This window comes from Phoenix dactylifera, chromosome 14 (genome assembly GCF_051530095.1).
Source record: "Phoenix dactylifera cultivar Ajwa chromosome 14, Ajwa_hap1_PhDact_Kaust_v1.1, whole genome shotgun sequence".
NCBI classification, from domain to species: Eukaryota; Viridiplantae; Streptophyta; class Magnoliopsida; order Arecales; family Arecaceae; genus Phoenix; species Phoenix dactylifera.
In genome coordinates, this window is record NC_143203.1 from 4,060,101 (window position 1) to 4,132,189 (window position 72,089).

The window sequence follows — 72,089 nt, forward strand, 5'->3', positions numbered from 1 at the left end:
TGTTTGTATTGTGTATTGTTCTAACTTCACTATTTGCACTTAATCTATATTAACTAAATCACTCACTCATCGATTAACATAATTAAGGAATCGAAAATTAAGAAAAAAACTAATTCACCCTCCCCTCTTGGCTTGTCACCTTGGGCAACAAGCTCTTCTTTGATTAGTTAAATATATAAATACTTTTCGAATCTAAGTACCTATCTTTTCGTAAATTTCAAATGGAAAACATTCTCTGGTAGATCAGAGAATCATTCAACCTTCTTGAAGTAATATTTTTTTTTATTATTATCATTCAAAAATTGATTTTTAATCCGAGTGAACGTTTTAATTTTTAAGCAACTCCAATCGCCTCCCTGTGGATCGACCTCTTACGACCACTATTCTTCGAGTAGAAAAGGTAAGAGTATAATTAATTTAAACTTTATTTGTCGGTTCTAACAACGATCTGTTTAGCGTATTTTCAGGTAAACAGGAGATCGACAATAAAATTTTGGCGCCGTTGCCGGAAAGGCAAATCGAGAAGCAAGAACGATCATGAAGATCAAATCGAATTTTGGATGCCCGGAGTGAACGCACTCCCGTAGTAAGTTTTTTTATTAATTTTTCTTGTTTTGATTATTTTTAGTTAATAATTTCATAGTTATTAAATTCTGAAATTTGAAATTCGAAATTTAAAATTTTGAATTTTTTTTTAAAATTCAAAAAAAATAAAAATTTAAAAAAAAATAAAATTCCAAAATTTAAAAATTTAAATTCAAATTTTGAATTCTGAAATTCAAAATTTGAAATTTAAAAAAAAAATTGCTTGCTCATTTAATCAGTACAACCTAATGACAATCCATAAACTTTAAAAAAAAACATTGAATATTTGCTGCATTTAGTATTAAGCATTTGCATAAAATAATTTAAGGGCAAAACCCATTAACAAATAAGGTCGGAAAGTCATTACCTGTCCTTAGCCCAAAAATCACCACCTTGCATACATATTCTAAGCCAGAATAAATTAAAATCAATTAGACGTTGGCCTTAGGGTTTTCGAGCTCAATTAGGCTCTTGGAAAGAAGCGGCTAAAAGCCACTCCAATGAGAATTTAGTAATTGGTGATGTCTAGGAAAGTTTTACAACGGTGAGAACTGTTGACCCCCTAATAGATTTTGATGAATACAAAACACTAGAGTAAAATTCCATTATATCTTAACAATTTAATTGAGGAATTCATGTGTCTTATTAAGAATATTGTTAAGAAATGTCTAGGCAAGTTCCCATAATTTTTATGAATTTATTGAAGAATATTTTGAGTTAAAGAAAACAGATCAGGGACAGCCGAGACGTCTCCGGATAGTTTCAGAGACGTCTCTGGCACAAACAGGAAGAACCGGCACACTTGGAGACGTCCCCGACACCTGCCGAGTCGTCCCCGCGTTAGCGGAGTCGACTCTCTCAGTAGCGGAGTCGACTCTCTCAGTGGCGGCAGAAAGGCAGTTTTCAAGAGATATGCGCGAGACGTCCCCACAGTAAGCCGAGTCGTCCCCGCAAGTAAAAAGGAGACTTCCCGAGTCGTCCCCAAGATAGCGGAGACGGCTCTCTCAGGGTTTTTCAGAGAATGGTTTTTTGGGTGATAAGGAAGCAGAGTCGACCCTGAGACAGCGGAGTCGTCCCCATGTATAAAGTGCAGACAACCCGAGATGTCCCCTGAAGGAGCGGAGTCGACTCTCTCAGGAAATACCAGAGGACATGTTCTTCGGAGATAAAGAAGCGGAGTCGTCCCCAGATCAGCGGAGTCGTCCCCATTCAAAAAGTGCAAACAAGCCGAGACGTCCCCTGAAAGTGCCGAGTCGACCCCAGACAACGGAAAAAGTAAAATCTTGTAGCCGAGACGTCTCCCGTTGAAGCGGAGACGTCCCCGGAGTGACTGGGACGCGACTGACAGCTTTTCAGGTTTGGTTTGAATTTCAAATCCTTCTTTCTTTGTCTCTAATGGCTATATTTGCTTTTTGGGCTATAAAAGGGACCTCTTAAGTGCTTCTCAACAACTCTTCACCAACCAAAAGCTAGATCATTCAAGAGAGAAGTAAGAAAGAAAAGTTCAAGGGAGTGAGTGCATTCAAGTGAAGAAATCAAGTGTTTTCAAGCTTCCCAAGTGATTTCAAGCTCAATCACTCTCGTGCGCTTGGGATTCAAAGCTCACACTCAATCCTACGCGCTCCACATCGGAAGAATCAATATCTCCCACGCTTCCAACGGCAAAAGGTTTCTTCCGGGTTCTATTGTTCATAATTGCAATATTTGCTTTTTAGAGCTTTTCCTTTCTTTTGTAAACTCTTTCGTTGTGGTGCTTGTTCCAGTCAAGGGACTTGGAACAAGGGAAAGGCATCCCAAGCCTAAGTGAAATTGGGGGTTTTAGGGTTTGTTGTGAGCCCGGTGTAAAACAACGAGTTGGGTAGTAAACTCGCAAAACTACCGTACTGTAATCGTGGATTATAGTGGAAATTCCCAAAGGTGATTTGGGGAGTGGATGTAGGAGCAATGGAAGCTCCGAACCACTATAAAACCTTGTGTTTGCGATTGACCTTTCTCATTCCTCCTTCTTTACTTTAGTGCATATATTCGTGTGTTTTATTTTTAATTAGTCAAAAGTTTTTAAAACACCCAATTCACCCCCCTCTTGGGTGACCATCTCTGGGCAACAAGTGGTATCAGAGCTGGTGCTCTATGTATTTCTTGAAAGACCTAACCGTCTTAGCCAAAGATCTAGATGGCAACACCCTTTAACAATGTCCCTGCCGAGGGGCAAGCAACCCATAGACCTCCACTCTTCAATGGGACAAATTATACCTATTGGAAGACTAGAATGAGAATCTTCATTCAAGCACAAGACTATGCCTTGTGGAGGGTTATAGTCAAGGGACCACAAGAACCATCACATGTGGTTAATGGCATTCGAGTTCCCAAACCTGAGGAGGATTGGGATGAGAATGATGATAGGATGGCTCAACTCAATTCTAGAGCCATGAACTCACTATTTTGTTCTTTAGATGTAAATGAGTTCAATAGAGTCTCTACATGTAGTTCCGCTAAGGAAGTATGGGATAGGCTTGAAGTTACCCACGAGGGTACAAATCAAGTCAAAGAGTCCAAAGTGAACATTCTAGTTCACAAATATGAATTGTTTAAGATGGAACCTAATGAAACCATCACATGCATGTTTACACGTTTTACCGAAATTATTAATGGCCTAAAAAGCTTGGGCAAATCTTACACTAACCCCGAACTTGTGAGTAAAATTCTCAGGTCACTGCCAAAAGCATGGGAAGCAAAGGTCACGGCGATTGTAGAAGCCAAAGACCTCAACACTTTGGGGCTAGAACAACTCTTGGGCTCATTGATGACGCATGAGCTCACGATGAAGCAGCATGAAGAAGAGTTGCCAAAGAAAAAGACAATCGCACTCAAGGCTACCTCAAGTGTATGTGAAGAAGAGAGCAGTGAGAGTGAAGAAGAAAGTCAAGATGAGGACTTGGGTTTGATAGTAAGGAAGTTTAAAAAATTCATGAGAAGAAAGAAACCCTTCCCAAGAAAGAAATTTGGAGGGAGAAATGATTGGGAAAAAGAAAAGGAAAAAGAAAGAGACCCAATCGTATGCTATGATTGCAAGAGACCGGGACATATTCGTTCCGAATGCCCTCAACAAAAGAAGTATTTTGGAAAGAAGAAGAAGAAGGCATTGAAGGCAACATGGGATGATAGTGACACATCATCCTCCGAGGAAGAGAAGGAAGAGACCGCCAATCTATGCTTCATGGCGTTCGAAGACGACGAGGTATGTCAAAACCCAACCATAAATTTTACTTTAGAAGAATTATATGAGGCTTTTCAAGAACTTATGGGTGATTGTAGTATGTTAGGAGCAAAGAATAAAGAATTAAAAGCCTCCAATCAAAAACTAAAGGAAAATATTGAAAACTTATTAATTGAAAAGGAGAGCATTAAAAATATTAACACTACTAACCTAGAAATCAAAAATTCAAAACTGAGCATTGAAAATGAAAAGGCAAAAACACTAATTAAGGAATTAAATCTAAAAGTAAAATCCCTACTCGATAATAATACCTCACTTGCACAAAATGTTGAATCTCTTAAAAAGGATAAGGAAGAACTAGTCAAAGAAAATTTGAATCTTAAGAATGAGGTACATAAATACAAACCAATTGTTGAAAAATTTACACAAAGCTCCGAAAAATTAAATCTTATTCTTTCAAATCAAAGAGCTGTTTTTAATAAAGCCGGATTAGGATATAAAACTAATGAGCAACAAAAGTATCTAAAGAATTTCTTTGTAAAAGCAAAAGACGTAAAAACTGAAAAACCAACATGCTTTCTTTGTGGAAAGAATGGACATAAAGCCTACTCTTGTATTCAAAGAAAAATCCAAACTAACAAGAATACATTTGTAAAAGCTAAAAGCATAACTAAAGTATGGGTGCCTAAGGGAACCAACTACACTAACCACGAAGGACCCAAGAAAACTTGGGTACCTAAGAGCTTCACATGATCATTTTGCAGGTATGCCTTGCAGCCGGGAATAAAAAGAGAATGTGGTATCTTGATAGTGGTTGCTCAAGGCATATGACCGGTGACAAGAGTCTCTTCGTCACCTTGGAATCAAAAGAAGGAGGAGTAGTCACATTTGGAGATAATGCTAAAGGCCGAATTATTGGTATGGGTAAAATCTCCATATCACCCTCCTCATTTATTGATAATGTATTGTTAGTTAATGGACTAAAACATAATTTATTAAGTATAAGTCAATTTTGTGACAAGGGCTTTAAAGTGTCATTTGAATCATCACTATGCATAATTAGTAGTCCAAATGATAATGAGATCATACTCACAGGACATAGGCATGGAAATGTTTACATGGTAGATCTTGATGATCTCACCATGAAGGATGGCCAATGTCTTGTAGCCATGAATCCCAAAGTCAATGAGACTAGTTGGTTATGGCATCGTAGGTTAGGGCATGCTAGCATGGACTTAATCTCCAAATTAATTACAAAAGATCTAGTCAAAGGACTACCAAAAATAGACTTTGAGAAGAATAAAATTTGCGCTGCATGTCAATTAGGGAAACAAACAAGAAGTTCCTTCAAGTCTAAGAATATAGTCTCAACAACAAAACCCTTAGAACTAATTCACATGGATTTGTTTGGACCCACTAGAACTGCTAGTCTAGGGGGTAAGAAATTTGGTCTTGTAATTGTTGATGATTTTTCACGTTTTAAATGGGTTTCATTTCTTGCACATAAAGATGTGTCCTTTCCTGCTTTTATCAAGTTTCATAATAGGGTTTCGAATGAACTCAATCTTAAACTAAAAGCAATTAGGAGTGATCATGGTACCGAGTTTGAAAATCAGCACTTTGAAAAGTTTTGTGACGAAAATGGTATCAATCACAATTTCTCGGCACCTAGGACACCCCAACAAAATGGGGTGGTAGAAAGGAAGAATCGCACACTAGCAGATATGGCTCGTACCATGTTGTGCGAATCGGATCTACCAAAGTATTTTTGGGCTGAAGCAATAAATACTTCATGTTATATCTTAAATCGTGCTTTAGTTAGATCCATCTTAAAGAAAACACCGTATGAGTTGATAAAAGGTAAGAAACCAAATATAAGTTATTTTCATGTTTTCGGTTGTCGATGCTTTATTTTGAACAATGGAAAGGACAATCTCAGTAAATTTAGTGCTAAATCAGATGAGGGGATCTTCTTAGGTTACTCCTCATCTAGTAGAGCATACAGGGTCTTCAACAAGAGAACTCTCGTTGTTGAAGAATCCATTCATGTTGTTTTTGATGAAACTAATGGAGATTCTTCTAGAAAAGAAGAAGATGGTGATGTAGGTATACTTGAAGACCAAATGAAGGAACTCTCCACTCAAGACAAACAACATGAGGATGAGATCAAAGAAGATACAAATCAGCGAGATGAAGAAGATCAACCTCCATCAAGAAATCAAGATCTTCCTAAAGAATGGAGGTATGCACATGGTCATCCAAAGGATCTAATCCTTGGTGATCCTTCACAAGGTATAAGAACTAGATCCTCTTTAAGAAACACTAGTAATTATCTTGCCTTCGTTTCGCAAATAGAGCCTAAATCACTAGAAGAAGCTGAAAAAGATGATAATTGGATGAATGCTATGCAAGAGGAATTAAACCAATTCGAAAGAAATGAAGTTTGGACTCTAATGAAAAGACCCCCTAATGTTTCAATTATAGGCACCAAGTGGGTGTATAGAAATAAACTAGATGAAGATGGAATAGTAATAAGAAACAAAGCTAGGCTAGTGGCCAAAGGATATAATCAGGAGGAAGGAATAGATTTTGATGAAACTTTTGTTCCTGTTGCTAGGTTAGAGGCTATTAGACTGCTTTTAGCATATGCATGCTTCATGGATTTTAAACTCTATCAAATGGATGTAAAAAGTGCATTCTTAAATGGCTATATAATGGAGGAAGTTTATGTAGGACAACCTCCAGGTTTTGAAAATCACTTACATCCAGATTATGTGTATAAATTGCATAAAGCATTGTATGGACTTAAGCAAGCTCCTAGGGCATGGTATGAAAGATTAATCAATTTCCTAATTGAGAACAAATTTAAGAGAGGAAATGTAGACAAAACCCTCTTTATTAAAAGAAAAGGAAATGACTTATTGCTTGTACAAATTTATGTGGATGATATAATTTTTGGTGCTACTAATGATAGTCTTTGTCAAGAGTTTGCCAAGCTTATGCAGGGAGAATTTGAAATGAGCATGATGGGCGAGCTCAACTTCTTCCTTGGGCTACAAATAAAACAATCAGAGGAAGGCATCTTCATCAGTCAGTCCAAATACATCAAGGAAATGCTGGAAAAATTCAAGATGAAGGATGCAAAGGAAATCAGCACACCCATGAGCTCAAGTTGCAAGCTTGACAAAAATGAAAAAGGTAAAAGTATAGACTGCAAATTGTACAGAGATATGATAGGCTCTCTACTTTACCTTACTGCTAGTAGACCAGATATATTATTCAGTGTTTGTATGTGTGCTAGATACCAAGCATGTCCTAAGGAATCACACTTGCAACCTGTTAAAAGAATATTTAGATATCTAGTAGGGACATCTAATGTAGGTTTATGGTATTCTAAACAATCTGACATAAACTTAATTGCTTATTCCGATGCTGATTTTGCCGGGTGCAAACTCGACAGAAAAAGCACAAGTGGCACATGTCAACTCTTGGGTGCCAATTTGGTTTCTTGGTTTAGCAAGAAACAAAATTCAGTTGCCTTGTCCACAGCTGAGGCTGAGTACATTGCAGCTGGAAGCTGTTGTGCCCAAGTTCTTTGGATTAAGCAACAACTTGAAGACTTCGGTATCAAAATGGATAATATACCAATTAAATGTGATAATACAAGTGCAATTAACTTAACAAAAAATCCTGTCCAACACTCTAAGTCAAAGCATATAGAGATTAGGCATCATTTTATTAGGGATCATGTGCTGAAAAATGATGTAATGATTGAATATGTATGTACTGAAAATCAATTAGCTGATATCTTTACAAAGCCCCTTTGTAAAGAAAGATTCAATTTCTTAAGGAATGCCTTGAGCTTGTATGATCCTAGCAAATGAGTTGAATTTGTATTGCATTGCTTTGCTACTCAAACTAATAATCAACCTCAAGGTAAACATAAGTGAAAACATGAATTCATCTAAGCTAAATGACGAACTGTTTGACTTTCCGGAGGATGGTTACCCTCCCTTGGACTCTTCATGGAGATATTTTTAGAGCCTATTTCATAGGTATTCGAAATTTGGTCAAACACTCCTCATTTCAATATTAATAATTCAAAAATCATTATCAAATTATTATAGGATGTATCATTAAGGGGGAGGATCACAAACAAATTCACTCTAAGTTTATCAAAAAAAAAAATTATGTTGATTAGGGTGATTAAACAAAAATTGGGAGAAGATAGAATTCAGTCTGAAATTTTTCAGTGCCGGAGACGGCTCTGGCAAACCGCAGAGACGTCCCCCCAGGGGAGACGTCTCGCCTTAGTCGCGGAGACGTCTCGGGGACCGAAGGAGGGCTTTTTAAATAGGTCGAAATCGCTCGAGCCGACTCGAGCTTTCTCCTTCATTCCCGACCAAAACGAAAAACCCTAGCCTCCATTTGCTCTCCACCTCAAATCCTAGCCTCCGTTTGCTCTACATCACAAACCCTAGCATCCATGGCACCAAAGAAGGCTAGGACGACCCGTGGAAGGCGACCTAGGGTAGCGGCCGACGGTGAGGAACGACGGGAAGAACCCTCCGCGCCGTCTCCTCCGGTTGCTCCGCCAACCACGACTATTTCCTGTGCAAATCGCACAGTCACGACAGGAAGGTACATAGATTTCTCCTTTTTAGATCATGAGGGGTTCTCTATTGGAGAGAGACTCCGAGCCCAAGGGTGGGAACACTTTTGTACCCTCAATACCTCGACCTACCCCGGCCTAGTTAGAGAACTTTTTAGCAATATGGCCTTAGGGGACCTAGGGTACACTGGATATGTCCAAGGGACATTAGTAGAAGTCAATGAAGATGTCCTATCCACTGTCTTACAAATTCCTAGGGACGGTGAGGCTCCAACCTCACATCCCCAAAGGGAGTCAGCCCTAAATTTACTTTTAGGAAGAGAAGACTGCGGCCCTCTTGATGTTGTCAATTCTCAGGACCTAAATGCAGAGATGAGACTTCTCTTAAGTATTGTCAACCGGGTCCTATTTCCTAAAACCGGTCGCTTCGATTTTGTTTCGGAGCGAGACTTAGTTATAATGCACCACATCCTACTAGGGATCCCTCTAAACCTCCCTAGACTCATGCTAAATTACATTGCCCTATGTCATAGGTATTCTAGGTTTAGTATACCCTATGGCATGATCTTTACCTTAATCTTTAAACACTTCAAGGTTCCCATTCCAACAAATGAACCTGCAAAGCCCTTGAGAAACACCGACTATTACAATGAGGGCACAATGAGAAGAATGGAATTTCATAAGATAGATGGATCGTGGGTCAAGGTACCAAAGAGAAAAACCCAAATCCTAGAGCCTGAGATCCCACATCATGAGTCTGACCATCACTCTCCTCCACCTAGCCACATGGATATCCCTGATATTCCCTCCAGCTCAGCTGGACCTTCCACATCCATGCCACCACCTCCTCCAGTTAGTGGGCCCTCCTTTCTGTCAGAGGATCAGATGCGCACCTTAGCATCTGCCATTTGCCAGCAGATGAGGGAGGAGATGAGATCCATGATCTCCACAGAGTTGGCCCCCATCAGAGCTTCACATGAAGGGCTTCTACAAGAGATGAAGGATATTAGAAGTCAAATTGAAGCTACAACACAAGAAATAATTGGTGTGGGTGCCACCCAAACCATCAGATCATTAGAGCTCAAGGACAGCTTGAAGAGCATTTCCAAGAGTCTTAAAGAGCTAACAAAACCAGATGGCAATGTGAGCACCTTAGTTGCCCAACTCAGAGGAAGAATTGAAATGGCAACTATAGAGTTTGAGGCACTTGTGGCAGGTTTCCACAAGTCACAGGAAGATCAATTTAAGACCCTCATGGATTCCATCAACACATTCATAGATGCAGCTTGTAAGGTTTATGAACAAAATACAGCTGGTAGGGCCCATGAGCAACGTCGCCGATGATGGATATCTTGTAGGATCTTCTTTTTGTAAATCCTAGGCTATTTTTGAAACACTTTTGTATTAGAAATCAATACTTGTAATGATTTCTTCTTTTTGACTATGTACTGACTTCAAAGGTTCACAATGATACATGAATACAATCCCTTTTGAAAACTGTGTACATTGCCAACTCTATGTATGTGTTTCTATGAATGTGAATGTGCCTCTTGATGTGTCATAAGAATCTCATAACATATATTAAGTATTCAGATTTGGCACAACGTATCAAAGCATATGAAACAGGGGGAGCACAACCTGAATATCAAAGGGGGAGTAAAATGAACACTGAATATATTGAATATAGAGATAATTTGTCCCCTTCATTGTTGATGACAAAAAGGGGGAGTAGATATTGAATGTAGAGATAGTGAAAGGGGGGAGCAGTTATATATATGGATATTGAATATGGAATGCAAAATTTATAATCATACTCCAAAGTTGATTTAGAAAAGATAAAATTGAAGAATATTGACCTTAAGATAATTGCCCTTCTGGAAAAGAAAGGGAGAGTCAAAAAGAATCTAGCTTTCAATTATCCTCAGCATTAATACTTCATTTTAACTTGATTCAAATTCAGTTGATATGCTAAAATCATTTAAGAACTATAAAGATCAATCTTATGCACAAGGAAAGAACTGAAAATTGAATACTTTGAGTGATGCACATTGTATCTAGTTCTAATCAAAACATTATACTTGTACATCTGATCAAATACTGTGTATATGTTTAAATCTCAAATTTTGCATATACTCAGTGTTTTGTCATCATCAAAAAGGAGGAGATTGTTGACCCCCTAATAGATTTTGATGAATACAAAACACTAGAGTAAAATTCCATTATATCTTAACAATTTAATTGAGGAATTCATGTGTCTTATTAAGAATATTGTTAAGAAATGTCTAGGCAAGTTCCCATAATTTTTATGAATTTATTGAAGAATATTTTGAGTTAAAGAAAACAGATCAGGGACAGCCGAGACGTCTCCGGATAGTTTCAGAGACGTCTCTGGCACAAACAGGAAGAACCGGCACACTTGGAGACGTCCCCGACACCTGCCGAGTCGTCCCCGCGTTAGCGGAGTCGACTCTCTCAGTAGCGGAGTCGACTCTCTCAGTGGCGGCAGAAAGGCAGTTTTCAAGAGATATGCGCGAGACGTCCCCACAGTAAGCCGAGTCGTCCCCGCAAGTAAAAAGGAGACTTCCCGAGTTGTCCCCAAGATAGCGGAGACGGCTCTCTCAGGATTTTCCAGAGAATGGTTTTTTGGGTGATAAGAAAGCGGAGTCGACCCTGAGACAGCGGAGTCGTCCCCATGTATAAAGTGCAGACAACCCGAGACGTCCCCTGAAGGAGCGGAGTCGACTCTCTCAGGAAATACCAGAGGACATGTTCTTCGGAGATAAAGAAGCGGAGTCGTCCCCAGATCAGCGGAGTCGTCCCCATTCAAAAAGTGCAAACAAGCCGAGACGTCCCCTGAAAGTGCCGAGTCGACCCCAGACAACGGAAAAAGTAAAATCTTGTAGCCGAGACGTCTCCCGTTGAAGCGGAGACGTGCCCGGAGTGACTGGGACGCGACTGACAGCTTTTCAGGTTTGGTTTGAATTTCAAATCCTTCTTTCTTTGTCTCTAACGGCTATATTTGCTTTTTGGGCTATAAAAGGGACCTCTTAAGTGCTTCTCAACAACTCTTCACCAACCAAAAGCTAGATCATTCAAGAGAGAAGTAAGAAAGAAAAGTTCAAGGGAGTGAGTGCATTCAAGTGAAGAAATCAAGTGTTTTCAAGCTTCCCAAGTGATTTCAAGCTCAATCACTCTCGTGCGCTTGGGATTCAAAGCTCACACTCAATCCTACGCGCTCCACATCGGAAGAATCAATATCTCCCACGCTTCCAATGGCAAAAGGATTTTTCCGGGTTCTATTGTTCATAATTGCAATATTTGCTTTTTAGAGCTTTTCCTTTCTTTTGTAAACTTTTTCGTTGTGGTGCTTGTTCCAGTCAAGGGACTTGGAACAAGGGAAAGGCGTCCCAAGCCTAAGTGAAATTGGGGGTTTTAGGGTTTGTTGTGAGCCCGGTGTAAAACAACGAGTTGGGTAGTAAACTCGCAAAACTACCATACTGTAATCGTGGATTATAGTGGAAATTCCCAAAGGTGATTTGGGGAGTGGATGTAGGAGCAGTGGAAGCTCCGAACCACTATAAAACCTTGTGTTTGCGATTGACCTTTCTCATTCCTCCTTCTTTACTTTAGTGCATATATTCGTGTGTTTTATTTTTAATTAGTCAAAAGTTTTTAAAACACCCAATTCACCCCCCTCTTGGGTGACCATCTCTGGGCAACAAGAACTGTTACGGATATTGTGGTACTGGTGTATCCCTTCTGGCACCACCACACACCCCGGGACTTTCCTAGTCACTGGTTACTGGATCGCTTAACTGGTAAGCTCAAGCTTAATCTGGAAGGGAGATTAGGAGCTGTCTAATCTAGGAGAGAATTTCAGAAACTTTTTAACCTGATAAATCTCTATGCAACTAGATTAAAAGCTACTAAACCTTCTTTAATCTCAAGATTAAAGAGCCAATCCGTTGTGTGGTGTTGATTGTTGTCATCTTGGTCTAGCCCTTCTTCTTCTCTTTTAGGATTTCGTTTAAGAGTCGAGTCTAAGTAGTGTGGATAATGTATGCATGGTAGAAGATCATTAAGGGGTAAGTTAATACCATTTAACCCAGAGGTTCGAAAAAATTATCGTCACATCCAACGAATTATTGATCAACCACCAATCTCTATAATGGGTGATCATATTAGAACCCTGAATGAACTATTCGCTCCTGCATCCGCTAGTCCACCTACATGTATAGTGTTGCCAATAAATAATGCAGCCCAATTTGAAATTCGGGCTGCAACAATAAATATGCTACCCAAATTCCATGGGTTTGAAAGTGAACAACCCTACATTCATCTAAATAAATTCATGACAATTTGTCAAACTTTCAAAAATCAAAATTTAGATGAAGAAAGTGTAAAATTGAGATTGTTCCCAATGACCTTAGAGGATCGAACCGCGGCATGGCTATATTCTCTAGCCCCAAATTCCATCACAACATGGGAACAACTATCTAGGAAGTTCATGGCAAAATTTTACCCCATGATTAAAACAGAAAAAATTAAGGATGCCATAAAAACTTTCAGAGGGAAATCTGAAGAGGAATTATTCCAAACTTGAGAACGATTCCATGACTTGTTGGTCAAATGCCCATGCCATGGGCTTGATAAGGCTGATCTGGTCCACTTTTTTTATAAAGGACTACTTCCGGCACATAGAAACATGATCGAGTCCATGCACAAGGGTAGGTTCATGAACCAAACCTCGGATCAAGCCTATGAATTTCTTGTTGACTTAGCCGAGAACGCCCAAAATTGGAGTAGCTATAGTGAGGAAGTAAATAGAGATGAGTTCGGATCTAGAAAACTAGGTAATTATGAAATAAAAGCAGACCCAGATCTCTAAAATGTCATGTCCAATCTGGTGATTGGAGTGAACAACTTAAGTAAAAAGTTTGATGCTTTCACTGTTTCCACTAGTTCGAGTTCATACAAAGAGTCAAATCCCATCATGAAAGTGGAACACGAGCCACATAGTTTGTATATCTTGTGTAACAGTCCTGAGCATCTAGTGGAGTGCTGCCCTAATCTGCCCACCATAAAGACCGAGCAAGCAAATGCTCTAAATTCATATAGTGCCTTTAAGAAGCCCACTCCCAACTCGTTCAGCCCAGTTTACCACCCTGATAATAGGTTCCACCCAAATTTCTCATACAAGCAAAATAAACCTATTCAGCATCAAGGTGGTCTACCAGGTTTTCAGAACAACTTTTTCAGAATAGGTCCATCACAAATGAACCAACCTTTGGTTCCATCTATACCTCCTTATAATGCCCCTATCCCACAACAACCTTCACTATTAGAAACCATGATGGCTAATATGATGAAACAACAACAAGATTTTATCAAGCAACAACAACAGATCAATATAGCCAAAGCCCAGACTAACCAATTCTATACGCAAGCAATTGCAAAACTTGAGGTTAGTCTAAGCCAAATAGCAAACTCTCTAGGGGATAGGAAGAAAGGTGAACTACCTAGTCAACCAGTGCCTAACCCTAGTAGACAACAAAATCAAGGTCAGAGAGGTCAGTATCAAATCGATTCTAATGAAAATCCGACCTATTAAGTCTAGGCAATTACCACTTTAAGGTTTGGCAAGCAAGTGGATAATAAAATCCAACTTCCTAAACATGTAAAAGAAAATAAGAATGAATCCAATAAAAAACCCTATTCAAAAGAGGGGTCAAGAACAGGACAAAAAGGAAGAACCCATAGAAACATACAAACCTAAGGTTCCCTTTCCCAGTAGACTTCAGGACTCCAAGAAACAATCTAACTTTGATGAAATAATGGAAGTCTTTAAAATTGTTTAAATAAATATACATTTTCTCAATACCATACGACAAATTTTCTCCTATACAAAATTCTTGAAAGACCTCACCACGGTCAAAAGAAAAATCAGCATTCCTAGGCAAGCTGTTATGGCTGCACAAGCCTCATCTCTTATTCAACAACAGATTGCCCCAAAATTCAAAGACCCTGATTGCTCCACCATTGAAATAAAAATAGGAGAGACGATCATCTAGAGAGCCCTATTAGATTTAGGAGCCAGTGTGAACCTACCTCCCTACTATGTGTACCAAAAGTTAGGTTTGGAGAAATTAAAGCCCACAAATATTATCCTTTCCTTAGCAAATAGGACGGCGAAGTACCCCAAGGAGATTGTAGAGGATGTAATAGTGAAGGTAAATGAGTTTTACTATCCTATGGACTTCGTTATCCTTGAGACCGAACCTGTAATACATCCAGATAGTCACACACCTATAATGTTGGGTAGACCTTTCTTAGCCACAGCAAATGCTGTGATAAATTGTCGAAATGGCATGCTGAAGTTATATTTTGGCAACATGAAAGTCGAGCTTAATGTCTTCAACATAAGTAAACAACCACCAGACGATGAAGAAATCAATGAAGTTGACATGATTGAAAGTCTGGTTCAGGAGAATATCTTACAAACTTATAGTAAGGACCCTTTAGAGGCTTACCTTGCCCATTTTGAGGAAGGGGTTGAGCATGCGCTCCCTAATTCTATTCCCTTTATGAGCATAGATCGTCATCGGCCGACTGTTCTTCCTCGGACTCTTCCAAAACCATTCTTAGATAATGGTTGAAAAAAAAAATGAATCTACATTTTGTCTGGTTGAAGACATAAAACTTAGCACTCTTGGGAGGCAACCCAATATGTAAATATATAAAAAAAAATCAATAAATTACTAACATGCAGGTTTGGGGGTTTTTGCCCCAATTGTCAATTTACCTACCCATATCAGGTAACTTCTCCTCTGTCCTATTACTGTTTTAAATTTTCTTTAACATTGAGGATAATGTTAGATTTTGGTATGGGGGTGAGAATATTTTTGATTTTTTGTGCCTAAAAAAAGGGGGGGGGATTTCAAATTTTTAACTCAAATTCTAATCTTTTTGGCTGTACAAACTAGGAATTGCTTCGACAATAGCTTTGAGTTAAGGAATATGATAGCAGTTCTTGAGTTTTCGTTCCACCTATCTCCTGCTAACATGATAGAAGATGATTTAACACCTACACGTAAGCACATGAATAGTGGGGTATGTAAACTTGCAACTAATATGAATACTTTTAATCTTCTAGATAATTTAAAGTTATATGTGTGATGAACACCCTAAAAAAAAAGGAGGAATAAAATAAAAAAAATAATAAAAGGAGTTTATTGTAAGTCTTCTCACTGAGTAACCGGGCTTCTTGCTTGGCAAGCAGCGAGTGTTCGCGTAAAAAGGTGAGGATGACTGAGATTAAACTCTGAATGACTAATTTGGCCTTGGTGCCTAGTTGACTTGAGTTATTAAGCCTGTTAGGGTGTCTTTACACCTAGTGCCCTGAGCCATCTGGATTGGGAGTCATTGGCGTAACACTCGCTACATGGGTCAACTAGAAAGCTTAATAAGGCTAGATATTGCACAAGGCATTCTTCTTAGCATTCAACCTGATTAAAAGTTAAATCTCGGGTGTTCATTACTATTTAACTCTAGAAAGTCTTGAAATTAGAGTGATTATGTTGGAAGTAAGTGAAAGCCACTCATTTATATGATACCTCACTACATTTTTGACTTGTTAGCAGATAGATGGGAAGTAATGAAACTTGAGTTAGAGTCTACTTAAATATAATAGCAATAAGTCTCTATTGTCCTTGCAATTCTAAGTTCATACAATAATACTTGTTCAAATTTTGAGTTAAACATTGAAAATTCCTGACTGATGAAGTTTGTGGGTAACTTCACTGCAAACCCTCACGAGACAAAACTCGTCCACTAGGGTAACCTAGGGGTTTAAAAGCTTGTTGCACGTGCTAAGTGCAATCGTGATGCTCTACGAAAGTGGGTACATATCTTAGTTTCGTATAATTAGCTTCAATAAAAAGTCATGGGATAGACTACATCTTTTATGCCCTCATTTTATCATTTTCTTGTTAATTGCTAGAGACTAGCAAGAAGCTAGTTGGGGGGTGTGATGAGAGCACAAAAGTGCGATCTATGTTGGGAACCCGCCCATGCCGCTGATATTTCAAAAATTTTTCAGATGGCAGCGGAATCGGCATGCACGGGTTCGACGTTCATCGCATGAACGTTGTTTCGAGACCTTTCGTAATTAGGTAAGAATTAAAACTTTTAAAACTATTAGGAAGATCAAATCTTCACCTTGCGCGGGTAGATGATCACCGCAAATCTGAATTCGTGGTTTTGGAAGAGGGTTCGCTTGAAGCCGTTCAAACGTCCGGCCTCTACGGGTATCCACACGAAGCAGGATCCGATCCAAGCTTTCTATCTCACCGGGGTGCTAGCTCCCTTGCAGAGATAACTTTTGATGGCTGATCTCCTCTCTTTCTTTCAACTCATGAATGTACTTGAGAGGAGGAAGAAGAAGGAAGAAGAAGAGGAAGAAGCAAGGCCCCTGCAGCCTACTTTTTTTTTCCTGCGTTGGAAGGAGGAAAGGAGGAAGAGGAGGGCGCCATGGCTTCTTTTTCCCTTCTTCTTGCTGGCGGCTGAACCAAGGGAGGGAGAGGGTGGCCACGTGATGGAGAGGAGGGGGATTCCTATATTCATTAGGTCAGCCCCCAAGAGTCCTCCTTTTATAACATCTAGGGCTCCTACAAGTTAGGAGCCCTTGATGTATTACCAAAAGGGGCGCCGGCCCCTCTTGTTGCCGCACCAAGAGATCCAAGGAGGAGGGGCGTGAGCCCCTCCCTCTCATGTTGCCCTAATCCTCATCTAATGAGGATTGGGAGGCCCTAATGTGGTTTAGCCTTATTCCAATTAGGCTTAGCCCAAGGGTGAACCAATTTGGATCCAATCTAGGCTAGTCCTAATCCAATTAGGACTTGAATGAACCATGACTCAATTGAACTCTTCAATCCTAATCCAATTAGGAGTCATGTTGATTCATTAGATTAATAATTAATTTAGACTTAAGGAATCCTAATCCAATTAGGATGTATTTAATTTTAGTCCTAATCCAATTAGGACTCTATTTGAATCCGAAGTCCTAATCCAATTAGGATTTCTAGGAATCCTACTCCAAGTAGGAATCCAATTTTAATTCAAAATTCCTAATCTCATTAGGATTGTAGGAATCCTATTCCAAGTAGGAATCCCAGTCCTACTCCAACTAGGATTCCCAGTCCTAATCCAATTAGGACTCTAGGTATCCTACTCGAAGTAGGACTCTTGTTTCAAGTCCAATTAATTAATTCCCTTTGTTCCTTCTTCAACTTCTTATCAATCAAATTGATTACTTGTGATTCCTAATCACGATTTCAACCATCGGATCGGTCAATACTTCCAGTGTGTGTGACCCCATAGGTTCTATTCTGATTGGTAGTGAGATATATTGTGATCTCTATCTCAATATCATTGAAAACTCCTTTCAATGGGTTGGAACGATTCCAACTCAACTCATTAGGGTTTATCGATCATCAAGATAATCCCTATGAGTCCCACCATCCACCAGTGACACCTAGCAGCATGTAGTGGCTACCCAGCAGAATGGAATGATGAACCTCTAGGTGCAGTTAACATGTGATAGAGTCCTACTATCGTGGATCCCTACAGGACGGAGGTCATGGACAACTCGTCAAACCCCATCGTCTGTCATATGTCAAGATTTATTCGACTGGAGTTCGCTAATGGAAAACTCTTTTTCCACTTTATATTACTGCCCTGGCCAAGGTCTTAGAACTCAGTCTAACAAATCACATAGGATCACTCCTCTTCTATCAAGGTCGATAGATTCCTTATAGGTGCATACCCTACTCCTACAGTGAACTTACTGCAGCCAATCTACACTGCATGGACCCATATGGCTAGAGACCATGTATGTGTGCAGTCAAACTACAATAACCTCACTGTGAGTAGCCGAAGCACCGCAGGTCAAAGGACCAGTCACACTACTGCAACATCAAGCAAGTCACTGACGAGTGGATAGACATCCAAGTGACTTCTTGTCTTGGTCACGCTCAGTACCCTTGTTCTCTAACAAGCACCTGCACTATCACTTCAGTGTCCCTACACTGTGGACTCAAGTCTCGTCCATCCAGAAGGAAAGTGATCTGTGCACTGATCGGATCGATCACCGTCCTCGTGATGATCCATTGATCAGGAGCATTTAGAAATTAATCACCAATGATACATGGCTTAAATTCTCAACTCTTGAGAATATGTATCATCATCTTATTAATTCCTTGGACGATTCATAGACACATAAATAATATGAATGAAAAGATGCCTTTTATTTATTCAATAATAAATAGTCAAGTACAAAATTATGTCCCTAGAATCAACAATGTGTCAGCCAAATTGGCTTCTAGGGCATACATCTAACAATCTACATATCAACTAAATTAGTGTTATTGCTGACTGATAATGATAAATTCACTAGTTTAATATTATATTGTTGTTTGGCACAGGTTATTATAAATTAAAGTTTAAATGCGCATTTGGTATAGACTGGGTTTAGAGAGATGCATCATGGCCCCAAACCGCGCGGGCCCAATCCTGCCATGATTTGATCGAGCACATTTGCACCCAAACATCAGAGCCCGCATGCGATCTCCTAGTGATCCTCGCGTTCCCTCCTCTCCGGATTAGCACCCGCACTCTTTTGGAATAGAGATTCCCACTCTCACTTCATCACAAAGAAAAAGACCTTTTTAACCTCCAATCCCATGAAGAATAGCTGAAAATACTATTCATTACTGAAGTTACTATTCATGGCTGAAAACACTGTTCATATGAACAGTGTTTGAGATGACACTGTTCGCATGAACAATGTTACGTGAAAATACTGTTCACATGAACAGTGTTATGAAAAATATATTATGTTCACTGTTCTTCTTCTTCCTCCCGCAGTGTTCCAGTCGCATCCAAGCTTCCCGGATCCCGTGTCCGAGTATCCCGCAGCGCATCCAGCCTTCCGATTCTTGCCATCAAGGAGCATCCCGGCATCCCGCCTGCATACACCTTCCAAATCAGTATCTTCATCTTCAGCCGTCAATCCCAACACCTCTTCTTCCTTCCGCGATCCATCCCAGCATCCGTGCATTTCTCCCAACAATCAAGCCGTGATCCAGTCACCCGTGAAGGAAGAAATCAGCAGCATCGCGATCCCGGACGATCGCTTCCTTCCAGCAAAGATCCCGTAGCGTCCAAAGCTTCCGGATTTCCTCTGCATCCCAACCGCTCGTGAAGCCAGCCATCCTTCCGTTTCAACCTCCCACGTCCGATTTCAAGCCGTGATCCCAGCGTCCGAAGCATCCGGAGCCGATCAAGCCTCTCCCATTGTCCACGACACATCCGGATCCACCTTCATCTTCCATGGATCCCGCGTCCGTTCCGAAGCCGTGATCCCGCGCACGATCCCAGGCGCCCGTTCCTCCTCCTCTCCACGCACAATCAAGAGATCCATGGCTGGCTTCAAGGCTCTGGCGATCTATAAGAGGAGGAGGAGAAGGAACGGAAGGGGGGGCTCGGCTATTCAAAAGAGGAAGTGTCTCTGTTTCAACTGCTCTGTTTTCAAAGGAATTTGAAAACAGAGCATGTTCTTTTTTTTTAGTTTTATTAGTATTTTAATTGAGAGGTTATGTTTTAAGTTTTAACTTTGGAGAGTTTTATTTTGGTGGAGAGTTTTACTTTTAAGATTTTTTTATGCTGCAATTTTAATTTCTACTCTTTTATTCTATTCTGCAGATTCTGTAATTTTTCTTCTTATGCAATATATTTAATTTTCTTTTATGCAATTTATGTTCCAGGCTTCAATCTTAGCTTCCATCCATTTTCTATGCTAAAGCTCTTCTTTGATTAATTAAATATATAAATGCTTTTCGAATCTAAGTACCTGTCTTTTCGTTAATTTCAAATGGAAAACATTCTCTGGTAGACCAGAGAATCATTCAACCTTCTCGAAATAATGTTTTTTTTTTTATTATTATCATTCAAAAATCGGTTTTTAATCCAAGTGAACGTTTTAATTTTTAAGCAGCTCCAATCACCTCCCTGTGGATCGACCTCTTATGACCACTATACTTCGAGTAGAAAAGATAAGAGTATAATTAATTTAAACTTTGTTTGTCGGTTCTAACAACGATCTGTTTAGCGTATTTTCAGGTAAACAGGAGATCGACAACACCGAACCACCATTGCACAAAATCCGGATCCGAATCGAATCCGAATTTTTTGAGTTGGGTCCGACTTATACATGGATCTGACCCGAGTGACCCGTTGGATCAAAAATTATAACCATGGACCCGAACCAACCTGGCCCAATCTTCTATTGGGTTAGAACTAGATCCAAAGTTAGGACATCGGATTGGGTCGGGTCACTCATAATTCGGTCCGATCCGCCTCATTTACATCCCTAATTATGACCGGCCAGTGATGCTCTTGTGGAGTATCTATGAAAGGCATTTTGATGCCCCGAGAGGTGCAACAGTATATTGTGGAACATTCATGGAAGGCATTTAGATGCTCTCAGAGGTGCAGCAATGTTAGTCCAACAATTGTCTCCTTGGACCAAATATTTGGCTTTTGAGGCTGGGGATTTAAGCTGACAAGAGGGGGAAGCATTGTGGATCAAGGTTATTAATCACTATAGAACTCTAAGACGCTATTTAAAGAGAACTCTCGATTGTATATCTGCAGTTGTGTACATTCTAGGAAAGTGGTTTTCACTGGGCGGCTGCACAGTTGTTTGATGAATAGCTTGCTGCTAATTTCTCTGCCAACAACTTTGACGTGCCTTTCAAATCTATTCAAATTGTTCTTTTGGGCGGAGTTTGGTTGACAAACTTGATGCAACCGCATTAGATCCAACACCCACACCAATTGTATCCAAATTGCTGCTCATTTATTGTTGTCAAACATGTCCATTATAAGCAGAAATCTCCATGTACGTTTTCCTTGTAAATCAATTTCTAAAATGATTGATTATGCAGGAGTGTTGGATCTTATTCGGTATCCTATCTAGCTGTTTAGAATATTCTTCGTTTCTTTCACTGCTGAAATAATTGCTCGCTGCTATTAAATTTTGTCAAGTCAAAAGAGGACTAGAATGGGGCTCAGGCTGTGGGGGATTCAACTCAGGTTTGGGCCTAGCCTTGAGCCTGGCCCGAGAAGTATCGAGTCGGGCTTAGGGCTTAAAACCATGACTGATTATTCAACTGCTTCTAAATTGCCGGGACACTGACGAAGGTTATAGAATGTAGTCTACGCTTGGTCCGAACCTGGCCCAAAGCCCAAGCTCAATAATAGGTCCGGTCTAAGCCCCAAAAGAGGCCCACCTTCTCCCACGTGTTCTCCTCTCTTTACTACTCGGTTCCCTCCCCCCTCCACTTTCTCCCTCCCTCTCTCACTCACTTCCCCTCTTTATCTTGTTTTGCACCAGAGATGCTTAGAGCTAGATCCGACCAACCCAATCAAGCTTAAACCTAAGCTTAAGTTTGGGCTCGAGTCAGGCTTGAACTGAAATTTCAAAAAAATTCGAACCTTGACCTAGGGCAAAACTCGAATTTCCAGCCGGGCACAACTATGTAGAAACAGGCAGGCCCATTCCATCCCTAGGTGATAGATTTTTCGCTACTATCATGCAATTTTTCCAAGGCACAGCATCACATGCTCTAGAGACTCTGGCTTTCCCATCACATGAAATAGATATGGAGTCAAAGAGAATTGATCACCATCAACTTTTCATCAGCATAACACTAGCTACGCTTGTTCTCTGGGCCTATATGTTTATGTGATGCTGACATAAGTAAGCATAACCACATGATCAACAGCCGGCCCGAACGTGCGCGCATTTCACAGGTCTTAGCCTGCACAAATGCCCATCCACATCGTAGCACGACCACGGTTATAGACAACCGAAGGCAATGAGGGGCGATATATGCACGTACCCGAGCAATACCGAGTAAATTTGCGGGCGGGGGAGAGAGACCATGTGCCGTACACTGAATTTCTCCATCTAGTGTTTCCATAGCATTGCTCTATTTGGATAAAGCCTGATCATCTGGATAAGCATATCCAGACTAGACATGAGAGCTTCGAAAAAGCAGCAGCTAGAAACATCAAGAAGGTCACATGTAGATTGTAGTCCCCAGCTAACATTACTAGGATATTTTTGCCATGTGAAACAACAGCACACTCCAAGATTCATCACCTAGTGTACAAAATAAAGATTGGAACTCCTACGCAGATATGATAAAAATGCAAGAGTTAAACACCATGTGTTCAAGAAAGGAATAGCGAACGATGCAAGGTCCTTGGAGAACACCAATGCCACTAGCAGATCTCCACCACATGCCTCACAAAAATCTAAAGGCACTTCAATTTGCCATCAAAGAAAAATCAACCTGTCTATTAAAATTCACCAGAAGTTCAGACGGCACACAGCACATTAAGCCATATAGTATCTAAATACTTGCCGGTAAATGTAGTGCTTCATGCTACGTCAGAACACTTGATTTGTGGATTTGATAATGTTCGGTTGAGCAAAATGGAAGTTTAAGCAGTAAGCAAATTCTGTCTTCGGAGATTATATAACCTGCTGCATTGCTATTTTATACCGTAAAATCTACTGCATTTATAATCTTCAAGTCCAACTACATTTTCTTGTCACATTTACATACAGAGGAAGGAGGAAGGCATTCCACCACAAACTGGAGGAACCATGATACATGCTAAATTACATAAAAAGAAAGAAAATTTGAACATGGAAAGAAATGTAAATATTCAAATGCCATAGGACCTGCTGCAAGAGTATCTGAGATCTGACTAGAGCGTCACAGAAATGTAAAAGAATTAGACTTTTCTTCAAGAGAAGTTTTTCTTCAACCTCTATAAAATTGCCTGGGACTTTGCTCAAAATTAAAGACCTTTTCATTAGTAATCAAATCAGACACATCCTAAATATCCCTTTAAAAATCCCTTCATGAAAGAGTGAGAAAAGTCAGACCAACTTAGTAAGAATGCATATATCAGTACAAGAACCAGACTAGCAAAATTTCCTGAGATACCCAACCAAACTAATTCCTCCAAAAAAATGGAATAGAATAATGGATGTTATAGTTCAAATATGAAGCTGGAAAACTTGTCGGTATTTCCTATTAAGTTGTTAAGGCCAGGAGCTTAACCAAAGGTAGGTCTACATGTCAAAGTCAAAACCCTTGCATGATCAAACTTAATTATGTAACTCAACCATTAAAATGCATTTTGGCTTGGCTCTTGGTATCAAGATTCATCATTGTCCCCTCTTTTTAGGACTCTTATGTCTAGAAATCTTCTAAGGGCTTGCCGAAGTTCCAGCCTAAATCCCAACCTATGGGTCTGTTGATCTTCAGGAAGAAAAAAGATCCATGGAGGTCTTTCCCTTGAAAAAAGATCCATTGAAGTCTTTCCCTTTTTCCCATAGGATTCGGACTGGGGAGTGTTGAGTCCAAATGAGCTGTCCAATCCAAGACTCCAGCAGGAAATCCAGCCCAAAACAGCTGGATGACCCAAGTAGGCCCTTAACTGCGAACAAAAAGGCACATCTCCCTTCCTACCAATTGGTCTTGTAGGCTCAAATTATGGAAAGTCCCTTTCTTGTCTAATCTTGCCCTTGCTAGGAACTTAGCATCATTTTCTATATGGTGGGCATCAAATTGACAGTCAATCATAGGATTGCAATGATAGTGGGTAAAAACTAGGTTTTCCAAGTAAACATTAATACACTCATATCAAATTACTTAAAATATTTAAGCAAATTAGGTAGGCCTTACCTAGGCAATGAATCTTGCATAAGTTCCTAGAGACACTGCATTGACCACTCTATGAAGAGGAGTGAAGCCAAGAGAGAGTGGTCACAATGGTGGGATTCGGTTCTTCCTTATTTACCAGATTATGGGAGTAGACTCAGGTGCATGCAGGTATCGGAAAGCAGATCTCTAGAAAAAAAAAATTGATCAGCAAATAGGTGTAGGGAAGGGTTTCCAAGAAGGTTTGAAAGTGGGTGCAGTACCCTAGGTGGAAGAATTTTGCTACTTCCTTCTTTGAGGTTATTATTAGTGTTTTATGGTAAAATTAAAGAAGCAGGAGAAATTTTGTCAATGCTGCCTATCAGTCTACAGTACAATTCTATTTGGCACATATATACCCATGTTAAAAATAAAATAAGATTCACACATACAGTGGGATACATTCGAGGCATCCATTAACCATCTCTTACAAGAAACATGGGTATTCTAATTCCTAAGATTATACTTAGAGATGACCCAAAAGTGGAAGATATTAGAGAATACTAGAATCGCACAAAGCAACATGGCTCCGAAAAAATATTCTACAAAATACTAGTTGCTATGAAATTATACTGTTGCATTACTCTCAACCAGTCTATAGAACTATGTAGTATAATATCACTCAAAACCAACGAATCTGTAGCTTCTTAACCACCCTTCACATATTCCAAAAACTAATAAAGCTCTAAACTACTAACACAACCACAAATACTCATAACATAGTGTGTATTAACTTCCTAAGACACCTTTTTGAGTTTAAACTGACAAAGCGATTACACAAGTAGAATTACAAAAATGATGGTTTTGTAGAAGCAGTCCTTTTAGTTAACTTCAGCATTGCACTACAAAATGATATAGAAAATCAAAAAGAAAAAAATAATAAACCTAAGAGAATAAATCCCTTCCAGCTATGAAATAAATGGTCCTGCATAATTGCACGAGAGTCTTGTTGATAGGGCCATCAAGTATAAAAAGCAAATAGGAGTTTGAGGGTCACAGAAGTAAAAGTAACATGAGTCCCCTTTGCTTTAGCATGGGGTGAAAATTCATGACCTACTATGAAAGATAGAAGCTAATGACAAATGGCACAGCTAGGAAACTCTAGTTCAATCGAAAGATACAGTTGGATCCAATGATGGCACTTCACTAAGCAATAAAAAAGTTGAAGCAAATACAAAATGCTCTCAACAATCCCCAAAAGATTGCTGGCATCCATCAGGCACTGAAATCAAAACATACACAGACTCGCACAACTAACTCACGAATGCAGTCACTTTGTTCGTCTAACCCATGAATATGGCTCTGAAGTTTGTCCAAGAGATTGATGAATCTGCAACAAGTGCAAATAATTAAACATAGAACAGAATTCAAAAAGTATCATCTCTGACTCAATTTTAAACTTCCAGATGACTTCTCGTATTTGCAAAAGATGCTAAACACTTGCTTATACTCAAATAAGAGCTTTTAAAAGGAAAAAGGAAACATTTGTTTCCAATCATCGAACTAGTAATACTAAAGATGGAATAATTGGTTATACCTTTTCTTTTTTGGTATTCACAAGATACCGAGTGTTCTTGAAACACAAGATTATAAGATGTAAGAAGTTAAAGTCTTCACCTTGAGTTGATTTGAGGCAACCTAGGACCACCATCAGCATCTACCCATGTTCCTCCTTAACAAAAGCAGTTGGAGAACCTGAAAGAAATCCCCTATCCTTGCTCTCAATTTGGCCCACATGATTTCCAGTATGTGGTGAACTCCCTACCTTGCCCTTCATGTCGACATGATCAGCATGGTTGTGCATCCCAGTTAAAGAAGACACCTTGCTTTTATCATCTACGAAGCCTTCAACTGGCTTTGGCACCATTGCCATCGGTTCCTGGAACTTCATCCACCTATCAGTATCCCTGTTCTGCACCCTCTTCTGCCCCACATTGGCTGCCACCGTGCTGCCCAGCTTTGGTATCTTCTCCTTTGCCTCCACCACCTCTGGCAAGGGAACCACGGCGGCCTCATTAGCTTCCTTCTTCTTCCTCTCCTTCTCAATCTTTGAGAGTGTGAAGACCGTCTCCAGCATCTCCCTCGCTCTCTTCCTCGCCAAAGCCGCCTCCTTGACCTTCCTCTCCACCTCGGCCCTCGAAGCCACCGCAGCCCTGCTCATGGAGCCCGCCGCCAGCCGCGCGGCGGCGAGGAGAACCTTCGCTGATGTGAGATCAATCGATCGCTGCTGTCCATCATTGCTGACGAGAAAGTAAGAGAAGCCAGCGGAGTTGCAGCAGCTAGGGCAGAGGAAGGAGGAGGCGCGGTCGGCTTCTGCAAGGCAGGCGGAGTGGGCGATGGAGGGGCACCGGGAGCAGCGGACGAAGGCGGATGGCGCCGGCGGTGCCTGGGGCCCGTCGAGGAGATTGAAGCAGACGGTACAGAAGGATCCGGCGTGGTACTTGAGGACGCAAGAAGTACAAAGGCGGCAGAAGACAGTGCGGTGGCGGACGTGATGGAGCGGCCAGGGGTCCCGGGCGTCGCAGCCGTCGCCGCCGCAACCGGTGGGGCGAGGTGGCGGTGGTGGGTCCCGGCCCAGCGTCGTCACCGCCGCCTTCGTCGTCATAGCTGCCGCGGCATTGGCCGGAGCAGTGGATCCGGACCTCAGAAAACCCAAGATAGGAAATTAGGGTTTCGGAATCCGAGATTAGCGTTTCGAAACTTCAAGATCGAGGGAGAACGGAGGAAGGGGAGGGGGCTTCGGAGCTCTTGAGAGAATTCGGGGGGAGGATTGAAGAAAGATTTAGGAAGAATATTTGTCGAGCTTTGAGGGATTTTCCTTCCGTACCTGTTCTCTTTCGCTTCGGAAAGGTCGTCTTCTCAGGGTTGGGTTCCCGTCTCAAACGACCCTCTCTCGGGTTTGACGCTCGAATGCGGAGGAGCTGGTAGGGTGGGCCTCCTTGGCCAACTTGACTAAGCTGTTCTGTCGGGACCTGGTTCGGTTTAACTGGTCTATTCACCGGTTTATTTCTTTTAAACCTGGTTAGGGCCGGTTCAGTTAGCCAATTGAGATCTAAATGAGTTTATACTTTAGATCCATTTTGTTCATAGAAAGAATTTTTTTTATTGAAATATGTTTTCTCCAATTTTTGGATATATGAAGCCTGAAAAATAATTTTTGTATTTTTAGTTGACCATAAAAAAATAGTACATTTCAGAATATCAGAATATCTTATATTTGGTACTTTGGTTGAATATGTACTTTTTTAAAAAAATATTAAGTAAAATATCTATAATGCACTTAATAAAGAAAAGATCTAAACTCATTCTATATTCTATATAAAAATATAAAAGTACTTGTGAAAAAAATCCTACTTTCTCATCTCTCTTCTTTGAAAATTCTAACTAAACATAAGATATTTCTCTATTTTTCGTTGACCCACACTTTTCTCTCCGCTCTTCCCACAAACCAAATGAGCCCTAAGTTTTGTTGGAATACATTACATTGGGAAATAAATTAATGTTGACATTATACATGAAATACTTAATATATTATGAATAAAACAGATCAGAAAAAATCTTTAAAAGTTACTGTATGCTAGCATAGATTAGCTTTCAATATTGTTACGTTTGTAAAAATATCTTATGCTTATCTCCTTCATCTCTTAATTATTTTTGCTTCCCTCTTCCACGCATGCAATGGTATGTCAGACTTCAGCATTTTATCTCAAACCATGCAGCAAATTAAAATCTGTGCCTTCTGCACTTGCACATGTATCTCAATTGTCTTCTAATGCATAGACACTATGTCAATACCTCCTATACATTGAACAAATACAAGATGTGGTAATCTTATATTTGGGTAAAACTGCTGACTTGTCATTACTGTATAGCAAATGCAAACTAACAACTGATTTTAATGCTTAGTTGAGCTTTCTCCTAACTAGTTTTTCATGAGATAAACAAGAGAGAGTGCACCCCCCAAGATCTAATATAAATCATTCAAAATATCTAACCGCAAGGATGTAACTATTTGATCTACTTCCCATGCATTATGCAATGCTCGATACTAATTTACAAAAGATAAAATAAGTGGAAGTTTGTTTTTAAACTTTGATTACAATAAGGGCTTGTTTGGTTGCATAAATGGATCAGAAATAACTTTCACAAGCTTTCTGAGAGTGGTAGTTGGTTATACAGGGTTTTTTTATTCAATGTTAGCTAACCAGCTTCTGAAAGAATACAAAAATTCCAAGGATTTGGAGACTCTTCCTTTTGAGACTAGGTATACTATGAAAAAGCAAATTCAATCAAGTGGAATCTAATGCTTGCTACAAGAACAACAGATTTTTAGATGCCATATCTTGCAATTTGTTGATCAATTGTGTTTGATCCCCTATTTGATTTTGATGAGCCCAAAACACTTGAGTATATTCCTTATTGTACTAACGTTCTTAAGTGAGTGTTTCAGGAGAAATTATATAAAAAACTTAAGAAGAATTCATTAGAAAAAGGTTCAAAGGATTTAAGACAAGTTGAACACTTAAAAATGGACCTTAGTTACCAATGAACAGAGCACGAGATGTCTCTCACTGTAGACGAGACGTCTCTGGCACATAGAAATTGAACCGGCACATCTTCAAGTCGACTCTTGACTGAGACGAGTCGACTCTCACTGTAGAACAGAAGACTGTATTAAACGTACCAGAGCCCGAGTCGTCTCCAGCTGCACCCGAGTCGTCTCGAGAAATAAGGAATCAGAGCGCGAGTCGACTCCAGTATGTTTCAAGTCGACTTTTCTCAGAAAGATAGAAATCCAGTTTCAGAAAGCCAGAGCGCGAGTTGACTCAAGTATGTTTCGAGTCGACTCTTCTCAGAAAGATAGAAACCCAGTTTCAAAGAGCCAGAGCACGAGTCGACTCAAGTTTGATACAAGCCGACTCCCCGCAGAAAGACAGAAAGTCAGGCAAGAGCGCGAGTCGACTCCAGGGTGTCACGAGCCGACTCCCGTAAAAAGAACAGAAAGCAACTTTTTGAAGAGGCCGATCGCAAGCCGACTCTCCACAGGCGCGAGACGTCTCCTACCTCAGGCGAGCCAACTCCCAAAATGCTCGAGTCGACTCCAAATCTGCTGGGACGCCAATGGCTATATTGTCAGAAATTCAGAAAGGGGACCGGCTAGTTTTCAGTCTCTAACGACTAGTTTTGTGAAAATAGAGTATAAGAAGGCACTCTTTATTATTCTTCAACAACCAAGTGAATCCTCATTGAAGCGCATTAAAAGAGAAAAATCATTCTTGAGCTTTGAAGTGAGATTTCAAGTCAAAAGAGAAGAAGTGCTTCTAAAAGAAATCTCTGCTTTCTTCTCAACTTTCAAGGCATCTGATCCTCAAGCTTTTCCAGCCATCTGAGGAGGATCAAGAAAGAAAGAAGCCAAGCTTTACAGCTGCCTTCATGCCAGGCTTCTTCTCCCATTTCATATTTATAATTGTTTTATCTGCTTAGTTTAAAAAGCTTGTAACTATTCTAAACATTCTTTCATTATCTTGCAACTTGATTTGATCGGAGGATTGAATCAAGGGGTTAAGGCCTTGTCCAAGTCCGGGAATCAAGGGGTTAAGACCTTGTCCAAGCCCAAACTGTGTACAACTAAGGTTGGTTGGGGTTGGTTCTAGTTGGTGATCCAGAGAAAACCAACTGGGTTCGTTGTGACCCCGGCAAAACAACGAGTTGAGCTGTGATCTCGTAAAACAACTGAGTTGTAATCTAAGGATTATAGTGAATTTTCAAGTAAAACTTGGGGAGTGGACGTAGGAGTAAGGATTAGCTCCGAACCACTATAAAACTTGTGTGTTTGATTTGTGCCTTATTATTTCCTTCACAGCTTTTCATATTTGCTCTAATTGCTGTAGCTTAAAGTTAAGTTACCCTTCACCAAGATAATTTTAAGTAGCTTAATCTTTAAAGAACCCAATTCAACACAATTCAAGGACAGCTTTTTTTTCGAAAAAAAATGTAGGGGACCCAACTTCAATATAATAATCTGGACTCAAATACTTATGAATGCATTATCCAAGAATCTAACTCAAAAGCCCTGGTTACTAAGCACAGGGATATGACCATAGGGATAAGTCCCAATTCATTTCTAAATGGCATGTTTCAAGGAACAGGCCATTGCCAACTACCCATTCCAAAACCACTAATAATAGCCAACTCAAAAATTTACCATCATACCTGTTAAGAGTAAAGAGCTATAGTATCTTTTCTCCTTTCACATCCAGTTATTTCCTCACATTTTCACTATTACAACAAAAACTTATTAAAGTGAAGGTCCATGACATACTCTTGAATGAATCACATGTATCAGACATACCAAATAATAATAAAAAAACATATATTCTTTAAGTTGTGATTTTGGAGTTCGGACAGCAAATCCTGCTTAGCATAGATAATAAGATTGAATGAATGACAAATAAATGTCTCACAATTTATAACAGAGATAGAAACAGACAATTTATAATAGAGATGGAAACAGATGGTGGATATAGAGCGAAATAAAGAGAACATCTTCAATAGTAAATTTCATCAAAAGCCCACCTATGACCAACAAGTGCGCGATAAACAAAATACTTAAAATTTGGAAATGGAAGCTGCCACAAAATTATGATGTCCAGTCTCCCACACAGGGAACTATGACTTCTAGTTGTCTAAGCCTCTCTGTTTATCCTCTCAGGCCTCTGGTCTAATCTCCATCATACTAGATGTGGGACTAAATCTACTTTATGAGCAATGGAATCAACTCCACTAATTGCTGCCAACGTGAGAACTGAGCCAAGCAAGTTTTGGACAACGCATGCAAAACTAGCATGGCTACTAGGTGAACAGAAGAGAGTTGGCTCGGGAGAACAAATAAACAAAATAACCCCATGGATGTAAAGTTTTTATTTCGATCTCCATGGATGTAAAGCTTTTGGTATATCTCGAGTTGCACCTCTTCCATTACCTTTCTGTTCTCTCAACATCTGGTACACCAGGTTACTGGAAGCAGCGGGGAAGGAAAAATTATTTGAGTTTACAATAAAAAAAATGGTTACAGTTGAAACCTGCTACGACAATACTCCTACCTGGCAATTTTTTCTTGAATCTGACTGCCAAAGACACCTTCTCCATGACATGATCCATCCATCAAAGAGCGCTATGCAAGCAACCACCATGATATGTAGGTTTATGTCCAGCAAGTGGTGGGGAAGGTACTATGATGCAATTGCTGTACTGTAAGCATGTCAAGAAGGATGAAAATAAAAGAAAGGAAAAGAATATGTTATGACTGCTACATTCAGTGCTGCTTGATAAAGCAAATGACTGATGACACATACAAGGAGATCCGCATGAAGCAACCAATTTTCAGGTGATGGTTTCATGATTACCAAGTTCACAAAACTAAAAGAAAAGCAAAATAATACAGGCAGACAGGATCTTAAGCATTCCTGTTGTTTATATGAAAAATATCATGAATTTTTGAGCCTTCCATTTTTTCATGGCATCCTGATGATTCCGAATGAGATACAGGACAACAATATATGAACAATCAAACCAACCATCATGGAGACTCTTACACTGTAACATAATAGGTCTTTGAACCATTGTAAATCAATAAATGAGATTCTTCACTGCTGCAGGTGCCAAATGCTTGCATGTGATGGTCACTATATTGCATTATTTCTTTCAGAGACAAATAGATGGATACATTGAATATGGTTTTCAAATCTTGGATGAGAAAGAAGTTAAAAATTTCATGTGAAACCTATTTAAGAATTCACTGGGCGGAGTTCATATTTTCCTGTGTCAAGGAAAAAATTATACCACATGTCCCAGTTGTAGCCCTGGACTGGAGTTGCAAAGAACTCTTGTTCAGTGATTACCATTCATTCAGCATAGAACACACTAGCTATCATTTTTCCCCTCATTTTCTCCACCAAATAGCATGTGAGGGTCAGCATTAGCATTTCTATTTCTTCGCTTTGTATATGATGAGGCAACATAGATGCATTGGAATTTCCTAAGGAAAACAATAGATAGCATTATTGGCTCTCCATTTTTGAAGTAAAATAGTGATGAATAAAAATAAAAATGGAAGTCTTTTCGGTGGAGTATATCCCCTCTTTAAACGACCATTAGTAAAATTGCTAGCATGTTTGGTGTTGCTTCTGCTTTAGAAAAAGATGAAAGATAAGATTATCTATCTTCTCCTAAAAGAGCTTTTTTTAACTTTTCTTCTCTTTAAATGATGGTACCAACAATTTATTTTCTTTTGAGAAGTGCTTTTTGCTTTACAAGATACAGAAACAATTCTTAAGTAATACTAAACATGCCCTTTCTGTGTTTTCCAATTGTAGCTGCTTGTACATCGTGCGGAACATAGAATTAGCAAGAATTTAGACTTTGACTTCATAACGTGCAGGAGGTAATGATAAGACCTCGAAAGTAACCACCATTTGACTGTTAGATGTATGCCCTAAAAGCCAATCTGCCTGATAAATTATTTATTCTGGGACATAGTTTTGTACTTGACTTTGTTATTATTTAATAATATTGGGCATATTTTTCATTCATATTGTGTATGTGTCCATGAATCGTCCAAGAAATTAATAAAATGATGATACATGTTCTCAAGAGTTGAGAATTTGAGCCACGTGTCATTGGTGATTAATTCCTAAATGTTCCTGATCGATGGATCATCACGAGGACGATGATTGATCCGATGAGATTAGTGCACAGATCGCTTTTCTTTTGGATGGACGAGTCTCAAGTCCACAGTATAAAGACACTGGAGTGATAGTGCAGATGCTTGTTAGAGAACAAGAATACTGAGCGTGACCAAAGCAAGAAGTTACTTTGATGTCTATCCACTCGTCAGTGACTTACTTGATGCTGCATTAGTATGACTGGTCCTTTGACCTGCGATGCTCCGGCTATTCACAGTGAGATTGCTGTAGTTTGACTGCACATATACATAGTCTCTAGCCATATAGATCCTTGTGGTGCAGATTAGCTGCAGTAGGTTCATTGTAGAAGTAGGGTGTGCACCTATATAGAATGTATCGACCTTGGTAGATAAGGAGTGGTCCTATGTGATTTATGAGACTAGGTTCGAAAGATCTCGGCCAGGGCACTATGTACAGTGGAAAAGAAGTTTTCCGCTCTCGAACAAAAGTCGAATAAATCTTGACATATGACAGACGATGGGATTTGATGAGTTATTCATAACCTCCATCTTGTAGGGATCCACGATAGAAGAACTGTATCATACGATAACTGCACCTAACGGTTCATCTATTCTATTCTACTGGGTCGCCATTACATGCTGCTAGGTGTCACTGGTGAATGGTGAGACTCACAGAAATTATCTTGATAGTCAATGATCTCTGATGAGATAAGTTGGAATGGTTCCAACCCATTGAAAAGAGTTTTTAATGATATTATGATAGGGATCATAATATATCTCACTATCAGACAGAATAGAACCTATGGGATCACACATATTAGAGGTTATGACCGATCCGATGGTTGGATTGTGATTTATAATCATAATAGATCAAGATTATCAATTTAATTGATAATTAGTTTAACCCACTAAGAGTTAGTGAGTTGAAAAAGGAATAATTGCAATTGGATTGCAATTTGATTGAATCAATTGGATTTAATTAAATTGAGCTTGACTTTATTAGATAAGGTTTAAGAGTCCTACTTGGAGTAGGACTCCTAGAGTCCTAATTAGATTAGGACTAGGAAATCTTAATTGATGAAGAATCCTAATTACAATAGGACTCCTTATTAGATAAGGATGAAGAATCCAAATTGCAATAGGACTCCTTATTAGATAAGGATTAAGAGTCCAAATACGTTGGGTCACCTAATCCTCCTTTGAGGAGGATTCACGCACAAAATAAAAGGAGGGGCGTGCGCCCCTCATTAATTTATTTTATTTTTATTTTAGGATTTTTTTTGGGTGTGCGTGAGAGGAAGCCCTAGGAGGCTTTGGGGGCAAATCTGGACCGCAAGAAAAAGAAAGAAAAAAATAAAAAGGGTGCGTGCGGCCTTTCTTCCCTTCTCTTGGGTGTGGCCTCCTCTTTCTCCCTTCATCCTTCTTCTTCCTCTCAAAACAATCAAAGAGTTGATTGATAAAGAAAGGGCTTCAACCATCAAAGGTGATTTCTGCAAGGAAGCTAGCACCCCGGTAAGATCTAGGCATTTGGATTGGTCTTCTTCCTCGTGTATATATCCGTAGAAGCCGGACGCATGTGCGACTTTGCGTCCGGCTTCAAGCGAACCCTTTCAAGCTTACCACGATCATCAGATTGCAGTGAAAATCTACCCGCACAAGGTAAAGATACGATCTTTTCCCTCTAAAGTTTTAATCTTAATCTATCTACGAACGGTCTTTAATTCGTTCATGAGATGAATGACCGTGCATGCATCTTCCGCTGCGATTTTAATTTTCTGCAGCATGCACGATTTTCCAACATTGACTTTTTATTTTGTGCCAAATTTTATCTGTGCATCGCAAAAATATCTGTTTCCCTAAATGGCCTCTTAATTCTGAGTCTTCTTGTCTATAAAATTTCTTCAAATACCAGGGTAGTAAATTACATTCTTATCTGTCCCGTTGCAATAGTCCCTGATATAACATCACAATGCAGCACATAAAAGAACTGTTAAGTATCAGATCTAGAGGCATGTCATGGCATCACAGATCCTTTTAAGAGCAAACTATGCTGCCCAAAATAGAGATTGAAAGGGAAGATGGCTTCAACTTTATAATAACTTTCAGCCATGTCTTGACAAATCATTTGGCATACACATTGTTTTATCCCTACATCACTGATAATTTGAAAGGATGATACTTCTGCAAAAAGCCCCTAACCATTCTGAAAAGTACATGACTATCTTTTACAGAATAAAAATATAACCAGCTAGATGTTCACTTCTTGATTCAGTTGGTCTCCATGATACTACACTGTATTGAATGCAGATCCACACCAACTGCTACTAACCATTAGTTGTTCTTTTATTTTTATATGACACTATTTTTGTTAACTTTGGCGTGCATGATTATGATTTACAGTTTTGAACACCCTATTCTTATTTGTTATGGCAATATTTCTTTATTTTAATGTCACATATTTAGCCAAAAGAATTAGTTGGAGTAAGGCTTATAGAAATGGTTGTTTCATGTGATTTTTGGCTGTTACCCATCGTGACCTTGTTTATAGTACAATACTCAATTCCATGTTCTACCATTAGATAATTTCTAACTATTTTGGATGAATTCTCATCTTCCATGATCACTTGGTAAGCTATGTGGTCCTACAAGAAAGCAAGGTATTCATAGACATAATCCAGCTGGCAGCTAGACTATCTCAAGTTATGAACTGTATGCCAGAATTAACAAGTTTTTTGAGATTAATTCAAAATGAATAACCTACTAACTTTCTAGTAATGTGTTTTATGATGTAAAAGATTGGAAAAGAGTATGACAGGTGCCTAAGGCATTAAAGTACCAAATTCAAGAAAGTCATATAGCAGAAAGGTTTAGTTAGACCTGATAAATGCGGAATGCATACGTTAGAAATGAGAATTTGTTGAGACAGAATTATACCTAAAGTCTCATAAATAAAGACAAATTGGCAGCATGCATAAAGGGAGAAGAAAGCTTCAAACATAACTAACTTGTTAAATAAGGTGCATCTAACGATAAGTAAACCTTTACCCAGACTCATTACCATGAATGGCACCTTCCATGATGATACAAAGGATAAGGGCAGTCTCCATGGAAAGCTGCTTCCTTTTGCAGCTTCTAAAGATAATGGATGGTCAAGCCCTCCACGTGAGGAATCTCCCCAGATGAGATGAAGCACTTGGAACTCGAATGAGAGCTCATGCACATCAATCATCATGCAGCTATGACACTTCAGCATATTGTTACATTATTCTTCAACCATGTGCTCATTATATTTGTTCAGACCTTCGGCCAATATGTTGCTCACGTTGTCATTCTTAAGAGCTTCAGATACCCCAGTAGTTCCATCCCTTTCTTCTACATTGAAACTTCCAACCAACAATCCATGTGTATCAGCATCTGGAACGCAACCCATCTCTATTATCCGGTCCAGAAACTTACAAGCCTCATGTCTGTGGCCCTCTTTCAAGAGGCCATGGATGATCATGTTACATACTGTGGGACTAACTAATCTGTTTTCATTAATTATTTTTTCTAAGCTATGCACCACTATATGCAATTGAGAGAATTTTGCCATACTGAACACTAAAGTTTCAAATGTTTTGGAATCAGGAACAAATCCATCACGAATCATTTGATTGAATAAAAGAGTGGCCACAGTCATTGTGCTGTCGGTACACAAGCCACGTATAAGAATACAGTATATTCTTGCATTTAGATTATGGCCTTCCACCAACATTTGTGAAAGGAATACTAATATATTCTTTTCTTTGTTCAGATCCAACAATGCAAGCAAAATAGTGGCGTATGTATCTGGAATACAATAAGTACCCTTATGAACTGCAAGCGAACGAAGTCCGATAGCTTCATGCACCTTTCCAGCATGACAAATTTCTTGGATCAACACATTGAGTGAGTTAGTGGTGAGACTGAGGCCTTTGTTAGTACTATAGTAAAACACTTCTGTGGCCTCCTGTACTTGTTTTACATGACACAAACCCTCAATCAATTCTGAGCAAGATTCTGAATCCAAAGTCATGTTATTGACACAGGCCAGTCTGAACATATCTAAAGCATTCTCGCATGAACCCATCTTACAGTACCCAATTATAATTGCAGAATAAGTAGCCTGATCGGGCATGTAAGAAGAGACAATCATTCTACCAATAACTTCAAATGCTTTTCCAACATTCTCATTCTCACAAAGGCCCCTTATAATGATATTCCAAGACATACTGTCAGTTAGTCCCTGATCTGCCTTCTTTCTAAGATATATAATTGCCTCCAGAAACCTGCCCTCACTACAATAACCTTTGAGCAAGGCATTATAAGGTTCGATTTCCAAGGTATTGTTTCCATCCAAGAAGGTCATAGCTTCGTCCAGGTTCCCTATTTTGCAATACCCATTCACAATATCCACATACAGACTAGTCACAGGAGCGAAGCCTGATGCTAACATATCTTCAAAAAGCTCAACTGCATCATCCAAATGTTGATTTTCACATAAACATAGAACTAAAATACTGTACAGATGGGCCTCAAGCTGAAGACCTGTATTTTTCATCATTCTAAACAACTTAATGCCTTCCTCGAATCTGTTAACCCTGCAAAATAGAGGTATGATACTAACATAAAAGTCATGATGGGGTTTGCTGCCCAGGTCCAACATCTGATTCAAAACCTTGACCGATTCATCTACTCTGCCGCTTGAACAAAGAGCACTGATGAGTATCTCAAATGTCTGACTATTTGGAGTACATTGTTTCTTGCTCATTCTATGAAACTGGTTTAGTGCCAATTCCAAGTGACCAGACTCACACAATGCCTTTATTAAGTAATTCAATGTTTCAACATCAGGAAGAATCCCTGCTTTAACCATTTCCTTATAGACAAACATCACAGACTGAAAATTTCCCCTTTTTGAGACAAAAATGCCCAATAAAGCATTGCATGATGATACCGACAATATGCGCTTCACCGAATTTGCATGTTCAAAAACCTTTAAAGCTTCTATTAGCATGTGGTTTCGGCAAAAGGAATAGATCATAGAAACCAATGCCTCTTCTAAATTTGAAAGCTCCAAGTTCACCATCTCCTTCAAGAGATCCCCCATTTCTTGGTGGTTTCCTGCCAGACCCAGCTTCAATATCATGTGGGTATAAATCTCCAGTGTCGGCTGGAATTTTTTCTGGACGGATGCCCATTTGAAGATGTTAACAGCCAAGTTCAAATCCAATGTCGAATCCAAAACACGGATTAGCCTGTCTGGGTGGAGCCTGTTCCTGAGAGAGCAGGTCGCAGATTCAAACTCAGCAGAATTTGGAGTACTTCTATCTATTTCTGGAGGATTTTGAACACAGGCAGCACAGGGAATTGAATAAAACCGAAAAGTTTTTAAAGAAGACTGGATCGGAAGCCGCTTGGAGAGAAAGAAAGTTGGGATTTTTGATGCCATTGGAGCCAATTTCTCAATGGCATTATCTTACAGTATATCATAGAAGAGAGTAGATGACAAAAAAGTTAGAAAAATATTTATGTATATCAAAGGGAACAATTGGAGACCGAAATCTCCAACATCTTAAGACATGGACAGCACGAGGATTTGAATGAAAGATAGAATCTTTAGCCATTCGAACAGCTTGTCAATATTGAATTTGTTCCGGACATCGATAGATAGAGCATACAGGGCATGTACAGATCGAATAACAATAAATTCACTTATCTTCGCATCTGAAATTGAAAAGAGGAAAACATATAAAAAACCTAGACAACAGATGGCTTCCAGATGACGAAAATTTCTCTTTGAACAGCTTCTAAAAAGAATAATCTCTCTTTCTGTCCCAAATCTTCAAAGGATCAAAGACCGAAAAAGCTTTTTCTTGATGAGAATTGGACGCGGACGCCGCGTCAAATCGAAACAAAACACTAAATTACAGAAATCCGGTTAGAAAATAGCGTGGAGAAGACGAAAGGTGGGATCTTTCAAGCCATCTCAGACATCGTAGATGAAAGAAACCTAAATAAGAAAAAGTATTGCAACGAAATAGATCGAAGGTGAGAGGAGAGAGTGGGAAGGGAAGGAGGACAGAGTGGGTAGGGAAGGCTCTGACCTACAATAATCGCGTCCGGAGCGAAAGATTATGGCGAGAACAAATCACGCCCCTTCGTCTCTACCCTACTTGTACGGATGGAGAGAGAGAGAGAGAGAGAGAGAGAGAGAGAGAGTCGAGGGTTGGAGTCCAACGTCTCCTTATCCACTTGGTTTTCGTACCGGTCGGGTCGGATTCTGTTGGAATTTTAATTTTGGACACAGATCCAGCTTAATAAAAGGCCGTCGGATCAAACCGAATCCACCATAATAATTTTTGAACCAACAGATCATTCAAGTCGAATCCAGTCCATATATAACCCAAACCTAACTTAAAAAATTTAGATCCAGTTTGGATCTCTCAGATCCGGTTCGGATCAACCCATTCATGACTTTAGAACTTATTTGCACCCCCGCGGGTTGCGGCCCGTGAGCCCAAATAATTTTACAAATTCGGGTCGAATCAGATTAGGTCGGGTCGTAGGATTGAAAACGTAAAATTATCTAAACTTCAAATAGGTCAGATCGAGTCAGATTGGGTCTGAACTCGAAAAATGGAACGGATCGAATTTTAGAATCCGAACCCACCCCACAACTCATCCAAAATGAGTCCGGTCGGGTATAAACGGGTTAGGTCACGAGTCAACCCGACTTATTTGCAGCTTTAGTTCCAAATTTTTCCTACCCCGCACGCAAAAGATGATATGGATGGAGACAATAGGATCATTACATTTTTAGCAGAAATTTTAAATCATGTTAATATCTATCTCTAAAATTGCGAATCCTAGATCACCACACGATAGTAAGCTTGAGTTAAAAACTGATAACAAAACTATTCCTTGACCCAGCAAAAAAAAAAAAAATATTAATTTATAATCAATATATTGTATTAATTTTATATGAAACTATATTATATTTATGATATATATTATAGTATATTATTAATCATATTTTTATTATATTACTATTAAATGACAATTTTAAATTATAGTAAAAATATATTATTGTACTTTATATTCATATAATCAAAGTATTTAATATATTACTTCTATTTATGGTATTTTTTAATCAAAACAATTATTAGGATTAAAAATAATGTATTATCACTATATATAAAAATATTAATTCTATAATAACAATCAATATATCTTTATAGGATTAATAATTTGTAGGACTAATAAATATATTTTTATGAAATATATTAACAATTAATATATTAGTCAATATATTAATATTTTATTATAATACATTTTATATGATTAATAAATGTATTTTTATGGAATATATCAAGAATAGTTTTGGTATTATATAGTGAGTGTTCTTGGATTTCTATGAAATACCAAATAGATTACTTGTGGATACCTAGAAATCCTTAATCACTAAAACATATCATACAAAATACGGTTATCTTAAATTATTAGAGATCATATTATCTCGGAATAAGGATCACCGGTGATTTAAGATCATCTCAGTGATCCCATTTGGATCACCAAGTGCCACCATAAAATGAAAAATACTTATTACCGATCCGATGCATAAACAAAATAAAAAAAAAAGGCTAAGCAAAAATACCTCTTGCATTTTGTATTGAGTTACAAATATATTTTAAATTACTGCAATATCAACCTTGCCTTTTCTACGTTGCTCAAAAAGATCCAAAATCCACCCAATTCCAATCATAGCTCGCTGGAGTTGTCCTTGTGGCAGCTGATGTGCAAAAGTTGGGTCCCGGAACCAAAAATACCCGCCCACCCCTAGCATGTAAGCTGCATATGCTTTTGAGAAGAAAAAAAAAAAAGGATCAAAGTCCCTTTCATTCCGTAGTAAGTCAGTCTCTCTCACTCAAACTTTCATTCCCTAGTAAGTCGGTCTCTCTCACTCAAACTTTCATTCCCTATTTCGCTCTAATTTCTCTCTACAGTATGCAATTTGCTTCAAGGAATATGTGATTATATCAGGTACTTTAATCATTTCGAATTTGACTATTTGACTAAGAAATGCTGCAATGTTTGACTTTTTCTTCGAGTTTTGCTTCGTATTTTATTTGTATTTATTTCAGTCATATCAGATTAAAAAAAAAATTATGCTTGATTAGGTATGCTTGTGATATTTTGAAATTAGAATTTCTAATATTGAGGTTTTTTGCTTGCATCTTTCTGTTATGTTTACAATGCTTAGATTGATGTTTCATATTGTAACCGTAGCTAGACGTAATGTTATTATGTGCGAACTTAAAGAAATCTTCTTTGATGTTCAAAAATTGAAACAAAATATATTAGACAGCCTATATAGGTTGATTCTGCTTCTTTTGAATGCATTAGGATTGTTATGGTTGCCTGGATTTGTCATTATTGCACATGATTATTGCATGGAGTTTGGTTTGCATGAGACTATTGCATGGTGTAGGTGTTTGTAGTCAAAGAATGGTATGCTTTTGTTTATACATTGTGGGCTCATATATGAAATATTGAATTATTGCATTGTCCACATTCTTGAAGTATGTGCTATGGCAATTGTTTGTCATTTGTTGGCCTGTTCCTATTTTATATGACATTTGTTTATGTGATTCTTTGGGTTGGGGTTTATTCCAATATGATTCTTTTGCTTAATTCTATGTGCAATTCTTACAGTTTTTCTTTTGGCTCCGGTGATGTATTTAAAATTAGCAGAATAAAGTTTGTGAAAAGGATGTTTTTGTCTTGAGGGTGTAAAATCAAGGGGTAATAGGGTCTCCTTCCGAATGTATTCTGGAGAAAAATTTGTTGATAAACCTCGTAAAAGATACATGATGTAAAGATAAGGCATGAAAAAATTATGATAGATTCCCTATTTCTTTTTTCAATCTGGAAAGTATTGTAGGGAAGTTTGGGTATGCAAGGGCGGACTATATGTATTACTTAAGGCCAAACAAACTGTTGACCAAAAAAATTTGATTTTGATGATTAAAAACATTTGAGTAAAAAAAAATTACTAATCACTTACTTGGAGTGTACTAGAATGTTCACAAGAAACTAAGAAGATATCAATCCATAACTCTCAATATGGAAGAATGAAACTTAAATTTATAAAGCTCTACATAAGAGGGGTCGATCCTAGAGACACTACGAGCCGATCCCTGAACATCCACAAGTCAAAATAGAAGATTTCAACTTTCGGTAGTTTCAAGGGTCGACCCTAGAAAAAATACGAGTCGACCCTGACACACTAACAAAGACTAGCATGCTTTCACTAGTCGACCTCTGAATCAGACAAGTTGATTCCAGAACAGTCTCAGATGAAAGACAGTGAGATGTAAAAAATCTGTATGTTTGTGAATCAATTAATGAAAATTATAAGCCAATACCTGTTGAATAAGAATTGACCCCAAAAGCTAACAAGTCAACCCTAGAATAACCACAAAGAGAGACTGAAAGCAGCCAAAATCAGTATGTTAGCGACTCGACCCCGAAAGAGCACGAGTCAACCCTAAAAAATAGAAGAGTCGACCCCATAATGACCACAAATGAAAGATAGAGCGCACTAAAAACAAAAGCTATCTTGAGTCGACCCCTAAAGATCACAAGTTGACCTCTGAAAAAGTTGAGCCACCCCTTCTGCGTCTGACAACAATAACGACCAGTTTTTAGGAAATCAGAACATCCATTTTTGCCTCACAATGGCTCTTTCAGCCTATCTAATGGCTAGAAATATCTTCCAACTAATTTTTGAAGATATAAATGCATAGGAATACTTAAGAAAGACAACAAGAAGAGAAAAAGAAAGGAGAACAACTAGTAGCACAAAGGGAGAAAAGAAAAGGAAGAGAAAACTTCAAATGCATTCAGTAAGAGCCTAATGATCATATCTTTTACTATCAATTTTGATGACCAAATAAATTCAAAGCAGCTCCAAGCCAACCTCGCCCTGCTGGAAGAAAACTTGAGAATGAGCGCAAATCCGCTTGGCGGCATACCAGCGGAAAGCAGCTGATGGGGACATCAGAGCCCTTCATCCAGATAATCCTGAGCCCCCAGATTGAGTCAGACCTGGATTTGGTCCATTATTTTCCCACCCGGGAGGAGTTGATGGGGACATCAGCTAGGCCACCATTTTATTTGCATGTTTATTTTATTATTTTATTTCTGGATTTATTTGTATTTTAGGGCTTATTTGTGGTTTATTTTATTTTTGGCTTATTTGCATTTTAGGGCTTATTTGTGGTTTATTTGTGTTATTTGTGGACTTATTAGGATTTATTTCTGTGGAAGGGGGTTTATGCAAATTGTGTATTTGGGCCCTATATATAGGAAACTTTTTTCATGATTAGGGTTTGTTGCTGGTGGTCCAAACCGAGAACGATTGGCACTGCGGTGTGAACGGGGTTCCGTCTGAGTTGTCTTGGTTGGTGTTGGTTGCGCTCCACCTTCCGCCAAGAAACCTGCAAACAAGCCTTGCACCACCATCAGGGTGGTGATGGCCCTCCGACGGTCAAGTCAGAGGAGATTGGAGGAGGAGGAGAGGTGATAATCGCAAGTAAGAGAGTGCTCTGGGAGATATTGCTCCCCTCCCCCCTTTCTCCCCCCAGCCGCATATATACCTGGCTGGGGGGTCTCTCAGGGGGGTTCGTCATCGTGGGGCACGATGGTGTGGCCACTGACATGGCCGTTACAGGGCGTCGTGGAGCAGCACCGGGTACGGCCACGTCAGGGCATAGTGGGGCTCCGCTTTGTACGGCTGATGCAGGAGATCGTGGAGCAGCATCGGATACAGCCGTTGCAGGGAGTAGTGGAGCAGGAGGCCGCGGCGTGCCTCTGGGGAATAGCCTGTCGTTATCAAGAGATCTCCGACTCGGGGTCGGAGCGCTGGATCAAGGGGCAGCCGACTCGGGGTCGGGCTGCGGAGCCGAGGATGTCCGACTCGGGGTCGGATTGCTGGATCAAAGGGCAGCCGACTCGGGGTCGGGCTGCGGGGCCGAGGATGTCCGACTCGGGGTCGGATTGCTGGATCAAAGGGCAGCCGTAGTCTTCCTGGGCGCGCGTGCCGGTCACGTGGGGCATGGCGGCTTATTTCCCCCGTAACAGTAGCCCCCCACTTCCGAGCCTGGAACCAGAAGGGGAACAGGTGAAGGGAGTGATGTTTCGGGATTGCCGCCGTTCCTCGGAGAGGCGCGCGCGCTTCGAGCTCCCCGCCCTTTTTATGGCGTATGGCGGTTATTGCCGACCTGGCAGTCTGAGGATTTCGGCGGACATCCTTCCTTAATGGTGTCGATTCGCCTTTGGGGCGCGAGCGACCCTTCGGCAGCCAGGCGTCCTCTGGCGTCATCGAGGCGTCACTTGCCTTTCCGCCTATTTAATCGGGGGCCTTTCCCCGTCCGTCTTCTTCTTTACAGATATTTTCAAGTTTCCCCTTTGCGCAGCTGTTGCTGCCGTCGGACTGTTCACTTGTTTCTCCTTTGGCGCTCTCGGAGCCGTTCTCACCTCTTTTCCGGTGAGTTTTCCCCATTCTTCTACTTAGGGCTCTCCATACTTTCCCTTCTTATACTAGTGTACTCCAGTCGCTCCGGTCTTTCCCCCCTTCCTGTCCCCGTTCTGACCGTAGGTTTATTGGCCATTAGGAATGGGCGAAGTGAGAGCAGACCAAATTAAGTCGGAGCTGGTCGCCACAGACTTAGACAGACTCGTGGCTCGGTACCACCTTCCCGAGGCCTGCAACGCCACGCTCCCGGGGCCTGAGGAGAGGATGTTCCATCCTCCTCCAGGGAAGATCGCCATCAATGAGGGCATTCTCCAGGCCGGGTTCCGCTTTCCTCCTTCGGACTTGGTCATGCAGGTGCTACGGGGTTTAAGAGTGGCACCGACGCAACTGGTGCCGAACTCGTGGCGGGCCCTGACGGTCTTCCAGGTTCTCTGCCGTATGCACGAGATCCCCGCCACCCTGAATGTTTTTTGGGAGTTCTACAGCCTGAGCGGCCACCCCCAGGACAAAGGGTGGTGGTGCTTCGCAGCGCGGCGAGGATGCGGCCTTGTCAAGGAGGCTCCTACCTCCATTCACAAATGGAAGGAGCGTTTCTTTTTTGTTGATGCAGATCCCTCTTGGGAAATCAGGGCGACCTGGGAGACCCCGATGAAGTCTCCGATCGGCCTATCGAGACTGTCAAGGGAGGAGTCCGATGGCTTGGCCGCCTTGAAGGGGTTGGTTGCCGAGGGCCAGCTCCCCCCGGTGGCCCGCCTTATTTCCGAGGATACTTTGGTGAATGTCGGTCTGAGCTCGGTCCCCACCGACCGTGAGTCCGCCACCGATTCTTTCTTGACTTTTTCCCTTCTTTCGTCCCGTTCTTTCCTTTGGTTTCTCCGTCTCCGACTATCCCGTCCTTTTTGCAGAGATCGACGACGTCATGCGGTCGGTGAAGACAAAGGCTGTTGGTAGGGCGTCCCTGCTGGAAGCAGCCCAGAGGAGGAAACGAGCTCTTCCGAGCGGGGCCCCACCGGCGAAGAAGTCCCGTAAGGAGGTGCCTCCGACGCCGACCGACGAGTCCGGGCCCACCGATCAGGGAGACGTCGTGGGCACGGACCGGCAGCTGACGCTGTATCAGCCCTCCGGTGGTAAGATTGCCGCTACTCCGGAGGTATCATCCGAGCCTGCCCGAGACGGACGGGTCGGACGTGATCGGTCCCCGACCCGGCCTTCGACTCGGTCGGCTCCTGATGACTCGAGGAGGGACGCGCCGAGGCCCCGACCGAGCGGGACCCTATCAATTCCTGGGGTGACCCCCGCCCCGAGCGCGGTCGGCCGGACTCTTCCCCAGGCGATGGATAGGGGTAAGGCTGCAGAACCACCGTCCGGCTCTGGGGAGAAATCGGGGTCTGCCTTCACTACCGATGGCGCCCGAAATCTCATCGAAACAGTGCTGCTGGAGAAGGACCGTCGGCGGGTCCGGGAGTTGGAGGTCTCTGACGTTGGGGCTGCCAGCTGTGTCTGTCTCATGTCGGTGAGTGTTCTTCTGGCCGCTTTTCACCATTTATTGGCTCTGTTGTTCTCCGCCTGACTCCCTTATTTTTCCTATTTCTTAGCTCGCCCAGTACATGATCCGTCTGGAGGAGTGCTACAAGGAACAGGCGGGGCTTCTGGCGAAGGCCGAGGACCGGCTGAGAGCAGTGGAAAAGGGAGGCCAGGCCGTGGCAGGCAGGACGACCGGGGACTTCGAGGCGAGGCTCCGGGAGGCCGAAGAGCGGGCACTCGGCTTTGCTGCCCTCGAGAAGCAACTGTTGGAGGCTCAGGAACAGCTCAAGGTTGCCTCGGGTCTCGAGGGCGAGGTCAAGAAGGCGGATGAGCGGGCCGAGAAGCAGTCCCGGAAGGCTGCCGACTACCGGGAGAGGTGGGAGAAGGCCCAGCGGTCAGCCGACAACGCCCGCAACCGAATCCGGTCTCTTGAAGCTAAGCTGGGCGAATTGGAGTCGGCCTTGGAGAAGTCCCGTGCGAGCGATCAGGAGCTTCATTCGCGCCTGACGGAGGCTGAGGCTGCTCGCATTGCTGCCGAAGTGAAGCACAAGGAGGCTCGGGCTGAGCTGCTGAGGGTCTCCACCGAGGCGGAAGGCCGGATTGTGGCGAAGGTCTTGGAGGCGAAAGCCCAGATTATGGAGCGGGCAGAGGCGGCGCTGGCCGAGAGGAGTGCGGAAATCGGGCGTCAGGCGGTAGAGGCTTATCGCCAGTCCGCCGAGTTCGCTCATGATATGTCGGAGGCAGTACAGACCTATCGTCAGTCCGACGAGTTTGTCCGTGACGCGTCGGACGCGGGGGCCGAAGCCTTTATCTTAGGCTTCGAGGAGGGCCTGGCAAGGGTGTCGGCTAAGTACCCCGAAGTTGACCTGAGCGAGATTTCCCTTCTCGACTCCTCTCCGGCGCCATTGCCTGCTGGTTCTCCTGCAGCTTCCCTACCTCCTGCGGACGAGCCCGACGTTCCCGACCCGGGAGTTCCTCCAAGCTGACCTCTTGTACCTTTCGTTGTTTTCTCTTTTTTTTTTTTTTTTGTATACCGGGGTTTTGCCAAATTGTATGGGCCTCGGCCCTGAAACAATGAAAATTAATGCAAGTTGAATGTTGCTTCATCTCGCCTTCGTCCTTCTTTTTCTTTTAACTCTCGGTAGCGTCTTGCTGACTCCTGGCTCCCGAAATTCTTCCGGCGCTAGGCCAGGCATCCGAGGGTTAGGCCTCAGGAAACTCTTCCGGCGCTAAGCCAGGCATCCGAGGGTTGGGCCTCGGGAAATTCTTCTGGCGCTAAGCCAGGCATCCGAGGGTTGGGCCTCGGGAAATTCTTCTGGCGCTAAGCCAGGCATCCGAGGGTTAGGCCTCGGGAAATTCTTCCGGCGCTAAGCCAGGCATCCGAGGGTTAGGCCTCCGGAAACTCTTCCGGCGCTAAGCCAGGCATCCGAGGGTTAGGCCTCAGGAAATTCTTCCGGCGCTAAGCCAGGCATCCGAGGGTTAGGCCTCAGGAAACTCTTCCGGCGCTAAGCCAGGCATCCGAGGGTTGGGCCTCAGGAAATTCTTCCGGCGCTAAGCCAGGCATCCGAGGGTTCGGCCTCGGGAAATTCTTCCGGCGCTAAGCCAGGCATCCGAGGGTTAGGCCTCAGGAAATTCTTCCGGCGCCAAGCCAGGCATCCGAGGGTTAGGCCTCAGGAAATTCCACTCGTTGGTCGACCAAGGCTGGCGCATGCCGAGGCAACTGGTCGGGGCTTCAGGCTAGTCTGCTCCCGGGATGGTCATCGGGTTAGCCTGGCATCCGAGGGCCGAGCCTCGGGACCTTCCACTCGTTGGTCGGCCAAGGCTGGCGCAAGCCGAGGCGACCGGTCGGGGCTTCCGGCTAGTCTGCTCCCGGGATGATCATCGGGCTAGCCAGGCATCCGAGGGCCGTCAAGCCTCAGGAAATTCCGCTCGTTGGTCGGCCAAGGCTGGCGCAAGCCGAGGCGACCGGTCGGGGCTTCAGGCTAGTCTGCTCCCGGGATGATCGTCGGGTTAGCCTGGCATCCGAGGGTTGTCAAGCCTCAGGAAATTCCGCTCGTTGGTCGGCCAAGGCTGGCGCAAGCCGAGGCGACCGGTCGGGGCTTCAGGCTAGTCTGCTCCCGGGATGATCGTCGGGTTAGCCTGGCATCCGAGGGTTGTCAAGCCTCAGGAAATTCCGCTCGTTGGTCGGCCAAGGCTGGCGCGAGCCGAGGCGACCGGTCGGGGCTTCAGGCTAGTCTGCTCCCGGGATGATCATCGGGTTAGCCTGGCATCCGAGGGCCGAGCCTCGGGACATTCCGCTCGTTGGTCGGCCAAGGCTGGCGCAAGCCGAGGCGACCGGTCGGGGCTTCCGGCTAGTCTGCTCCCGGGATGATCATCGGGTTAGCCAGGCATCCGAGGGCCGAGCCTCGGGACATTCCACTCGTTGGTCGGCCAAGGCTGGCGCAAGCCGAGGCGACCGGTCGGGGCTTCCGGCTAGTCTGCTCCCGGGATGATCATCGGGCTAGCCAGGCATCCGAGGGCCGAGCCTCGGGACATTCCACTCGTTGGTCGGCCAAGGCTGGCGCAAGCTGAGGCGACCGGTCGGGGCTTCCGGCTAGTCTGCTCCCGGGATGATCATCGGGTTAGCCAGGCATCCGAGGGCCGAGCCTCGGGACATTCCACTCGTTGGTCGGCCAAGGCTGGCGCAAGCCGAGGCGACCGGTCGGGGCTTCCGGCTAGTCTGCTCCCGGGATGATCATCGGGCTAGCCAGGCATCCGAGGGCCGAGCCTCGGGACCTTCCACTCGTTGGTCGGCCAAGGCTGGCGCAAGCCGAGGCGACCGGTCGGGGCTTCCGGCTAGTCTGCTCCCGGGATGATCATCGGGCTAGCCAGGCATCCGAGGGCCGTCAAGCCTCAGGAAATTCCGCTCGTTGGTCGGCCAAGGCTGGCGCAAGCCGAGGCGACCGGTCGGGGCTTCAGGCTAGTCTGCTCCCGGGATGATCGTCGGGTTAGCCTGGCATCCGAGGGTTGTCAAGCCTCAGGAAATTCCGCTCGTTGGTCGGCCAAGGCTGGCGCAAGCCGAGGCGACCGGTCGGGGCTTCAGGCTAGTCTGCTCCCGGGATGATCGTCGGGTTAGCCTGGCATCCGAGGGTTGTCAAGCCTCAGGAAATTCCGCTCGTTGGTCGGCCAAGGCTGGCGCGAGCCGAGGCGACCGGTCGGGGCTTCAGGCTAGTCTGCTCCCGGGATGATCATCGGGTTAGCCTGGCATCCGAGGGCCGAGCCTCGGGACATTCCGCTCGTTGGTCGGCCAAGGCTGGCGCAAGCCGAGGCGACCGGTCGGGGCTTCCGGCTAGTCTGCTCCCGGGATGATCATCGGGTTAGCCAGGCATCCGAGGGCCGAGCCTCGGGACATTCCACTCGTTGGTCGGCCAAGGCTGGCGCAAGCCGAGGCGACCGGTCGGGGCTTCCGGCTAGTCTGCTCCCGAGATGATCATCGGGCTAGCCAGGCATCCGAGGGCCGAGCCTCGGGACATTCCACTCGTTGGTCGGCCAAGGCTGGCGCAAGCCGAGGCGACCGGTCGGGGCTTCCGGCTAGTCTGCTCCCGGGATGATCATCGGGTTAGCCAGGCATCCGAGGGCCGAGCCTCGGGACATTCCACTCGTTGGTCGGCCAAGGCTGGCGCAAGCCGAGGCGACCGGTCGGGGCTTCCGGCTAGTCTGCTCCCGGGATGATCATCGGGCTAGCCAGGCATCCGAGGGCCGAGCCTCGGGAAATTCCGCTCGCTGGTCGTGCGCTTGTCGCTCGCTGCCCGACGGGGTTTCTCCGTGGCCAGCCGCGATCATGTTTCTCCTTTTCTCTAAGCGTTGCCTGGGGGAACACGAGAAGGGCATTAAACGCTAATTAATGCGTTACCTGGGAAATCGGATCGCCAGCTGCTGCTTGCGAGGAGTGTTAGTTGAGCGGCCGCGATACGCGGGTTCTTCGAGGAGGATACGGCCTGGGCGCGAGCGGAGATATGTGGACCTAGGGGTACATGACACCCGGATTATCCTGCACAAAGAATGCGGTTTAAGGAGAATGACGCTTAGGAAATCGCGGGGAGATACGCCTCGGGAGCCGGAACGGCTCCGGTTTCAATGCGCCTGCATTTATTGGAGCCACCCGCATCGGAACGACCAGGGGGCCGCAGTTTGGCTATAAATACAGGTGCAGGTACGATGGAGTTTGCCAAGCCGGAGCTGTTCAGGTTGCCATGGATCGCGGACCTCCTCCTTGGCATATGACTGAGAGACTCCTGTTGAAGGAAAGGGGAGACGCTCCCCTTGCGACTTCAGCCAACTAGCCGTTTCATCTGGGATCAACAAGGAGGGTCTTCCCGGCGGAACTCCGCTCTAGGCGTTTCATCCGGGATCACATCTCCCCTCCTTGAAGTTCAGCCTCCCGATCGAGCTCTGCACCAGACGCTCAGTCCGGGACCGCGCCTCCATATGCTCTTCCCCCTCGTATTCCTTCTCTTTCCTACCACTGGGGAGGATGGGAATATCCTTTGGAGGCGACGTTCCCCTGGGGGCAGCGGGAGCTTCTTCTGCGGCGGCTCCTCGTTTTTTTGGTGAGGTGCTGGATGGCGCCTCCGGTTAGAAGCACCCACTTCCGGTGGGATTGCAGCTGCTTTGGGTTGAGGGTTTGGGATCCTCGGTCCTCAGCTCCACGGATTCTCCACCTCTTCTTTGCTTTCTTTACTCCCTAATTCCCCTCTGGGAATTCCTTGTAATCACACGAGCACGCCATTGTAACCAGAAATTATTGAAATGAAAAGTGTTGCACCTTTTCAAATTGTCTTTCTGGCCTTGTTGTTCTACTGGTAATACATCCGCAGGTTAGCGGAATTCCAGCCCCTTGGAATTTGTCGGCCATCTAGGGCTTCCAACTGGTAGGAGCCAGGTCGGTTTACCCAACGAACTTTATACGGGCCTTCCCAATTCGGCGCTAGCTTCCCACCTTCCGTAGGTTGAGATGCCTTAGCTCGCCTCAGCACCAGATCTCCAATTCTGAAAAGCTTCGGTCGGACTTTGGAGTTGTAATATCGGGCCACCCTCCGCTGATACATTGCCATCCGAACCTGCGCCATTTCCCTTGCTTCTTCCAAGAGATCCAGGTTCCCTCGGAGTTGCTCCGAGTTGGCCTCGGGTCGGTGTGCGGCTACCCGAGGTGAGGGAAGTCCGAGCTCTACGGGGACAACGGCTTCCGTGCCATAGGTTAGGCTGAAAGGCGTCTCCCCGGTAGGAGTCCGATGCGTGGTCCGATACGCCCAAAGGACATTCTCGAGTTCCTCGACCCAAGCTTGCCCCGTCCGTCCGATCCGCGCTTTGATACCTTGGAGGATTGTCCGATTTGTGACCTCGGCCTCGCCGTTGGTTTGGGGATGCGACACGGACGTGAACCGATGTTCGATCCCGAACTCCTCGCAGAAGTCTCGGAAATGCTTGTTATCAAACTGTCGACCGTTATCCGAGATGAGGACCCGAGGTACCCCAAATCGGACAATGATGTTCTTCTTTACGAACTTCCGGACTTGCGCCTCCGTGATGGTGGCCAGTGGCTCTGCCTCCACCCACTTGGTGAAGTAGTCGATGGCGACAATCAAAAATTTCCGCTGGGCCGAAGCGATGGGGAATGGTCCGAGGATATCCATTCCCCACTGTGCAAAGGGCCAGGGGGCGGTGATTGGCGCCAAGGGAACAGAGGGGACTCTCTGGATGTTGGCGTGGCGCTGGCAGGCGTCGCATTTCCGTACGTGATCCTTTGAGTCTTCCAATAAGGTCGGCCAATAGTAGCCTTGCCTCATGATCTTATGTGCCAGGGACCTAGCCCCCAGGTGCGATCCGCAGATGCCTTCGTGGACTTCGCCGAGGGCGTAAGCCGCTTCCGAAGGGCGGAGGCACCTTAAGAGGGGGGCGGTGAACGAGGTCCGGTACAGCCTCCCTTCGTAGAGTACGTAGTGGGCGGACTTCATAACAAGTCGCCGAGCTTGATCTTCATCTTCGGGGAGGATCCCTTCGGCGAGGTAAGCTACAAGCGGGTCCATCCAAGATGGTTCCGGATCAATTGCCATTACCGCTTCAGCTTCGCCGATGCTCGGGGCATCTAGGGTCTCCAGGTATATCGCCCTTGACAAGTTGTGTGCCTCAGCGCCCACCAAGCGGGACAACCTGTCGGCCCTAGCATTTTCGCTCCTTGGGACCTGCTGAATGTCAATACTGTCGAGGTCGGGAATGAGTGCTTGCACCTTCCGGACGTAGCTCTGCATGGTCGGGCTCCGTGCCTCGAACTCCCCTCGAACCTGCCCGACCACCAGCTGGGAGTCGGTGAAGACCTTCAGACGCCGGATGCCGAGCTCCTTGGCGAGTTTGAGTCCCGTGACTAGGGCCTCGTACTCCGCCTCATTGTTGGTCACTGGAAATCCGAACCTCAAGGCATACTCGGCTATCACTCCATCGGGATTGGTAAGGACCAGCCCAGCCCCTCCACCTTCAGGGTTCGACGACCCGTCAATGTGGAGCGTCCAGATCGGGAGATCGAGGCTGGGTGTTTCCGGCGGCCTAGGTTCCGCCTCCTGCACAGTGCACTCAGCGAGAAAGTCCGCGAGCACCTGGGCCTTGATGGCGGGCCGGGGCTGGTAGCGGATGTCGAACTCACCAAGTTCTACTGCCCACTTCACCAGCCGTCCCGCATTCTCAGGATTGTTGAGGATCTGCCGCAGTGGTTGATCGGTCAAAAGGGTGACAGAATGAGCCTGGAAATAGGGGCGAAGCCTCCTGGTCGCAGTCAGCAGCGCGAAGGCGATCTTTTCAGCCTTCGTGTACCGCGTCTCGGCATCCCGGAGGACTCGGCTGGTGTAGTACACGGGCTTCTGAAGTTTTGCCTCTTCCCGAACCAGTACTGCGCTGACTGCGGTTGGGGAGACCGCCAGGTAAAGGTAGAGCATCTCCCCCTCTTGCGGCTTGGACAGCAGGGGAGGAGACGCCATGTACTCCTTGAGCTGGTCGAACGCCACTTGACATTCAGCCGTCCGGAGGAAGTCTTTCGGGCGCTTCAACACCTTGAAGAACGGTTGGCAGCGTTCGGCCGATTTTGCCACAAATCGTCCGAGCGCGGCGACCCTCCCAGCGAGCTCCTGAACCTCCTTCACTTTGGTCGGAGGGGACATATCTTGGATGGCCTTGATTTTGTCCGGGTTGGCCTCGATCCCCCGCTGGTTGACAATGAAGCCGAGGAACCTCCCGGCCGAAGCACCAAAGGCGCACTTCGCTGGGTTTAGCTTCATACGAAACTTCCGCAAGGTGGCGAAGGTCTCCTCCAGATCCGCAATGTGCTGATCCGCATGGCGGCTCTTTACCAGCATATCGTCCACGTACACCTCCATGTTCCGGCCGATCTGCTCCTTGAAGATTTTATTGACGAGGCGCTGGTAAGTAGCGCCAGCGTTCTTCAGACCGAAGGGCATTACCTTGTAACAGTACAGCCCCCTGTCTGTTATGAAGGCCGTTTTCTCCTCGTCCTGTGGAGCCATCATTATTTGGTTGTAGCCGGAGAAGGCGTCCATGAAAGACAGCAGCTGATATCCGGAAGTCGCGTCGACCAGTTGGTCTATTCGCGGGAGCGGAAAGCTATCCTTGGGGCACGCCTTGTTCAGGTCGGTGTAGTCGACACACATCCTCCACTTCCCGCTCGCCTTCCGGACAAGTACGACGTTTGCCAGCCACTCGGGGTAGCTCACTTCCCTTATGAAACCTGCCTCCAAGAGTTTGTCTACCTCCTGGTCGACCACCCGGATCCGATCCGGGGCACAGTGTCTCTTCTTTTGCTTTACTGGTCGGTGGGTCGGGTCGACGTTGAGGGCGTGAGAAATGACCTCCGGGTCGATCCCAGGTACATCGGCCGCCGACCAGGCAAACACATCAGCATTGGCTCGGAGGAATTCCACTAACCGGAGCCGAGCTTCCAAGTCGAGGTTGGCACCGACCCGGACCGTGCGGTCCGGGCGGCCTTCTTCGAGGGGAACTTCGATTACGCCCTCGGCCGGCTCCCCGTGCCGCAAGGCCACTTCGTCTCTGGCGTCAAGGGACTCGACGCTTAGGGCCTCCATGGGCTTCTTCCCTTTGAGAGTTGCTAGGAAACACTGCCGTGCGGTTGGTTGGTCACCTCGGACCTCTCCAATCCCGACCGCCGTGGGGAACCGCATGAGCAAATGGTAGGTAGAAACCACCGCGCGAAGGGCGTTCAGTCCGGGTCGTCCGAGGATAGCGTTGTAGGCCGAGGGGACACGGACGACCAAGAACCCGAGTCGCACCGTGGCTTCTGCGGGTGCAACGCCCGCAGTCACAGGCAGCTCAATGACACCTTCGGCCGAGATAGCGTCTCCAGTGAATCCTATGAGGGGGGTGGATGTTTTGTGCAACAATTATCGGAACAAGCTCATCTTTTGGAAGGCCTCGTAATACAAAATATCAGCTGAGCTTCCACTATCCACAAGAACACGCCTTACATCATAGTTCGCCATAGTGAGAGAGATCACCATGGCGTCATCGTGGGGAGTCTGAACCCCCTTTACATCTTCATCACAAAAAGTGATTACATTTCCGACCCGCTGCCTCTTCGCGACGGCCACTCCTGATGCTTCCGCCGAGCCCCCTGCGTTCCTCACGGGCCGAGAGCAGCCCCCAGTGATGGTGTGGATCACTCCCGCAACGGGTCGATTCTGCTCCCGAGGCTCCTGAGGGGCCGGGTCGACCGGACGCGGGTCTGCCGGGGGACGTCGGTCGTTTACATATCGACCGAGACGCCCTCGGCGAATGAGAGCCTCGATCTCGTTCCGAAGCTGGAAGCAGTCTTCGGTATCGTGGCCGTGGTCTCGGTGGTACTCACAGTACGCCCGAGAAGGCCTCCTCCCAGGGATCTTCTTCATCTGCCTCGGGACCGGGAGGTCCTCCCGCCCCTTGACCTCCATGAGGATCTGGGCCCGGGGGGCCAGGAGTGGGGTGTATCGGTTGAAGCGTCGGTGCGGAGAACGAGGGCGTGTGGCGCCGTGGTTCCTTGCTGGTGACGGGCTTCTGCGTCGGCGTTGAGGCGTCGGGCTCCTCCTCTGGGGTGCCTCTTTTCGCCTTTTCTTCCCGGGCTTTAGAGGGGCCTCGGCGGCCTCCTTGTTCCGATGGGAGGCTGCCTCCTCGGCGTCTGCATACTGGTTTGCCCGAGATAACAGCTCCGGGAAGCTCCGCGGCAGGCGTTTGTCCAGGGAGAAGGTGAGTCTGCCCTTCCGGAAGCCACGCTTCAGGGCTGAGAGAGCCACTTCCTGGCTCAGGTTCCGGACCTCCAGTGTAGCCTTGTTGAAGCGAGTGAGATAATCCCGCAGGCTTTCTCCCTCGTTTTGCCGGACATCAAAGAGGGAGTCGGAGACCAGTCGCCGCCTGCTACTGACGGCGAAATGGCTGATGAAGAAGCGGGTGAACTGGTCGAAGGACTGGATGGAGTTAGCCTCCAGGCCGGCGAACCATGCCCTTGCCGGGCCACGGAGGGTCGCCGGGAAGGCCTTGCAGAGGAGCGGATCCGATGCTCCATGGAGGAGCATAAGAGTCCTGAAACTCTCCACGTGGTCCCGCGGGTCCGCCGCCCCGTCGTAGGGTTCGATCGCCGGCATTTTGAACCCCGGCGGGTTCGGGGTCCGCAGGATCCTCGAGGCAAGCGCCGGCCGGGAGGAGATCTCCAAGTCAGCGAAGGGATCTTTGGAGTGGCCCTTCAGGACCTGGAGTTGTCTGTGGAGATCGTCCACCCGCCGGTCCAGGGAGCGCGACCGGTGGGTGGGGGACAAGGAGCGGCGCGAGGGGGACCGACTGGAGTGCGGGCCCCTCGAGGACTGGGGTGTCTGAGAACGCGCCCGGGTCCGCCTCTCGTACCCCGCACAGCTCCGATGAGAAGGTCCTGGCAGAATGGACCGCACTCGAGAATCCTCCTCGCGCCGGCGCTCCTCTCCATGGGAGAGGAAGGAGCGCGGGTTGTGAGGAAGAGGCGAGTGCTCGGGGGGCAGCGGCTCCTGAGCCCGTTGCGGCACCCGAGAGATCACGCCCTGCAGATTCTGCACTGCCTCCGCGAGGGTGCGAACCTGCTGGGCTAGCTGGTCGAACTGGGCAGCTTCGACCGTCTGAATGGGAGAAGGGGCGGTGGAGTGCTGCTGAGAGTGCGTTGGGGACGCAGCAGCCTCCCGGCCGGAGGCGCGAGAGGCTCCGCGACCGGAAGCATTGGAAGCTCCACGACCACCTCGCCGTGCCATTACGATCGTTCTAAGATTCGTCCCTTCCTCTAGCGCCAACTGTTGCTGGTGGTCCAAACCGAGAACGATTGGCACTGCGGTGTGAACGGGGTTCCGTCTGAGTTGTCTTGGTTGGTGTTGGTTGCGCTCCACCTTCCGCCAAGAAACCTGCAAACAAGCCTTGCACCACCACCAGGGTGGTGATGGCCCTCCGACGGTCAAGTCAGAGGAGATTGGAGGAGGAGGAGAGGTGATAATCGCAAGTAAGAGAGTGCTCTGGGAGATATTGCTCCCCTCCCCTCTTTCTCCCCCCAGCCGCATATATACCTGGCTGGGGGGTCTCTCAGGGGGGTTCGTCATCGTGGGGCACGATGGTGTGGCCACTGACATGGCCGTTACAGGGCGTCGTGGAGCAGCACCGGGTACGGCCACGTCAGGGCATAGTGGGGCTCCGCTTTGTACGGCTGATGCAGGAGATCGTGGAGCAGCATCGGATACAGCCGTTGCAGGGAGTAGTGGAGCAGGAGGCCGCGGCGTGCCTCTGGGGAATAGCCTGTCGTTATCAAGAGATCTCCGACTCGGGGTCGGAGCGCTGGATCAAGGGGCAGCCGACTCGAGGTCGGGCTGCGGAGCCGAGGATGTCCGACTCGGGGTCGGATTGCTGGATCAAAGGGCAGCCGACTCGGGGTCGGGCTGCGGGGCCGAGGATGTCCGACTCGGGGTCGGATTGCTGGATCAAAGGGCAGCCGTAGTCTTCCTGGGCGCGCGTGCCGGTCACGTGGGGCATGGCGGCTTATTTCCCCCGTAACAGGGTTAATGAAGGATTAAGAATTCCCCCCCCCCATCTTGCCCTCCTTTCTTCCTCCTTCCCTTCTCCTTCTTCTCTTCTTCTTCCTCCTTCCCTTCTCCCTCTTCTTCTGCTTCCATTTTAAAGTTACAACACGCGGCAATAATCTCAAGAGTGCATCGTCGCCGCTGCAGCCGTTGTTTCCGGATTTGGTTCGGCATCAACTTGGTATCAGTGCCTCGGTTTTGCCTCTGTGCCAAAGCCCCGGTCCCTAAACAGCGTCTTTTCCCCTTGCTACCACTTGAATCCACCGCCACCCCCGCTGCGCAGCCTCACCCCACCGCCTCCGCCTCCCCGAAACTGCTTCTCCATCGACTTCCCACGGTCCACCACCCCTTTCCTCACTCTCTCTCGGTGCTCATAAAAAAAAAAAAGAAAGGGGAAACCTTGCGGCTGCTCTTCCCCTTCCACCCGTCACCGCGCCCGAGGCCACCACCAACCCACCTCGCAGCGCCACCGACTCGCCACCAGAGATCATCGCGACCCATGGAAACCTGCCGCCCCAGGTCCGACGGAAAGCCCTTCGGCCGCGACCTGCCGCCACCGTCTGTGGCCGGATACGGGAGAGGACCGCCGCCGCCTTTCGGGTCCATAGAGGGGACTGCCGCCGACCTTCGCCGCAAGCTACAAAGCCGTGGCCGTGATCTCGCCGCCGCCGCAGGTCGCGGAGCCGCCGTCATGATCCCTGCCCGAGCCCGCAGCCGCCGCCGCGAAGATTGACGCCCTTCCGAATCCGTCGGAAGGTTGAAGAAGGAATCAGGATAACAGGTAAGTTCTCAACCCAGTAACCCACAACCCGGTAACCCAGGTCCCAAAAAAAAAAAAAATCACGTGACTTGCACGTGAGTGCCCGTAGAGGGTTATCGGAGCGGGTTGCGCCCGATAACCCGAATCCAATCGGATCCGCAAAAAAAAAAAGGAAAAAAAAAGAGAAAACCTTTGCACGTGACTGCACGTGCGTGCAAAAAAAAAAAAAAAACCTTACCTGTTCATCTTCCCCGATCGGCTGCCCCTCACCGCGTCTCCACCGAGCTGCACCACCACGCCCGCCGTCGTGCGACACCTCCTTCGGGTGCCTCCTTCCCGCGGTCGACCGCAGACGATCGAAGCCGAGTCGCACCACCTGCGCACCCTTCGCCGCCTCCGCCCGTGCCGCTCCGCCTTCGCCGCCTCCGCCCGTGCCGCCTCCTGCCGCCGCCGAGATCCGCCATCGCCCGAGCCCCGTCTTCTCCCTCCCCACCGAGCATCACCGCCTCACTGTCGCCGTCCCCGCCACTCCCGCGATCGCCCGATTGCCACCACCGCTGCCTCCTTCCCCGCGCCCGCGTGCTCCACCACTGCCGTCGTGCGCCGTCGGCCGCTGCCTACTCCGAACGGACCGCCTGCAGCGTCCGTCGCCGAGCCTTCATCCGAGCCGCTCCCATCCAGTCTCATCCATGATCAGGGACACCCCTGTGTGTCAGGCTGCCAGCTGAGAGGTGGCATCAGGCCACATCCGAGCCCGACCGGCCTGGCCCAGTTCTCCTCAGCAGGCCGCCAGCCCAGCCCGTGCGCCGTACTGTAGCACGGTCCAAGCCTAATCGGCCGCAGACCCTGTTTCAGGCCCGATCCAGCACCTTTTTTCAGCCCATTTTAAAAGTCCAGGAGCCCTTGTGCTGCAGATCCAGGTCCATCGCTCCAGCTAGCTCTTCCCGGCGCCAACTTCGTGCTCGAGACCCTATAACGGACGATTCTGGTTGACTGCTTCACGACAGATGATAGGTTTCCACTTTTTTTTGGGGGAGCTTGTTCATTTAATTATGTTCTAGTTCTCTTGCATGATAGCTATATTTTTGAAACTTACTTTTGCTGTCAAATTTCAGAACATAGAACCCTGATTTTCAAACCCATCCTATTCGCCCTTTTAAAATCTCGGTATTAAATTAACACACCCTAGCAACTGGACGTTTCTCAACATTCTTCGATCAAATTAATTTAGGATCAGAACAACTGTACTACTTGATTGCAATCTAATTTCTTAAATTGAATAATCTTAATCCTTAATTTTGAATAACCGAAGTAAAAAATCAGCAACATTTAAATTTTAAGTTATTCTTGTGAAAACTTGCTGATCTTTGAAATCATAATAGATTGCATTAGTAGGATGTCCTGCATCAAATCTGGTCCTGCATCATACTTATAAGGGTTTCATTAGTGACACTGCATTTCACATCATCATCTAGTGTCATCATTGCAAGCCAACCTGTAGTGATATGGAACACTATCTCAATCAACCTAAAACCCCTGTAGCTACCATGAATTCCGACATCTTGAGGTCTCTCCTAGAACAGATCGTTGCCATGCGGGCTGGATATAAGGAATTCAAACAAGAGATCCGTGAGCTCATTCAAAATTCTAGGACCCCTACGCCGCCAACCCCTATTGCAGCCCAACCTAAAATCGGTTTGGTGGCACCACCTGTAATCCTTCCCCATTTTCTTGGGCACCAAACCCAATGCTCAAGGTGTCAACAATTCGACCACATAGCATCCCAATGTTCCATTAGAACCTACCTGATTACTGAACCAGAAGTTAGGAGCCAAGAGGTCGAATATGTCGAAGAAGTCTATGAACCAAATATAGAAGACTATGTAGAAGACCTTGAAAACGAACCCACAGAATTAGACTTTGTCCAAAATGATTTCCAAAGGGAGACTATTGATATAAGTATAACCAAGCCACTTCATATCACTACTGTGGAAGAGGTAGTGAAAAATATTGAGAGCCAGTCACCTGAGTTGGCCCTTGTGGCTAAATATACCAATGCGGAATCCAACCTTGAACATTCTTCTGTAGTAGTTTCCCTTCTAGAAGAGTTTCATGATGTAGTCCCTGATGATCTTCCGGATGCACTTTCTCCAATGCGGGATATCCAACTTACAATTGATCTAGTTTCTGGAGCATCCCTGCCCAACTTTCCACATCATAGGCTCAGACCGAATGCATATGCTAGGGCCTGAAATTTAATATTACCAACAGTTGACTTTGCATATAATAGTTCGGTTAACAAGTCCACAGGTATGAGTCCATTCGAAGTGTTGCATGATTACAAACCTAGGCAACCCATAGGCCTGTTTTTCGTGTCTCATCAGTATAAAGTCCTTGAGTCTGCACAATCATTTGCATCACATCCACATTCATTGCATCAAGAAATCAGCAATTGCATTCACTTTAATAACTTAAAATATAAATTTCTTGCTGATTTACACAGACGTTATAAAGAGTTAAGTGAAAGAGGTTACATCATGACAAGAATTAGGCTTGAACGACTTTCTTCGGGAACGTTCAAAAAATTGCAAGCTTGTAGTGCGGAACCGTTCAAAATCTTAAAGAAAATCAGTTCGAATGCATATGTTGTGGATCTTTCTGATGACTATGAGATTAGTGCGATATTTAATATTGAAGATTTAGTCCCATACAAAAAGATAATATTCATGCCTTCTGACCCCTTTATTGATATACCTGCCCATGTTGAACACCCTGACCTATTACCTGCTGTTGAGCCACCACCTCCCAAATTTCATGCACGCAGAGAACAAATAGAACATATATTGGATGAGCAGGTTATTTCAACCAGGAACGGTGGTTACCAACATTACCTTGTTCGGTGGAAAGGTCGACCAAAGTCTGACGTGACGTGGATTTTCAGAGCCCAGTTGCAGCGCCTTGACCCCGATCTTCTAGAGCAGTACGACAGCCGGCCAGACCTGTACTCGACGGGATCGAATTTTTTCCATCCAGAAGGAGTTGATGGGGACATCAGAGCCCTTCATCTAGATGATCCTGAGCCTCCAGATTGAATCAGACCCGGATTTGGTCCATTATTTTTCCATCCGGGAGGAGTTGATGGGGACATCAACTAGGCCACCATTTTATATGCATGTTTATTTTATTATTTTATTTCTGGGTTTATTTGCATTTTAGGGCTTATTTGTGGTTTATTTTATTTTTGGGCTTATTTGCATTTTAGGGCTTATTTGTGGTTTATTTGTGTTATTTGTGGGCTTATTAGGATTTATTTCTGTGTAAGGGGGTTTATGCAAATTGTGTATTTGGGCCCTATATATAAGAAACTTTTTTCATGATTAGGGTTAATAAAGGATGAATAATTTTTCCCCACGTCTTCCCCTCCTTTCTTCCTCCTTCCCTTCTCCTTCTTCTCTTCTTCTTCCTCTTCTTCTGCTTCCATTTTAAAGTTACAACACACGGCAATAATCTCAAGAGTGCATCGTCGCCGCTGCAGCCATTGTTCCCGGATTTGGTTCGGCATCAGCAGCTCTGTACTGCAACTCTAGGGTCAAAGGCAAGCTCTTTCATCTTGGCGACCTTATCTTAAGAAAGATCGAAGCAGCCCAACCATGAGAGCTTGAGAAGCTAAGCCTGAACTGGGGAGGCCTCTATTGGGTAACTAAAGCCATCCGACCAGGGACATACAGGCTGGAGCATGTTGATGGCGCTCCGATTCCACGGACTTGGAACTCTGATAATCTTCGCATCTATTATTAGTAAGGCTTATTGTAGTCTTGACTTATTTCTAATATAAATTCTCTTGTCGAATTTGTCTTTTAGATCAGACGACTATGACACCAGTATTCGACTTAGGGCACCCTAGGGATGCTTGGGCCCCAACAAATGAGACACCTCGGGGACACCTGGGGCCTTCTTAAATAGAACTCACCCGAGATCCCTCTAAGAGTGAAACTCTAGAGACGAAGAAAACCAAGCCCACTCAAAATTGCTCTAGGACCATAGTCCAAATCCTCTAGGACTGTAGTTTAGAGATGAAAAGACTGGCCTCCACACTGAACGCTTGATGTGTCAACCGACCTCTTTAGGTCGAAACAACCCAAGCAAAACACCGACCCCATGCCGAATGCTTGGCATGTCAACCAATCTTTTTAGGTCGAAACAGGGCAACCAGAAGATCGGCCCATGTACCAAAGGCTAGATGTGTCAATCGACCTCTTCAGGTCGAAACGGTCCAAGCAAAAGACTGGCCTCCGCACCAAAGGATTGGCATGGCAAACAACCTCTTTAGGTTGAAAAAGGCTCGAGCAGGAGACTGACCACCATGTCCAAGGCTTGGCATACCAACCGACCTCTTTAAGTTGAAAATGATTCGAGCAAAAGATTGGGCCCACTTAGATTCCTCTAGAATCATGTTGGAAATTGTATCCTAAATGTCAATCGTCGGCATGTTGATGATTGAATTTTGTAAATGAATTGACAAATTAATAAAGTGTTATTTGGCATTATTCATCATTTCATTGTACATCTTCAAATAAACTTTTATATGATGAAGTCCATAGGACTTATTTTATGATAAAGGAGGATTTATCTTCAAGTCCTTAAAACTGTTTGCGATCAAATGATATGCTCTTACTAGGACGACAGCATTATCGAGATTAGGTCGTTGTGTGACATATACGTTGGTTGTCCTCTTAACCAAGGAGTGTGGAGATACTGATATGTCACACAGGTGAAGTATAGGAGTACATTTCACTGAATATGACCAATTTCGGAACGCTCTACTGCCAAAAGATGTTCCGAGTGGATATGGGTATAAGTTTGGCCCTCTGACCTGAGACCGCAACCTGTGACTAGCAAGCAACTCACTTGTTGACCCCCTAATGGATTTTGATGAATACAAAACACTAGAGTATAATTTCATTTATCTTAACAATTTACTTGAGGATTTTATGTGTTTAATTAAGAATATTGTTAAGAAATGTCTAGGCAAGTTCCCATAATTTTATGAATTTATTGAAGAATTTTTGAGCTGAAGAAAACAGATCAGGGACAGCCGAGACGTCTCCGGGTTGTCTCAGAGACGTCTCTGGCACAAACAGGAAGAACTGGCACGACTGGAGACGTCCCCGGCACCTGCCGAGTCGTCCCCGCGATAGCGGAGTCGACTCTCTCAGTAGCGGAGTTGACTCTCTCAGAGGCGGCAGAAAGGCCGATTTCAAGTGATATGCGCGAGTCGTCTCCACAGTAAGCGGAGTCGTCCCCGCAAGTAAAAAGTAAACCTCCCGAGTCATCCCCGAGGTAGCGGAGTCGGCTCTCTCAGGGTATTCCAGAGGATGTCTTTTTCAGTGATAAGGCAGCGGAGACGTCCCCTGAAAGAGCGGAGTCAACTCTCTCAGAGAATTCCAGAAGACATGTTTTTCGGAGATATAACGGCAGAGTAGTCCCCAAGGCAGCGGAGTCGTCCCCATGCAAAAAGCGCAAACAAGCCAAGACGTCCCCGTAAAGCGCCGAGGTGACCCTCTCAGAAAAACAGAAAAACAAGGATTCAAACCGTTCATTATCGGAGTCGCCCCTGTAAAGTGCCGAGTCGACCCCAAACATCGTCAAAAGTAAAATCTCACAGCCGAGACGTCTCGCGATGAAGCGGAGACGTCTCCGGAGCGCCTGGGACGCGACTGACAACATTTGCAGGTTTGGTTTGAATTTCAAATCTCTTTAACTTTATCTCTAACGGCTATATTTGCTTTTTGGGCTATAAAAGGGAGCTCTTAAGTGCTTTCCAAAAACTTCTCACCAACCCAACACAAGATCATTCAAGAGAAAAGCAAGAGAGAGAGGTTCAAGGGAGTTAGTGCATTCAAGTGAAGAAATCAAGTGCCTTCAAGCTTCCCAAGTGATTTCGTGCACAACTACTCTCTTCCGCTAGGCATTCAAAGCTCACATTCAAGCCAACGCGATCCACATCGGAAGAACCACCATTTCCCACGCTTCCAACGGCTAAAAGGGTTCTTCCGGGTTTCATTGTTTATCATTGTTATATTTGCTTATTTAGAACTTTCAAATCTTTTGTAAAACTTTTTCAATATTGTGCTTATTCCAGTCAAGAGACTTGGAATAAGGGAAAGGCGTCCCAAGCCTAGGTGAAATTGGGGGTTTTAGGGTTCGTTGTTAGCCCGGTGTAAAACAACGAGTTGGGTAGTGCACTCGCAAAACTACCGTACTGTAATCTTGGATTATAGTGGAAATTTCCAAAGGTGCTTTGGGGAGTGGATGTAGGAGCAGTGGAAGCTCCGAACCACTATAAAAGCTTGTGTTTGCGATTGTGTGTTTTCATACCTTTATTTTTACTTTAGCTCATACATTTGTGTGTTTTATTAGACAAAAATTTTAAAACACCCAATTCACCCCCCTCTTGGGTGACCATCTCTGGGCAACAAGTGGTATCAGAGCAGGTGCTCTGTGTATTTCTTGAAAGACCTAACCGTCTTAGCCAAAGATCTAGATGGCAATACCCTTTAACAATGTTCCTGCTGAGGGGCAGGCAACCAATAGACCTCCACTCTTCAATGGGACAAATTATACCTATTGGAAGACTAGAATGAGGATCTTTATTCAAGCACAAGATTATGCCTTGTGGAGGGTTATAGTCAATGGACCACAAGAACCATCACACATGGTGAATGGCATTCAAGTTCCCAAACCTGAGGAGGATTGGGATGAGAATGATAATAGGATGGTTCAACTCAATTCTAGAGCCATGAACTCATTATTTTGTGCTCTAGATGTAAATGAGTTTAATAGAGTCTCCACATGTAGTTCCGCTAAGAAAATATGGGATAGGCTTGAAGTTACCCACGAGGGTATAAATCAAGTCAAAGAGTCTAAAGTGAACATTCTTGTTCACAAATATGAGTTGTTTAAGATGGAACCCAATGAAACCATCACATGCATGTTTACACGCTTCACCGATATAATTAATGGTCTAAAGAGTTTGGGTAAATCTTATACTAATCCGGAACTTGTGAGTAAAATTCTCAGGTCTTTGCCGAAAGCATGAGAAGCAAAGGTCACGGCAATCGTAGAAGCCAAAGACCTCAACACCTTGGGACTAGAACAACTATTGGGCTCATTGATGACACATGAGCTCACAATGAAGCAACATGAAGAAGAGTTGCCAAAGAAGAAGACAATCGCACTCAAGGCTACCTCGAGTGTGTGTGAAGAAGAAGGTAGTGAGAGTGAAGAAGAAAGCGAAGATGAGGATTTGGGTTTAATAGTAAGGAAGTTTAAGAAATTTATGAGAAGAAAGAAACCCTTTCCAAGAAAGAAATTTGGAGGGATAAATGATTGGGAAAAAGAAAAGAAAAAAGAAAGAGACCCAATCATATGCTATGATTGCAAGAGACCGGGACACATTCGTTCCGAATGCCCTCAACAAAAGAAGTACTTTGGGAAGAAGAAGAAGAAGGCATTAAAGGCAACTTGGGACGATAGTGACACATCCTCCTTCGAGGAAGAGATGAAAGAGACCGCCAATTTGTGCTTCATGGCGTTCGAAGACGACGAGGTATGTCAAAACTCAACTATAAATTTTACTTTAGAAGAATTGTATGAAGCTTTTCAAGAACTTATGAGTGATTGTAGTATGTTAGGAGCAAAGAATAGAGAATTAAAAGCCTCCAATCTAAAACTAAAGGATGATATTAAAAATCTATTGATTGAGAAAGAGAGCGTTGAAAATGCTAACACCATTGATCTAGAAAATAAAAATTCAAAACTTAGCATTGAAAATGAAACGGCAAAAACACTAATTAAGGAATTAAATCTAAAAGTAAAATCCCTACTCGATAATAATACCTCACTTGCACAACATGTTGAATCCCTTAAAAAGGATAAGAAAGAACTAGTTAAAGAAAATTTGAATCTTAAGAATGAGGTACATAAGTACAAACCAATTGTTGAAAAATTTACACAAAGCTCTGAAAAATTAAGTCTTATTCTTTCAAATCAAAGAGCTGTTTTTAATAAAGCCGGATTAGGATATAAAACTAACAAGCAACAAAAGTATCTAAAGAATTTCTTTGTGAAAGCAAAAGATGTCAAAACTAAAAAACCTACATGCTTTTATTGTGGAAAAAGTGGACATAAAGCTTACTCTTGTATTCAAAGAAAGATCCAAACAAACAAGAGTACATTTGTAAAAGCTAAAAACATAACTAAAGTATGGGTGCCTAAGGGAACCAACTACACTAACCACGAAGGACCCAAGAAAACTTGGGTACCTAAGAGCTTCACATGATCATTTTGCAGGTATGCCTTGCAGCCGAAAATAAAAAGAGAATGTGGTATCTTGATAGTGGTTGCTCAAGGCATATGACCGGTGACAAGAGTCTCTTCGTCACATTAAAATCAAAAGAAGGAGGAGTAGTTACATTTGGAGACAATGCAAAAGGTCAAATCATTGGTGTTGGTAAAATCTCCATATCACCCTCCTCATTTATTGACAATGTATTGTTAGTTAATGGACTAAAACATAATTTATTAAGTATAAGTCAATTTTGTGACAAGGGTTTTAAAGTGTCATTTGAATCTTCACTATGCATAATTAGTAGTCCAGTTGACAATGAGATCATACTTACGGAACATAGGCATGGAAATGTTTACATGGTAGATCTTGATGATCTCACCATGAAGGATGGCCAATGTCTTGTAGCCATGGATCCCAAAGTTAATGAGACTAGTTGGTTATGGCATCGTAGGTTAGGGCATGCTAGCATGGATTTAATTTCTAAATTGATTACAAAAGATCTAGTCAAAGGACTACCAAAAATAGACTTTGAAAAGAACAAAATTTGTGCTGCATGCCAATTAGGAAAACAAACAAGAAGTTCTTTCAAGTCTAAGAACATAGTCTCAACATCAAAACCCCTAGAACTAATTCACATGGATTTGTTTGGACCCACTAGAACTGCTAGTCTAGGGGGTAAGAAATTTGGTCTTGTAATTGTTGATGATTTTTCACGTTTTACATGGGTTTCATTTCTTGCACATAAAGATGAGTCCTTTCCCGCTTTTATCAAGTTTCATAATAGAGTTTCAAATGAACTCAATCTTAAACTAAAAGCAATTAGGAGTGATCATGGCACCGAGTTTGAAAATCAGTACTTTGAAAAGTTTTGTGACGAAAATGGTATCAATCACAATTTCTCGGCACCTAGGACACCTCAACAAAATGGGGTGGTAGAAAGGAAGAATCGCACACTAGCAGATATGGCTCGTACCATGTTGTGCGAATCGGATCTACCAAAGTACTTTTGGGCTGAAGCAATAAATACTTCATGTCATATTTTAAACCGTGCTTTAGTTAGATCCATCTTAAAGAAAACACCTTATGAGTTGATAAAAAGTAAGAAACCAAACATAAGCTATTTTCATGTTTTCGGTTGTCGATGCTTTATTTTAAACAATGAAAAGGACAATCTAAGCAAATTTAGTGCTAAATCAGATGAGGGGATCTTCTTAGGTTATTCCTCATCTAGTAGAGCATACAGGATCTTCAACAAGAGAACTCTCGTTGTTGAAGAATCCATTCATGTTGTTTTTGATGAAACTAATGGAGATTCTTCTAGAAAAGAAGAAGATAGTGATGCAGGTATACTTGAAGACAGAATGAAGGAATTCTCCATACAAGACAAGCAACTTGAAGATGAAGTCAAAGAAGATACAATTCAGCAAGATGAAGAAGATCAACCCCAAGCAAGAAATCAAGATCTTCCTAAGGAATGGAGGTATGCACATGGTCATTCAAGGGATCTAATCCTTGGTGATCCTTCGCAAGGGGTAAGAACAAGATCCTCTCTAAGAAATACTAGTAATTATCTTGCTTTCGTTTCACAAATAGAGCCTAAATCACTAGAAGAAGCCGAAAAAGATGATAATTGGATGAATGCTATGCAAGAGGAATTAAATCAATTTGAAAGAAATCAAGTTTGGACTTTAATGAAAAGACCCCCTAATGTTTCAATTATAGGCACCAAATGGGTATATAGAAATAAACTAGATGAAGATGGAGTAGTAATAAGAAACAAAGCTAGGCTAGTGGCCAAAGGCTATAATCAGGAGGAAGGAATAGATTTTGATGAAACTTTTGCTCCTGTTGCTAGGTTAGAGGCTATTAGATTACTTTTGGCATATGCATGCTTCATGGACTTTAAACTCTATCAAATAGATGTAAAAAGTGCATTTCTAAATGGTTATATAATGGAGGAAGTTTATGTAGGACAACCTCCAGGCTTTGAAAATCACTTACATCCAGATTACATCTATAAATTGCATAAAGCATTGTATGGGCTTAAGCAAGCTCCTAGGGCGTGGTATGAAAGATTAAGTAATTTTCTAATTGAAAATAAATTTAAGAGAGAAAATGTAGACAAAACCCTCTTCATTAAAAGAAAAGGAAATGACTTATTGCTTGTGCAAATTTATGTGGATGATATAATTTTTGGTGCTACTAATGATAGTCTTTGTCAAGAGTTTGCCAAGCTTATGCAGGGAGAATTTGAAATGAGCATGATGGGTGAGCTCAACTTCTTCCTTGGGCTACAAATAAAACAATCAGAGGAAGGCATCTTCATCAGTCAATCCAAATATATCAAGGAAATGTTAGAAAAATTCAAGATGAAGGATGCAAAGGAAATTAGCACACCCATGGGCTCAAGTTGCAAGCTTGACAAAGATGAAAAAGGTAAAAGTATAGACTGCAAATTGTACAGAGGTATGATAGGCTCTTTACTTTACCTTACTGCTAGTAGGCCAGATATATTATTCAGTGTTTGCATGTGTGCTAGATACCAAGCATGTCCTAAGGAATCACACTTGCAAGCTGTTAAAAGAATTTTTAGATATCTAGTAGGGACATCTAAAGTAGGCTTATGGTATTCTAAACAATCTGACATAAATTTAATTGCTTATTCCGATGCTGATTTTGCCGGGTGCAAACTCGACAGAAAAAGCACAAGTGGCACATGTCAATTCCTGGGTGCTAACTTGGTTTCTTGGTTTAGCAAGAAACAGAATTCAGTCGCCTTGTCCACAGCTGAGGCTGAGTACATTGCAGTTGGAAGCTGTTGTGCCCAAGTTCTTTGGATTAAGCAACAACTTGAAGACTTCGGTATCAAAATGGACAACATACCAATTAAATGTGATAATACAAGTGCAATCAATTTAACAAAAAATCCTGTCCAACACTCTAAATCAAAGCATATAGAAATTAGGCATCACTTTATTAGGGATCATGTGCTGAAAAATGATGTGATGATTGAATATGTATGTACTGAAAATCAATTGGCCGACATCTTTACAAAGCCCCTTTGTAAAGATAGGTTCAACTTCTTAAGGAATGCTTTGAGCTTGTATGATCCTAGCAAATAAATTCAACTTGTATTGCAATGCTTTGCTACTCAAGCTAGTAATCCACCTCAAGGTCAACATAAGTGAAAGCATGAATCCATCTAAGCTAAATGACGAACTGTTTGACTTTCCGGAGGATGGTTACCCTCCCTTGGACTCTTCATAGAGATATTTTCAGAGCTTATTTCATAGGTATTCGAAATTTGGTCAAACATTCCTCATTTCAACATTAATAATTCAAAAATCATTATCAAACCTCTATAGGATGTATTATTAAGGGGGAGGATCACAAACAAACTCATTCTGTATTCACCAAAAGAAATCATATTGATTAGTGTGATTAAATGAAACAAATTAGGAAAAGATAAAAATCAGTCTGAAATTTTTTCAGTGCCGGAGACGTCTCTGGTAAATCGCAGAGACGTCCCCCCGGCGAGACGTCTCGCCTTAGTCGCGGAGACGTCTCGGGGACCGAACGAGGGTTTTTAAAATAGGTCGAAACAGCTCGAGCCGACCCGAGCTATCCCTTTCATCCCCGACAAAAACAAAAACCCTAGCCTCCATTTTCTCTCCAACACAAACCCTAGCCTCTTTCTCCTCATTTCCCTAGGTTTTCCATTCAATGGCACCTAAAAGAGCTAGGAGGACTGGTGGGAGGCGTCCTAGGGCAGCGACCGACGGTGAGAAACGGAGGGAAGAGCCTTCCGCGCCGTCTCCTCCGGTTGCTCCGCCAACCGCGACCATTTCCTGTGCGAATCGCACAGTAACCACTGGGAGGTACATAGATTTCCATTTTCTAGATAGTGAGGGGTTCTCTATTGGAGAGAGACTCCGTGCCCAAGGGTGGGAATATCTTTGTACACTCAATACTTCAACCTACCCCGGCCTAGTTAGAGAACTATTTAGCAATATGGCCTTAGGGGACTTAGGGTACACTGCATATGTTCGGGGGACGTTGGTAGAAATTAATGAAGATGTCCTATCTAGCGTCTTGCAAATCCCTAAGGACGGTGAGGCTCTGACCTCACATCCCCAAAGGGAAATAGCCCTAAACTTGCTGTTAGGACGAGAGGACTGCGGCCCTCTCGATGTGGTTAACTCCCAAGACCTAAATGCCGAGATGAGACTCCTTTTGAGTATTGTCAACCGAGTCTTATTCCCTAAAACCGGCCGCTTCGATTTTGTTTTGGAGCGAGACCTAGTTATCATGCACCACATCCTACTAGGGATTCCCCTAAACCTCCCTAGACTTATGTTGAACTACATTGCTACATGTCATAGGTATTCTAGGTTTAGCATACCTTATGGGATGATCCTTACCCTACTCTTCAAACATTTCAAAGTACCCATTCCAGAAAATGAGCCTGCAAAACCCTTGAGAAACACCGACTATTATAATGAGAGCACAATGCGAAGAATGGAGTTTCACAAGGTAGATGGGTCATGGGTCAAGGTACCAAAGAGAAAAGCTCAAACCCTAGAGCCTGAGATCCCACTTCAGGAGCCTGATCACCACTCTCCTCCACATAGCCACATGGACCTTCCTGATGTACCCTCCAGCTCAGCTGGACCTTCCACATACATGCCACCACCTCCTCCAGTCAGTGGGCCCTACTCCCTATCAGAAGACCAGATGCGCATTTTAGCATCTGTTATTTGCCAGCAGATGAGAGAGGAGATGAGATCGATGATCTCTACTGAGTTGGCCCCCATCAGAGCCTCACATGAAGGGATTCTACAAGAGCTAAAGGAAATTAGAGCTCAAATAGAAGCTACAGTGCAAGAACTAGTTAGTGTGAATGCCACTCAAGCCTTCAGATCAATTGAGCTACAAGACAGCTTGAGGACCATTTCAAATAGCCTTCAAGAACTGACAAGCCCTGGAGGTAATGTGGGCACTGTGGTTGCCCAACTTCGAGGAAGAATTGAAAGGGCAAGCATTGAATTTGAAGCACTAGTGGCAGCCTTTCATCAGTCCCAGGGAGAGCAGTTCAAAACATTACTAGATTCCATCAATGCATTTATAGATGCAGCTTGTAGGGCTTATGAGCAACGTCGCCGATGAGGGACATTTTGTAGACATCTAGGGTTCTTCTTTTGTAAACCCTAGGCTCATTTTGAAACACTTTTTGTATTAGAAATCAATACTTGTAATGATTTCCTCTTTTAACTTTGTAATGACTTCAAAGGTTTACAATGATATATGAATGACATACAATTTCTTTTGAAACCTTGTGTACATTTCTGACTCTGTGTATGTGATTCTATGATGTGCCTTAAAGATCTCATAACATACCTTAAGTGCTCAAACATGACACAATTTATGAATGCATACAAAACAGGGGGAGCACATCTTGTGGTAACTATTTTAAACAAAAAGAGGAGTCTGAAATGAATTCCAGAACAAAGGGGGAGTGGTATGAATGCAGAATTCATTAATAGAAATAACTTGAATATCCTTAAGTGGCTCATGGTAATATGCAGAATTTTACTAGAACTTGAGTTTTAAGTACCTAAGGATAATTTGTCCCCTTCATTGTTGATGACAAAAAGGGGGAGTAGAATAGAACCAATATGGATATTGGATATATTGGAATGCAAAATTTATGGTGGAATGCAAAATTGAAGAATTAGAAGAGATAAAATTGAAGAATATTAGCTTTAAGATAATTGCCCTTCTGGAAAAGAAAGGGGGAGTCAAAAAGAACTTAGCTTTCAATTAT

At 43.9% G+C, this 72,089-nt stretch overlaps 1 protein-coding gene across 18 annotated transcripts; it reads right to left on the reverse strand.

Moving 5' to 3' along the window:
* Positions 1 to 23,036: 23,036 nt before the first annotated feature.
* Positions 23,037 to 39,226, reverse strand: LOC103721210 (uncharacterized). 18 transcript variants are annotated; one of them, XM_008811315.6, is made up of 5 exons: positions 36,003 to 36,222; positions 31,357 to 31,504; positions 27,081 to 27,271; positions 25,871 to 26,895; positions 23,037 to 25,583 (listed from the first exon to the last, which is right to left on the reverse strand). In XM_008811315.6, exon 4 carries the CDS (start codon positions 26,856 to 26,858, stop codon positions 25,911 to 25,913), a length of 948 nt encoding a protein of 315 aa, XP_008809537.4. In that variant the 5' UTR covers positions 26,859 to 26,895; positions 27,081 to 27,271; positions 31,357 to 31,504; positions 36,003 to 36,222; the 3' UTR covers positions 23,037 to 25,583; positions 25,871 to 25,910. The 18 variants fall into 18 exon arrangements, 3 of the variants coding, with proteins under 3 accessions (XP_008809537.4, XP_088566427.2, XP_089783265.1); XR_015972945.2 differs by adding an exon at positions 39,083 to 39,226 and having other exon boundaries at positions 25,377 to 25,583; positions 25,871 to 31,270; positions 36,016 to 38,254; XR_015972935.2 differs by adding an exon at positions 39,083 to 39,207 and having other exon boundaries at positions 25,377 to 25,583; positions 25,871 to 31,270; positions 36,016 to 38,702.
* Positions 39,227 to 72,089: the final 32,863 nt, after the last annotated feature.

Excerpts from the sequence above, each read along its gene's own strand:
- LOC103721210 (XM_088710301.2), bottom strand. The coding sequence starts at position 26,858 with ATGACGACGAAGGCGGCGGTGACGACGCTGGGCCGGGACCCACCACCG.